The following is a 60,948-nucleotide window of genomic DNA, read 5'->3' as shown; positions in this document are numbered from 1 at the left end:
CTAGCCAGTTTTCGGACTGATCATTGAAAAATAGCCAGCATTTGCAAAGTTATTGAAAAATAGCCACTATTTTGCCGCAACACGGAAAGTTCCAGCATAATATACTGGAGACTGGTGCACATGTGTATGAACTTCCAACATATCGTGCTGGAACTCCAACACACGAAAATTTCCAGCATAATATACTGGAAATTGGAACACCTGTTAATAAGCTTCTAACATATTATGCTGGACCAGTATATTATGCTGGAACTCCATGCTGAAATATTTTTCGAATTTTGAACAATGTTTTCGTTCAGATTTATCTTTACATAAAAAGTTGCTAAATTTCAATTATTTTTAAAACGGTAGCTATTTTTCAATTACCACTTATAAATCTCGCTATTTTTGAATTTCACCCAAAACAAATGTCAGAGTAGGCCCATTGGCCCACAAGTCTGTTGATCTGCAAAACTGGGCCAAACACCTAATTAGTGGACTATTCTTTCTTGCTTTGACACTGGATCGGCAATGATATAGGCCCGGCCCAGATGATTGCCTTCAGAGAAATTTATTTTTTCCAAATTTTTTACCAAAAAAAAAAAAAAAAAAACAAGAGTTTCAATTTTGGTGTCGAAGAAAATGGTGTACTATTTATGAATTTATACCTGCTATGTTCAACTTGTTGGGTAGTTAAGTTTCTATAGGTACTAGGTAATTTCTTGTTTGCTCTCAAAATCTCTAATTTGAAGATTCGAACTAGTATTTATTTCTTTTTTATTCGAAAATTTGTGTCATATGCTCATATTGCTTAAATTGTTTTGATTATATCTTTGTGATTGCAATTTGTATCCCATTTATAGATGTGATTATCCTCTCCAAGTTCATTTTTTTTCTCACTTGAACAGTTCGGCAGTTGTACTTCTGCTCCAAGTTTAAGTTACCAGTAGGATGAACCGTAAAATTTTGGAGTTGTTGTATGTTTATTCGTGTTTGAGCGAAGAACATGTACACTAATTATATGCTAAACTTTTTACCATGCTTGAATATATACAAAGATTGTGACAGTGGACTCTGTCTTCTTGAACCGAGGGTCTATTGGAAACAACCTTATGCATACATACTACCTCCCCAGACCCCAATTGTGTGATTTTACTGGGTTGTTGTTGTTGTTGTTGTAGTGTGACAGTAGACGACTGCAATAAGAATAGGCTGGAAAAATATTTTTAAGCAGTGAAAGTGCATTCTTTTATGGTGATTTCCTATTTCCTATCAAGTTAATGATTAGGTTAGAATGTAAGTTGTATCTACGGAGAGCTATGTTGCTCGGACTCTCCGAAAATGTCGATGGCGCGTGCCGGATCCTCCAAGAGTAGTGCATTTTTGGAGGATCCGACACGGGTGCGGCAGCTGTTTTGTAGAGTCCGCGCAATATAGATGGAAAGTGTAAAGAATTTTTATGCGCTCAACTTGAGAATAGTCTGAGCTGTTTCAGCGGATCGCTTACCATCTTTTCTACCACTGCATGGCTGGATTTGACACTATTAAACTCCTTAGATTATAAGTTCAGTTAAAACTTTTACCGCTAACTCAGAGAGATGAAACAGAAGTCGTTCTAATTTTGATCTTAGTTGAAAATTTTTCCACTCCTGAGCTGAGGGTCTATTGGAAACAACCCCTTTATTTCCAGAAGGTAGGAGTAAGGTCTGCCTACACATTACCTTCCCCGGACCTCCCTATGTGGGATTATATTGGGTATGTTGTTGTGTTGAAAATTATTTCCACATATATACAGCAGAGCATCTAGATATTGGCTAAGATCAAGGGCTGAGCTCCCTAATGTTTTCGCAACAAAATCATAGTGCAGATTGCAGACAAGCGGCATAGTCAAAGGCTTATTACTTCTCTTTCTTCTTACTTCGCTTGGTTTTGTCCATCCTATATGCTTTTGGTTATTTCTGTATGGTTGTTTAGGACAACAAAGGGAAGACATTAACACTCCTATTGTTGATCGCAGCCAGTGGTTGCTTTAGCCCACTGATATGCATTTAGCCGCCATGGATTTAGTATCCAAACTGCTAATAGATGCTTCAATTTGGATACACGACATCATCAATCATAAGTGTATTGGCTATCTTCAGCGACTCATTCATGTGTGAACTGCATTTAGCAACAGAAATTTCACCCATGCTTATACATTTGGTATTTCACTAGCACAACATAAAGAATCATGAAAGTAATAGCTTTCTACAATGGCTCCTCTGTATCATACATGGGTTCACTAAAGCTATCTGAATAATCAGATGTACCATTAATTCCTTTCAAGCTTCACAAAATACATACATGAGAGATAAAAGGAAGACATGTTCTTTGTTAAGAACTCGTTCAATATTGAGGCATAGTTGATTGATTGATTTGATATATCCGGTCTGTTTAAAAAGAAGTGTTCGAGGGGAAGGAGGGAAGACTTTGAATTGATAGGAATGAGTTTCTGATACTTCTATGATTAATATAGTTTTTCGTAAAAATACCTTCCTTGGTATGCTTTTTGAGCCTACTTGTTTTTGATCAATTCTAAAGACGAGGTACAAATGAGCTCACTATGGATCTTGGATTGTCATCGCTTTTCTCTGATGATGAATATCTTCTATTTTGCTCATCTTAAGCAAAATATGCTGGTTAAACACAATCTATGTGTTGCATCAATCCCGTTTGACAATATTCGGGTAGGGGTAAGTTCTGCTTACATTCTACCCTCCCCAGATCCCACTAGTGGGATTACGTTGGGTTGTTGTTGTTGCTTAGCTGGCTTAAACTAATAGGAAAGCCTGCCCATGGTGGTTCTGATTGGATTTTCTGTTGTCTACAACTGCCATGTCTCATAAGCTTTATTTTGATCCGAAATCATTAACCGCAAAGAATTATATGCATGTCTATTTTGTTTAATGCTTTAACTTTTGCATGTTAAGATTCTTATAATTCTTGAAGTTTAAAGTTTTTGTTGCTGAGATTTTGTATCCTTATAATAAAGCGCAGTATAATGCAATATCAGTTCTTAAATCATGAATACCTTTTATCTTTTTTGTTCTATTTGCACAGGAAGTTCTTTGTTGGATATCGTCAAGCTCGTTTTCTGGAACTTGTAAGTAGAAACTAGTTTCAGCAGACATTTCTATTCGAAATGACTGTCAGAGCACATCATTCCATTCTGATCATACTAAAAAGAGTTTTCTCATATATTTCATTTACACAAAAGAGCTGTGTTTTTAAATTTCATCATCGAAAAGAGAGTCCATTATAAGGTTTGCAGATAAAATATATGTACAAACACTTTTAGTAAATATCCATTTTCAGTTTTCACATGCTAATTCCTTCTGGAATTTCTACATATCAGCTTTAATTGAAGCAACACGTGCCAAGTTTAGATACAAGGATATACTAATTTTTGCCTGCTAGTACGATAATTCCTTAGATTTGTCGTTTGCAGATTATGAAATAAGTAATATATGTTGTCTGTTGCAGAGTCGGTGCAGGTATTGATAATTCTGAAGAATGGATTCTGAGCTGTTACTACATACTGGCGGATGTCACTGTAAAAGAGTTAGATGGCGAGTCTATGCACCATCTAGCGTTGTGGCCTGGGATTGTAACTGCTCTGACTGTTCCATGAGAAGAAACACACACTTCATAGTTCCCTCAGAGCGATTTGAACTTCTTGGCGACTCCAAGGAGTTCATTACAACTTATACATTTGGGACTCATACAGCTAAGCACACCTTCTGCAAAGTTTGTGGCATAACGTCTTTCTACATTCCACGATCGAATCCAGATGGAATAGCTGTTACGTTAAGGTGTGTTGATCCTGGTACCTTAACTCATGTTGAGATCAAATGTTTCGATGGACAAAATTGGGAAGGCTCGTACAAGCAAACTGGCATCGCATCTTGCTCAAAGGCAACAGATGAAGATTCAAAGTGATATCAACTTTTGGTTTCAAAGTCCATGATGTCAACTTCTTGGAGCTTGCTGTTGCAGGACCTTTAGTGTCTTGATGAGATCATGCACACAATTTATATAAGATCATTCTCTACCTGTTTTTTCACAATTTTGTATGGTTATAACTTGAATTCATCCTTGAAAATGATGATAAAATTATATTGATGTTTAACCAAATCTTGATACAGCAGAGTGATTCATTTGTGTTACACTTTGTGTATGTTGTGAATTCAATCGTGATATTAGAATATGAATTGAAGTAATATATACTGACAATGTAAAAGTTTTTTTACATTATCAGTGCAGTTTATCCTATTATAGCAGATAACTTGTTATTTCTATGATCACCAATAGTAATGTTTATCGTAGAGATATAATTATAAATAATCATATAAATATTTTTAACACGATTAGTGCATAGAACTTAAAGTCTTGCGCTTCTAAGTAGCTGTAAACCTCTGCATTAAGAGTTGCTAATTAGTAGCCCTTCATCCGAAAACATTGGTTATAGATATTGCTATAAAGCCATTTGAAATAACAAGATTTAGAAACTACATACAAGGTGAAATTTTTCTTGAATATTTTGTTTTGGCCAATATTTCTCGGTTATAAGCTTATGACCATTCTCAAATTATTTGCTGAAATAAACCTATACCATCATAGAATTATTAAAGCTCATTTATAGAAAGGCCTCTTTTAGTAGAAGTAACTTTGGTAAAAAATTGCTTATTTGATCAAGCCTCTTACTCTTTATAGTTTTGAAAGCAAAAGTGGTCAAATTGTCAAGGTTTTCAGTTCAATCAACAACCACAACAACCCAATATAATCCCACTTAGTAGGGTCTGATAAGGGTAGTGTGTACGCAGACTTTACTCCTACCCTGGGGTAGAGAGGTTGTTTCCAAATAGGCCCCCGACATCTTTCCCTTTAAGAATTTCCCACCTTGCTCTTGGGGAGACTCGAACTCACAACCTCTTGGTCTGGGTTTTCAGTTCAATCATGATGTCAAATTGACTCATTAACTCCTGACTCTATTGTTTTTCGTTTACATTTTTTTTAGAAGAACTACATCCCCTCCCCCAAAAAATTTGAATCCCAAAATACAGTGTTGTTATTTAAGAAAAAAATTTAAGATTTAATACTTGTAATAGCTTATAGTAGAATTTATTAATAACTTAATGGTGCATATGATGTTGTATTTAGTAACTCAACTTTTTTTTGTTTGCCCTGGCGATGGATGTACTGACATGCCACATTCAAGGGGAGGTGCCATGGTGCATACTATTTGCAGATGATATTGTATTGATTGACGAGATGCGAGGCGGTGTGAACACGCACTTAGAGGTATGGAGGCAGACCCTGGAGTCTAAAGGTTTCAAGTTGAGCAGGACCAAGAAAGAATACTTGGAGTGTAAGTTTAGTGGTGAGACTCAAGGGGGAAGGGGAGGTGAGGCTCGACTCGCATGTCATCCCTAGGAGAGGAAGTTTTAAGTACTTTGGGTTTAATATTCAGGGGATGAGGAGGTTGATGAAGATGTCACACATCGTATTGGGGTGGGATGAAGGAAATGGAGACTCACTTCCGGTGTTTTGTGTGACAGGAAGGTGCCATCGAAGCTTAAAGGTAAGTTCTACAGAGTGGTGATCAGACCAACGATGTTGTATGGGGCTGAGTGTTGGCCAGTCAAGATTGCTCATGTCCAGAAGATAAAGGTAGCAGAGATGAATGTGCGGGCACACCAGGTTAGATAGGATTAGAAATGAGGTTATTCGTGACAAGGTGGATGTGGCCTTATTGAGGACAAGATGCGAGAAAGCGCGGCTTAGGTGGTTTGGTCATGTGAGGAGGAGGAGCACAGGCGCCTCGGTGAGGAGGTGTGAGAGATTGACATTAGAGGACTTACGGATAGTGGCGGAGCCACATGTACTCAAGGGTGTTAACCGACATCCCTTCGTCGCAAATTTATACTGTGTAGCTAGGTAATATTTTAAAAATATGTATATATGCTACATATTGATACCCTTTGGCTTCTTTGTGAGTTTATTTCTTTATATTTTGACCCTGCTTAATGAAAACCTGGCTTCGCCACTGCTTACAGATAGGTGGAGGTAGGCCAAAGAAGAGGTGGAGAGATGTGATTAGGCAAGACATGGCGCAACTTCAGCTGACCGATGACATGACCCTTGATAGGAAGGTATGAAGATCGAGGATTAGGGTAGTAGACTAGGTAGTCTCAGGGGCGGATGTAGCTCTATAACACCGGATTGAATTGAACCCATAACTTTCGACACAGAGCACAAATTTATATATAAAAAATACTAAAAATATAATAAATTATAGATATAAACCCATAACTTTAGGATATAATGGGTTCAATACTAAGAACCTTAAAAGTTGAACCCATAGAATTTAAATTCTGGGTCCGCCTCCGGGTAGTCTAGAGTGTTTATAACAGTAGTATTGACGCGCAGTCTCGCTTTCTATTGGTAGTAGGTTTTTATGACTAACCGTTGTTTTCTTTTATTGTTGATCACCTTATTATCTTGTTGTTTTTATTCGGCTTCTATATGGCTTTTTGGTGTTGTCCCTTCTTGTCTATATTTTTATTAATGTGGTGCTTATGCTTTCCTTAGCGGATGGTCTATTAGAAGTAACCTCTCTATCCTCACAAGATAGGGGTAAGACTTGTGTACACATTACCCTTCATAGACCCCACGATATGGGATAATATTGGGTATATTATTGTTGTTGTTAATGATGTATAAATTATGATACTTTACAATTTCAGCAATAAGTTGCAAACTCCTTACTCGCAACAAAATATCAGCATTTTATTTTATTTTCGTCGTGAATAAAATATTATCTTTCAAAATTAAATGGAAAATTTTGTTCATGATTGAGAAAAAAATTCTCCCGAATTTTAGTTCCTTAGCATATTTTCTCCACTAGAAATATAAAAGTTAATAACATACTTCTCATTATTTACTTTTATTATTATCACTACTATTATATCATCGCCATAACAACAATCTTAAATAAGTTATGGTCCGCCGTAAGCATCCTATTTGCTCAATTAAACTCAACTCAAAAATACGTCAAATATATTTATTAAACAACAACAGCAACAACGATAATAATAACAACAACAACAATAATAATAATAATAATAATAATAATAATAATAATAATAAAAAAGTACCCGTACCCGCAGCTATACTATTTCCCGAATAACCGCCTGCGAGAAGAAAATTTTTCTTTTTCGTTTTTGTCCACTGTATCCAACCTCCATAGGGTTTTTGGTGTGGACAAACTTCACCACTCTTTTCCCTCCAATCCAGCTTCTCTTTTCAATCCTTCCGTCTTCCTCGAGGTATGCTTCTATTGCTAATTCAATAACTCCCTAACTCTTGTAATTTTTAGCTTCTCTATAAATTTAACTTTTTGCTCTATGCATATTACATTCTTAAAGCAATAATCTTTTAACTCCTAATGGCAAGAGGACCAGCAAGAAATCTCCTTTATCTATATTTAAACAATAATAACAGTTCAAAGTTTAGATTTTTCTCAGTTTCCAGTAGATTCCTACATACCCATTTCACAGAACCGAAAAAAATCCAAGATTTTCACATTTGTGGACACCCTTTACCAACCCCACCTCGATTTTCACCTTTATGGTTTAATCAATGGAAAAGGTTTGATCTTTTTAATTTTTATGGACACCCTTTTTCCACAGTGGTGGAAAATGAAGATAATGAATCAGAACTTTGTAATTTGGATGTTGAAGAGAATGAGTGTGAAAATGGAACGTTAGGGTCTGAGAAAAGATTGAATTTTGTTCAAATAGCTAGTCGTGATCCGGTCGAAATATATAAGGAGCTTAGGGATGCTTCCAAGGGGGAAAAGCAAGCGCGAGCCGATTGGGATGTTTTGATTGAGATTTTTAGATGTTTTGCTAAGTCCGGATGGGCTTCAAATCAGGCTCTAGCTGTGTATATTGGGGCTGCATTCTTTCCTACAGCAGCGCATAAGTTTCGTAACTTTTTCTTTAAGAAGTGTAAGGTTGATATTGCGAAGTACTTAGTGTCGCTTGGTCCGTGCATTGAGGCTGAGAAGTTTCTATTTCCGATCTTCGTGGAGTTTTGCTTAGAAGAGTTTCCTGATGAGATAAAGAATTTCAGGAAAATGGTTGAGTCGGCAGATTTGACAAAACCTCATACTTGGTTTCCATTTGCCAGGGCGATGAAACGCAAGATCATATATCATTGTGGTCCCACAAATAGTGGTAAAACATATAACGCATTGCAAAGGTTCATGGAAGCGAAGAAGGGAATTTATTGTAGTCCTCTAAGATTGTTGGCTATGGAGGTTTTCGATAAGGTGAATGGATTAGGAGTATATTGTAGTCTTCTTACAGGGCAGGAGAAGAAGCATGTCCCATTTTCTAATCACGTTGCTTGCACGGTTGAGATGGTTTCAACTGATGAGATGTATGATGTAGCAGTTATTGATGAAATCCAAATGATGGCGGACTCGCATAGAGGTTATGCATGGACAAGGGCTCTACTAGGGTTAAAGGCTGACGAGATACATGTTTGTGGAGATCCAAGTGTACTGGATATTGTTCGCAAAATCTGTTCTGAAACTGGGGATGAGTTGGTAGAACAACATTATGAGAGGTTTAAGCCATTGGTGGTTGAAGCCAAGACTCTTTTAGGTGATCTGAAAAACGTGAGGTCAGGGGATTGTGTTGTTGCTTTTTCAAGGAGAGAAATATTTGAGGTAAAATTGGCGATTGAGAAGCATACTAATCACCGTTGTTGTGTAATATATGGTGCCTTACCACCAGAAACTCGAAGACAGCAAGCTACCTTATTTAACGATCCGAACAATGAGTTTGATGTCTTGGTTGCCAGCGATGCAGTCGGAATGGGTTTAAACCTGAACATTCGAAGAATCATCTTCAACACCCTGTCAAAGTACAATGGTGACAAGATTGTTCCTGTTCCCTCGTCACAGGTGAAGCAGATTGCCGGAAGAGCTGGTCGGAGGGGAAGTCGCTATCCTGAAGGACTAACCACCACTTTACAGCTGGAAGATTTGGACTATTTAATCGAGTGTCTGAAGAAGCCATTTGACGAAGTTCACAAAGTTGGTCTCTTTCCTTTCTATGAGCAGGTTGAGTTATTTGCGGGGCAAATTCCAAATTCTACATTCTCCGAGCTGCTTGATAGGTTTGGTGAAAATTGCCGTTTGGACGGTTCTTATTTCTTGTGCCAGTATAACCACATAAAAAAGATAGCTAATATGCTGGAGAAAGTTCAAGGATTATCTCTTGAAGATCGTTTCAATTTTTGCTTTGCTCCTGTTAACATTAGAGACCCAAAAGCAATGTACCATCTTCTGAAGTTTGCGTCATCGTATGCACAAGAGCTGCCTGTTAATATAGCAATGGGCATGCCAAAATGTTCTGCTCGTAATGATTCGGAGCTCCTGGATCTTGAGACTAGGCACCAAGTGTTGTCCATGTATATGTGGTTATCTAATCACTTTGAGAACGACAAATTTCCATATTTCAAAAAGGCTGAGGCAATGGCAACAGGGATTGCTGAGTTACTAGGTGAATCACTAGCAAATGCTCGGTGGAAACCAGAGTCAAGGAATTCCGGGAAACAAAAAGGCCAGGAGAAGGATGGTGGTAATGAAAGGCCAAGGTCAGTTGTTAAGTTCCATTGAATTCTTTTTGGTCCGCAATTGGTTATTTCTTTCTCGAACTTTATTTGAGCAATTTAAATAATATACGCAAAATGACATCTAAATTATGCCGGATGAGTCGAACTCATGCCCCTCTCATGAATTGGTAAAGGCAATTATTACCTTCTATTATTTTTCGTATTTTGTTATGATCACCTAATTATCACTTAACGAGATACTTCCAAAATCATTGCAATTGTGGAGGTGATATGATTGGCCATTCAAGCTATTTCATCTTTACTCTTCATTCTCCACTGAAGTATTAAAATTTGTAGCTTTAATATCTGATTCTGTAACCTGGGCATAGAAATGAATTGGTCATTTTAATCCGTTTTCCTTGAGAATTGAGATTCCTCTGGCGAAAAGCAATGACTAATACGACTGATTCTAGAGGTAAAATCACCGAGTACATTTTACTGCACAATAATATTAGGTTTCTTATATTCTCAAAAAAAATATTAGGATTCTTATTACTTGTACTCGATACCATGCTTGCAAAGACCAACACAGTTTATTCCTGCTAGGACCCGCTTCTTCTTCTAACCAGCATGAGAGAGGAAAAAACTGCGGGGCCACAGGAATCGGTATCTTACTTGGCGCTAACGGAATCTTATTTGCATTAGAAGTATATTGCATGAAGAGATGATAGGTTGAGGAGGTGCATTAATGTCTTTGCTTAATCTTTGATCATTTCCAAAATTTACTCCTCATATACAAGTCATTAACAGAAAGGCCTCTAGAGGTTTATGCCAATGTTTTGCTACTCAAACAGTTTACAGTTAAAGTTATGTTTGTTGCATCCTTTGTTTATCATATTACCTTATGCTACTATGTCTTGTCTTTGTTTTTTTTCCTGTGTTGTTACTGTTAGTCACTTCTTGTTTAGTGTTTCTTTAGCTTAGGGTCTATCAAAAACAACCTCTCTACCTTCAGGTAAGGTCTGCTACTACCCTCCCCAGACCCCACTTGTGGGATTACACTGGGTTTGTTGTTGTTTTGTTTATGCTACTATGTCAGAACTATACACATTTTACCTGCGAGAGCCAATCCTAAGACGTCAGGAATTTGCTTACTCATTTGATTCCATTTTCAGGAGAAGACAGGAAACATCTTTGTCTCACCAGCAGCAGCTGGAGAAGGTTGCAGCATAATAGTGCTAGTTTGGCGGTTCTTGTACTATAGACTTGTACGGGCATCCGGCAAAGCAGATAGTCTTGTACAGCTCCCAGATATAGCAGACTAGATTTAGAATATGACAGGCAAGAAGACGCAAGCTTCGTCCAGATGTTATCGCATTTAGGTCCCTGCGAGGATGCATTGTTATTTTTTTTAAAGTAAATTCACATGTTTAGTCATAATGCATCATGTTCATTAAAGGAATGAACGATTCGGAACAGAGGGTCTCTGCCCCGTTTGTTGGCTACAGTTGTACTGAAATGACTTGTTCAATCATTGACTACTGGAGTGAAGCTAATGGAGATTTAATGACTTAAAGAGTATGTGATCCGAATACATAGAAGCTGCGTCAAAATCTAGCAACATCAGAATTGAGGTAAGGTGGAGGATTCTGATGCTTAGTACGTTTATTTGTTAGGCGAGCTTTACTTTCTCATTGCCACTGATGACTATTGGATGAAAGTCTCATATGTAGTTATCTCAAAAGTCTCATATGTAGTTGTTCTGTGTATAACATGCATGTTTATTGTTCTTTGTTCTGAGGGAATTCTCTGAACATTTCTGGCTCTGTGATAAAGAATAATGGCTACAAGTTTAGTCTTTTCCTGTGGAATTGTCTTTGCTTTTACCTATTTTGGAATTTGATGTGTGTGAATTAGGAGGTTTTCTGGCACGTAACATTGCAAACGCTTACACATAATTGATGTGGCTAGGAAGGTAAATACTTACTCGCATCTGATATTTACCCCTAAAATTTATCAATTACCAATGGTTAAATGATTTGAGATGACAATATTTTTCAATAAACCATGGGAAAGTGATAGAAGTTCCATCTGTTAATAATCCATATCATGCACCTATTGGTTTAACGTAAACATTGCAGGTAAATTTTTATGGTCTAGGAGGTTATTTGAAGCAAAAGTGATAGAAGTTCATGTGTTATATCTACTAGTTTTATGTGAGCATTAGGTGCGAATAAGTTTTATCGGTTAGGACACTATTACGAGTCAATCTCAAACAAGTTGAACTTTATCATATTGAAAATAAGTTTAAGAATAAATAAGTTAAAGAATGAGCTTAACAACCGCAATTATGATTTATGAAAGACAAACTACTAACTGGATAATATAGTGTAGCAGTCTGCTGAATTGAGGCAATGTCTTATTGTGTTGAAGAAGAGTTTCTTCAGTTTCATATTTTGTGCAAGAGAATACCCCAGCTTCTCCTATCTTAGTGTGTAAAACTCAAGAATACAGCAAACCTGCTGATTGAATTACAGAAAAAGGTACAAACCAGAGACCCAAGTTATGGTGCCATTTATGAGAACATTCACTGTGGCACATCAATTTACAGTCTTCTCTGCACTCTTCTTTTGATCCCAATACAAAAAATCCATCAACTTTAAAACTGATAACACTGGCAGGAAAAAGTGAACGAAAAATCTTATTACAGGTATAGAAACCCGATGCTCATTTCCTTAGCAAGGCACTACACTGAGCCATAATCTTTGAGGCCCTAGTAATTGCATCAGTCATGTAGAAGTTCTCCACAGCAGGTGTGAATGGAGTTGAACTTACTTTTTGGCTGACCTCAGGTCTTAAAGAAGTTGAGAATGTGGCTGGTGTTCTCTCATCCAATTCCAGGAGATTTGGTGCCACTGTCCCAATTCGAGATCGGATTGCCCCTAGACTATCATAGGGTAATCCAATACCTGCGACCTCAGATAATGCTCTGATTATCTTCCAATCATCCCTGGAATCACCCACAGTAGGAACGGCTGGCAGTGTGATCTGAGCACATCCTTCTGTGTTTTCATATATTCCTTCTTTCTCGGTGAAAGCAGATGCCGGCAAAATCACATTGGCACGATATACACCACGATCACCATGGTGACCTTGGTAAACCACAAAGGCGTCATCTGGAAGTTTGTCCAAGCTCACATCATCAGCACCCATCAAATATACAAACTTCGCAGAATCAATGCATTTTTCAGATTCAGGCACAAGTCCAAGATCAAGAGCGGCAGCTTGGGCAGCATTCAGCAGCAACACATTTAGTCCATTCCAATCAGATCTCACAACATTATTGTTCTTCGCAATAGTGTCAACAGCAGCAAAAACAGCATCCTTGTCCTCTCGGTCAAACACACCAGCACCGACGATGATGACTGGGTTCTTAGCATTTTTAAGAGCCGAGGAGAAGGGGTGGCGGCCCTCAGCAATTTCAACTAGTGTTTGAGGGTCTGTTCCGAGATGTTGATGATCGTAGTTGAAATCAGCAGCAGCCCCAATATAACCCACCTTAGCATTATTTGCTCTAACTGTTTTGCGTATTCTGGCATTCACCATAGCAGCTTCCACCCTTGGCTGGAATTCAAGAAGTCAATCACCAATAAAGGATGAGAATAATAGATATGCAGCTAGCTAAAGACAATAAATAAATATATGTGCACCATTGGCACAAAAAGAACCTAGGTACCCGAGTTACCCCCAAAAATTGCAACGTTCAAGTACCATTATCCACACTTCATTAGACTCAATGTCGTTAAAGTTGCACCGGACTAAACAAGATTTCCAGATGAATAAGGTAGGGCATTAGTATATCTAATTTAGATTTGACCCCAGTGAGAAAACTTCTTAAATGCTTTGGTGTTCCACATATTCTTCACACCTCCCCGCTCTTTCCTCATTGAATAACTTCATGTAATAACATACCATCAATGATTTCTCTATTTTCCCCATCCAGACCATCCCCCCCCCCCCCAAAAAAAAAAACCTCGTCTTTTATGGAACTACCAACAGAGGCATATTTAGCCCTATGGTACCGGGTTCATCTGAACCCAGTACTTTTAACGCGAAGCATGATTTACATATAAAAATTCATTAAAATTGTAGCAAATAGTAGATATGAATCCATAACTTTAAAAATATAATGGGTTTAATGCTAAAAGACTTGGAGATTGAACCCATACAGTTTAGATCCTGGATCTGCCTTTGACTATCATTGATTTTTCTTTGAACTCCTCTACAATATTGCATTCTCAGCACTTGATGTTATTTATTTTATTTTAAGGAGAGGAGAGGAGAGGGAGAGGGGGGGGGGGGGGAGTCTCAAAGAGAGAGAGAGAGACTAGTTTTTCCTATCAGTGTAAAAGTGAAAGCTGAAAGTTTTATCAATTGAAAGAATTTATGCTCTTACCATGACAAGACTAATCTAAATTGAAAAAAGGCATTACAATGAGATGTTTCTCTCAACTGGCTACAGATAAAACTTTTCGCTGATAAGGAAACAATTAAACTGGCTAAAGCTAGATCCACCCATCCCTCCCCCAAAAGAACACCCTGGGATGCCTTTACTGTATCTGGACAAGTGTGCCAACAGGGAAAGGGGTAGGAGACATGGATACAGGAAGTGAATGAAAAATCATGGACTTTCTCAATCAACTATAGACACATTTAAAATATCAGACAACTAACCTTGCAAAATTAAACCAACCAAATGCTTACAAACATTTACCTGGGTTCCAACCAAGAGGAAAACATCTGCTTTCTCCAAGCCACTGATGCTGGTATTCATAATGTATCCAGAACGAAGGTCAGCATTTGGTTGCTTGCCATTCCCTTCACAAAAGATGTTGTCTGACCCCATTTTGTTCAAAAGATCTTTCAGTGCCATCATGGATTCAGCATCAGACAGCTTTCCTGCAACACCGACAATTTCCTCTGGCTTAATTTGATGCATGACTTCAGCAACAATAGCTAGGGCATCTCGCCAACTCACTGCCTTAAATCGTCCATCAGCACCACGGATCATGGGGTCATTCAGTCTTTGCCTCTTCAGACCATCATAAAAGAATCGTGTTTTGTCTGATATCCATTCCTCGTTGATGTCCTGTGCCATTATGTGCAGCAACTCACTGTTTTAATTACAATGGAAGACAAAGGAAGAAACACAATAATACAAACAATAATTCAGAATTCTACTATCACTAAGCGGCAGATTTTCCTGTCAGTACAGATACAAAAATTATCAACGTCCAAGACTATGAAAGTGCAGAGGTTCAGAGGAAAAAAGCACATAAAAGAAAAACCACCAGGGGATCCAATTCAGATTAACGATGTATTCACAGTTAATACTGAATCTCATAGATATACTTCCTTTCACTGAAAGAAGCATGCTTCTTGAATGGTTAAGAGCAAAATAAAGGGTGAAACGGCCATACTTGCATGGCTGCATTCCGCTGAATGCAAATGAGAAGGATGGAAAAACAGGAAGCTACAACCTTAGAGAAGCAGAAATCAATTTTAGTCAGTACATCATTCAACCTCTATTGAACTAGTTACACCTCCTTTCAGAATCAGGTGCAGCCTCTTCACCAAGGCTTTTCTTTTTCCAAAATAAAGTCTCTGTCACCTATTAGCTTCTTAGCTAACAATAAGAGATTAGGTCGCAGAAATTATCAATATTTTTTTAGATTGAACACAAATGATCAAATTTAACTAAACAACAAAGAGAAGATGGCAGAGCCTTGGGAAACACTCAGCTTATGCACAAGCACTGTGGGAAACAAAAAAATGATTTAAACCACCCTTACAGCTTGGCTACCCACACAAACTAAAAAGTGGAAAAACTTCCAACCAGAACAAAACGCAGGCATTCAAGACAGCCAGGTGATCGGCATGAATATGACAATCCATGTATTAGCACCACTAAACATTTCAGAGAGGAAAGACATAAGAGCAATAATAAAGTGCAGTACCTCGTTTAATCGCGGTACAACACGCATGACCTCCGGACCTCTACTATCAATTCGAATGTTAGAACCAACGGCATCAGTCACATCAATGCTTTCTGTGCCCTTTAGCTCCCAATTTCTGGCTTTAAAGGCAAAAGGTTTTGAGGTAAGGGCTCCAACTGGACAAATATCAATCACATTCCCTGAAAGTTCACTTGTCATAAGTTTTTCAACATAAGTTCCAATTTCTTCTCCACTACCACGACCCAACATTCCAAGGTCCTCCGTTCCAGCTACTTCTGTAGCAAACCTGACGCACCTGTTACACCAACAGCAAAAAATTAGAGGATACCGTGCAAGAGATATAAAATGCACAAGCAAGTCTTTACTAATCCTCATGTATCTAAAGCTCAAACCAGTAAATATTTGTTGCACTCAATCTCTCACAACTGCCCCAAAGTTTTCTTATAGCTATAGCACCAAAGAGATCAAATTTAGCAGTTATCAATGGGAAGGAATAGCTTAAAAGGGCATAACCACATTGGAGAAATGAAAAAAACCAGTATAAATCATTCTGTTGTAGGACGGTATATATAGCAAAATATGAATGTAATATTCTATGAATTACACAGATTAGGAGAAAAAATGAAAAAGACAGGCTGGCGTTTTCCGCTAGGCTACTGGCACTATGCAAAACTTCCTATAGTTTTTTGAGAAAGACTGACCCTAAGCAGAAGTTCCTGTAACACATCAATGTTCCCTAGAATTACCATATCCATCTTATTAGGCTACCTCCTTCATTTGTTTTTTCTTTTTCCGGTAGGATATTAGACTGACTCTTCTTCAAACCTTTCTTAATAGAAATCATATATATAAGGGAAAACTTGCAAGTTTTTTCATGAGATTTGGGAACCATAAATAAAATACAATATTGACGGTTACTTCTGTTACATCAACTCAAGATATGCGTACGATTCAGGATGCGGGTGAATGTAACTATCCAATATACATCTGTACCTTTTTGCTATTTTAATCTAAATTAAAACCTGCACAAAGTACCTAACTCAAGTCACACCTGCTTGACCAGGGTACATCATGGCACATGAAGGATCCATGTAGCATAGACTTGGCATCTCACAAATTACAATTTTTTTTTTTTTTTGAAAATGAAAAAGTGGACACTTTTCATAGTCCGACCACAATGTCAGTTGAACCCACACTTGCAACAATAGTTATCAAGTTTCGGTCCCATACATCAAAGTTGATTTGAACCTTCACATCACAAAATAAATCGAACCACTCACATTTTACATTTGACAAATAACACAAGGTAAGAATCAAACACAGACCTTGTACACTGGATGCACCGGGTCATCACAGTCTTCACCAATGGGCCCAAATTCTTGTCAACCACAGACCTCTTCATTTCAGTGAAACGCCCGCGGTCTGAGCCAAAGGCCATAGACTGATCTTGGAGATCACATTCTCCTCCCTGATCACAAATTGGACAATCCAGCGGATGATTCATAAGCAAAAACTCCATGACTCCTTCACGAGCCTTTTTGGCAATAGGTGTATCTGTCTTGATCTTCATTCCTGTAAGAGTAATCTCCAGATAAATTTGCAATCCAAGGAACAGATGGAAAAGCAAACAGTAATATGCCAATAATAGCTCAACACTAACTATGAATAGATCAGCCTTCGTGAGAATCATCAAATGCCTAGCGAACAACAACAACAACAGGTCAAGATGTTACTAAGCTAAAGAAAACCATACCTATAGAAAAAATCAAAAAGTACCAGCTTTCTATAATTCTTCACAGGGGAAAATTGAAGAAAATAAAGGGCCATAGAAACTTTGTCTTGACCAAAACTTAATTATTATTTAGTACTGATCCAATGCAGGTAATATTACCACTCAAGAGCATACAGGCTCAAATGAACATATCACTAACCCATAATATACGGGTTTGTTAGCTAAAAAGCTCTATTTTTGTCGCTTCTTCTTCGTGAGATCAAAAGACGGTCTTTTTTAGTTGACCCTTGGTACAACTATATAATTGCACATATGGTTACCTGCACTTCATGAGTTTGATGCATATAAGCAGCCTCTTTTGGAGAAATACAATGAGAAGATTGCATATGTACCTAATTGAGAGCACTTCTTTAATATTTTTTTCTTTCTAAAAAAAGCACTAATCCAATATCACCACTCAAGGAAACACACCCTTAACACCCAAGGATGTGGCCTAGTGGTCAATAAAGTAGGCAAGAAACAAGAGGTCTCAGATTCAGTTCCAAGTGGAGACAAAAAACACAAGGTGATTTCTTCCCATTCTATCCATTACTTGGTACTTGTTGCTGCTGGTGGGAGGCAACAAGTATCTGGTGGAATTAGTTGAGGTGCGCACAAGCTGGCCCGCACACCATGGTTGTCGGGAAAAAAAAACCTCAAATGAACATATGATCACCACTATCAACCCATATTGTCTGCTTTGGTTAAGCGCAAGATATTAAGCAGGAAATCTCTCTATTCATTTATTTCCTTATTTTCTCACATGTCCAAATAGAACCGAATAGATATTGTGAATTGTCATAGCTGACCCAACAAATTAATGTATTATGTAAAAAAGACGTTTTTGAGAGCTTAAACAAGCATTTAAAGCATCAAATTGAGCATATAAATCCAAAGGGATTTAAGTTATATACACTCACATTGTAATGATGTGTTTACACTATCAGTGAACTATAACATGTGATAGCAGATTAGTTATTATTTTTACAATTTTACCAGATTGCCAATTACCCCCTTTATTTGATGCACTTTCTTTTTAATTTGTTTCTCTCATTTATAATCACATCACACAAATATCTATGGCTTGTTTTAGGATCACAAGTTTCAAAAGGCTTACTTTCTTACTTAAGCTGTGTTCAGCCAAACATCATCACATAAAATGGGATAGAGGAAGTATTAAAAAGACATTTTTAGAGCTTCAACAAGCATCAAATGGAGCATAAAAATCCAAATACAAATCGAGATCAATAAACTAATCAGTATTACCTGGAAGTGCAGGCATGGCACAAGAAGCAACAGGCTTAGGAGATTTCTCAACCTCAACAAGACACATCCGGCAATTTCCAGCAATACTTAGCCTGCTATGGTAACAAAACCTAGGGATATCAACTCCAGCAATTTCACAAGCTTGAAGTACAGTCATGCCCTTAGGGATTTTGACCGGGTACCCATCCACAAAGACCTCGATGACGTCATCCGGGTTAGGGAAATGAACTCGTGCCCCACCAACCGGGCTTCGATCTGACGGTACGGGTGCTGGTGCCGTTGCTGCGGCGGCATCGGCGTTGTTTAGTTCCGGTGTGGAGACGATGGTGCGGAGTACGGAATTGGTCGGGTTACGGAAGATTCTAGAAGATCGTAGGGCTCGAGAAGCGAGTAACCCTAATCCCATTGTGAGAGATAGATATCTTCTTCAGTTGTGTTGTGAAATGGAAATGAGGAGAGTATTTGGAGTGTGGAGAGCAGATGTGCTACGTTTGGTTTCAACGGAGCAGGGAAATTTGTGGGAATGGAGTTCGGGTCGGTTTGCAAGCGGATTGGGCTTCTGAGTTTTGGGCTTTAAGTAAACTGGCCCATTAATATATGGGCTTAAGTGTGTACAGTGGAGTGGATTGGTACGACAAAAAATTGCGAAATACGACATTTTTGGGATGGTCTTTAACTTTTGACCCCCGCTTGTCCTATGTGCAGACTTCAAGGTTCAAAGTTATAAGTGTTGCCCATGGGGCAAGCGAGGAGCAACACTTGTTAAACTTGAAGTTCTGCCTATGGGACAAGCGGGGACAAATTTAAGATCATCTACTTAGTATTTTAAGATAGGGGCGGATCCACCTCCCGACCTACGGGTTCACGTGAACCCAGTAAATTTTGTTCAAACACTCTAAATATGTTCGAAAAATTTACTAAATATTTAAATGTGAACCCAGTTACTATTGAAAATTTACTCGAGATCATTACAGGAACCCATAAATATTAAATCTTGGATTCGCCGCTACTTCAATACAATGTGCCTTTTAGGTTTCTCCTTGGGAAAGTGCACAGATAGCCGTTTCTAGGACCCCTATTTAAGACATAACCGAAATTTATAATTTTAGTCATATAACTTGTCTATATTTTCATTAATGTGGTGCTTATGCTTTCTGAGCCGATGGTCTATTGGAAACAATTTCTCTATCCTCACAATAGGGGTAACGTCTGCGTACACACTACTCTCCCCAGACCCCACAATATGGAATAATACTAGGTATGTTGTTCTTGTTAGTCATAAAACTGAAATTTGTAAAAGTTTAGTCATATTTTAGAATTAACTTCGCGTCAGCAGTTACAAATTTTGTCTAAAGTTTAGTCTGCAGTAGATTGTCTAGAATTTGGCTTGATCTGATGGAGCAGCTCCTTTCCCTGGTGTCAAGCATTTTAAAATGTTTCAAATGGATAGACTTCATCATATAAATAGGGGGGACGACAATAAGCTTCAATACCATTTTGGTTAGTTTTCTAAAAATTCATAAAGAGATGGAGTATTATTTAGCTGTGTCGTGTGAACCGAGGAGTATACGAATTATTACCTTCTGGATATATAGACCCTTGTGGTCCGGCCCTTCCCCGGACCCCACGCATAGCAAGATCTTAGTGCACCGGGCTGTCCTTTTTGGATATATAGGTGCATCCACTTCGGAATTGATATCTCAGGCTAATACTAACACAGCATATCTTCAAAAGTTTCTTTAGTACTTGCATTGAACTGAGAAACTGGATTGAAATTACCCAAAAATTTCTTAGCATTTACCCATTGCCAATTAGACCTAAGCTAATCAACCAATTTTAAGGGTGTGTAACATTTTCCCGAAAATATAATATTTTTCAAAAGAAAGTGTCTCACTATTCAACATTCTAAAATTTAGAAACTATTTACAATGGGCTATCAAAGAAAAACATAAGCGAAGGAAGTCATTTTTCGTCCTTTAAATGGAAAGGACTCTTCAAAGAAATTAGTTTTTAGTGTTTGGTTGCTAGCAAAATGACTTATTTTCCAGAAAACATTTGCTGTTTTCCTTCATACCAAACACACCCTACGATCCACAAAAATGTATCCATCACATGCTGTGAATCAGTCCAACTCCTCTGCGCCACGAAATTATCCTTCGAGAACTTGGGAAATCAGTCTAATGTTTTCCCAGATCTTGTAAAATACTGTTCCAAGCTGCTTTTATTCACAAATATGCGAAAAAGAGAGTGATGTAATTTGACATGTTAGAAACTTTAAATATCTCATGGCTGCAGCTTACACTTCAATATTGTCCGCAATGCCAACGACAATTCTTCACCCTGGTGGGAGCATACAATTGCATAGCATTTTTCACCTTGTGTTTTAAGCAATATAACAGGGAAGAATAACATTTCCTTCTCGTCATTTTGCGAGGCTGTGCTTTACAAGCAATCAGAATGCTATTTCAACAAAAATATGTTTTATCAAGAATTTCTATGCTAATCTCGTTTCAAGGCCTTTGTTATGAAGGCTTTTGCCATTACTGTTATAATGTATGACAAAACTGTAACAGCAATACCTAGCAGCAGAATCCAAGTGTCAAATCTAGTGTCCTGTACTGTGTAGACACGAAGCTTTATTGTTTCCCAGTTACTCTCTGTCCAAACAGGGTCAGCTTCTCCCATGATATCGGAGGAATTATGAGGTAAAACCTCCCAAGTGTCAGATTCGTACTTCAATCGAGTTGAGTATGCTGGGATGTACCTGGAATTACATTTGATAGATGAGTTCACAGCAAGAGCAAGAATAGCACTATATAGCCGTCGAACAACAATGGTGTAAATTACATTATGAAGACAGCCCAATCAGCCTAGAAATCCAGTCACAGTACCGACAAAAGTATATACAGGCGGAAAGTGAACAATCCTCATAAGCTTTTTGCTTTTTGAAAAAGAAAATTCTAAAGTTAACCTTTTCCTTGTTTTGTTAGAACAAATAGGCAAGCTGACCAAACCGTCTATGTTTTTTATCAGCTATGGAAGTCAATGTAGTTGTAAAAGCTTATGACAGGAAGAATAGATCGGGTTTTGGCTTGCTTCCTTGCTTAAAGCAACAAAGCAATGGCTTTTGCTAACATATAAGGCGGCATGAGCTTATTTTAAATTAAAATTGTGCAACTACCTGGTTGTGGAAATGACACAGACACCCTTCCCATCTGTCTCTGCTTTGACACACATTTCCCCTTTGCCGCTGCAGCCCTTTGGACAAGTAGAGCTCAAATTCTTTGAAGGGATAGCTGTTTTATCAGCCAGAAAATTCCACACAAACCGAGGAACATCGCCCACATTACCAGGATATGGCTGAGAGGAAGGTTCCCCCAGGACGACTCCCACATAATGGCTTGGGCAACTTGTAGAGGGAGCGATGTAGCGATTTACCAGTTCACACGATAATCCGGGTTCACAACTCAACAAGCAGCCGAGGAGTTCTTCAACCAAGGAGGCATTTATGTTGATGGTATTCAAAGCTGAAGTTTTAATTTCCTTCTTATTACTGGCCAGAATGTACAGACTTCGGGCAACAACAGAAGCAGCGGCCACTATGGCCGAGGAGTTTATATTCACTGCTAACATGGAAAATAATATTTTAAATTAGAAAACATTATGTGATACAACAGTACTATGAATTAATCCGGGCAAAGGCAAGGAATCCAAAGAGTGAAAATAGCAACTCACGTAGATCATCCAAGTGGCTGTGGTAGAATTTATTAGTGAAGGCAGTATCAAAGTCTTCAAGGACTACCCCAGAAGTCTTTGGATTCTGTTTAAGAAGAAACAATAAATAGGCTCCCACATAGCTAGATAAAACAAACTGGTAAAAAGTTTTTATTTTTATTTTTTATAAGGACAAACTGGTAAAAAGTTTCTCATTCAATTAATACATCTTTTTCCTCTTTTCGTTGATAGCAACTGATTTTCAATTCTATCATCATCAACAAACCTGCAATCCTCCATCAAAGACCTTGTTAATGGTCAATAATTTGCATATCTTTGTTGCTCTTACTAAAGTTCATTATCCAAACTTCTGCTCATACTCAAGTAACTCTATTCTAAAGCAATAAAGAAAGCAGACACCATTCAGATATTCGCAGGATGTTTCCAATTCCATTATTCCCTTCAGCCATTTTCCGCCACCATCCTATCCTCCCCCCCCCCCACACACAGTGCCCCACCCTTTCACCGGAGGACAACCACCACCACCATATCAGAGTCTAAAGACAAAAAAGCAAAAATGACCATTGGAGCACAGATCATCGCAATGCATAAAATAAAGTACCAAAAAAACAATAAGACGCAATTCATAAATACAAGATGTTGAGAAAGAGAACTTTATCAGGAAAACCTTAGGCTGCTATTTCTAAACAAGCTATACTCACGCTTAATTTAGCATAAAAGCCTATTGTGTGAGCAGAAGGGGGAGGCTAAAAAAGTGTCCAAGATCATAAGCTGCTAACACTTTGAAGAAGCCGTATATATGTACTACAATATAATCCAGGGTATGAACGAACTTCGCACAAAGTACTAGTGGCAACCAAACAGACAATGCAGGACTCCTTTTCTTTTTTGAATAGTTACCTGTAAGAGGTGCAGAAACTAATTTGTATACTCTTTCTATCTCTCCTACCTTCATATTATTCACCATATGTAGTTTCCTTTTAAAAGGAGAAAGTGCATAGGGTAGATCAAAATAAAGATCACAGAAGGCACAAAGAAAATATAAAAATACATTTATAAACAAAAATACTGGGGCATTTTCACCAACCTTCTTCAGAAATGACATCAGAGAGGATGGGGGTAACCCTGGGTTTGATTTACTTGCCCTTGAGATCTTAATGCTTTGAGTCCTAAGCGAACCTAAAGCATCCTGGATGGCACTTAAAGTTCCATTTGTGGCAGTCTCCTGCAAAAGTGAATCATGTTCAGTGTGTGAATTATTCGTCATCCTAATTGAAGAACCAACTGTGATCTGGGATTTCATGGATGAAAATTAAGGGGGAAATTTTACCATAAATGTTTTCTCATCAAGGGAGAATATTCTTCCTTTTCTCAATTAAGCATTTGTGTAAGACATGGAGGTATCGGTTGCTTGTGAGTTGTGCCTACTTCTAAAGAAACCAGCTCTATGAACCAGCCAGTCAATCAACCAGTTCATCAACACTATGTCCATATATCATAACTTCTATGGCTTAAACAAGCAAGAGAATAGTAAAGAAAAAACATCCCATATATCAAGAAGCCATACATAACAAGGAATCAAAGGCTATGCACACTGCGTGAAAAGCGAAATACTAGATTTGAAAAGAAAAGAAAAAAGTGAAAACGGTAGATGGACAATATGCCAATTTAATGAGCAATCAAACACAATAGAGTAGAAACTAACATGTGCAACAGCAAAGGGGAATGTACATATTTGATGCAATTTAAAAACAAATTAGCAAGCAGGAAAAAGCTTACACTTGTACTATGAGCAAAGAATGTTTTATCATCCTGAGCGAAACCCTTTCCAACTGATCCGATTTCAAGAACCTATACAAACAAATTCCAATATAACAGTCGCATCAATGCACATACTTCATTTAATAGTGGCCTCTCAATACATTAATATAGTAACATAACTTGTAAATTGAACATATTTCATAAGGACCTAAAAGGACCCACCAGACATTAATTAACTAATAAGTGTTAAATTTCATTTTTACTCAATAACAGTGGAGAAAGTATTTCTAGAACATGTTGGAATGGTTAGACAATCAACAACTGGTTGGGATAACAATCAGCAGAAACTGGAGATTATTAGAAGACAAGGGTTTGAATAGATGAGGTTTTACTTGTTCATTACTTTCTTTTCTCATAGTTGAGAAATCCCTGAGGACCAGTGGCGCATGGCTCGAAATTCGGTGGATAATGGGCCCCTCTACCTTGTTCGAAATTTGTTCTATACTTTAGATCATAGGCATATTAGGTATTCAGATCCTCAGGTTAAACGAGTAGTTCTCTGGGATATTTCTAACATCTATAACTCTCATGCCAATAATGATATCATTTGTCAAGTTTACACCTGATGTAAGCAGCTTTGACCATTGATGCACTCTCGCAAAAGTCATGCAACAGAAAAGATATACCGTTTCAATTAGTGCCAAGTCAAGTCCACTAACAGCATCAGAATGTTGATCAAGCTCAAGGAGAAATCTCCTACTACCAAGGTAGCCCCAGGCCTCCCCAGTGAAAACAGCAAATACAAGCTGCAAAAGGAAAATGTCAGATTATGCATTATAGTGGTTAATAAACAGCATTCGATGCATATGACTTAGCAGACAAAGCTACTGAAAGAGTTTCTTCATAACAACTGTTCAGGAAACAAAAACTAAAACAAGAAATGCTAAAATAATTTGCACAAAAGCCTGTACATTGTTGTAGCTGGAGATAGTCTCACAGGACTTGCACCACATAGAGTGTTCGCCAAGACAAGGATGTAATGCACAAAAACCAGAACTAACGAGGAAAATCAAAACACTTATGGAAATGAGTACAATAGGCATGTTTATTAAATAACAGTATGTCCACCTGTTTATCAAGGTCCTTCAAGCCATCAACACGTGAAAGAGCATCCACCACAGTCAGCAATGAGATCAACCCCTAGAGAGAAGTTTGTACACATAATCCATGGTATTAAGAAGAAAATAAGAAGTGCAAAAAAATCTAGCTTTGAGAGTGCAAGCAAATTGAAGCATAATTAAAAAATCCATTACAACAGTGATGCAAATAACAACTGAGAAGAAGTAACTCACAGATATAGGTGAATCTGCACCAATACTTTTGTCACGAAAAAAGGAAGCCGCATCCATAGAAGCCACAACCAATATCACAGGCTTTGCCTTCTCTGACGATGAGATGGCCATTGGTGGGAGCGCTGACCAGACACTGTTGTTACAGATTACGCATACTAGAGGTAAGGTATTGAGGATAATTCTATAGGCAAGAGTTTCAGACCCTACAGACAAGATAATGTCGGATCCTACGCATCAACTACTTGAAAAAGGCAAGGCAAAGACAATAACATTTTAGCATTCAGTTGCCTGTGAAACAAGAGTAAAGGATTCCATGTGTGCACCACTATCAATTACAGGAGGGTCAGACAACAAGATATAGAAAGACACCATGGAAAGAGAAGGATCTATTGAGAAACCTTCATTTTAATTTAAATCCTACTGAATCTATATAGGACCAGAAGATGCAAAACCAGCACCCCACCCCCACCCCCCCAAGAAAAAGAACAAAGAAGAAGAACCAAACCAAAAATTACAAATCCAGTATATAAGATTCCATTACGAAATAAAGAAATACTAGCAGGATATCCTGAATCATATTTTTCTACCATGAGCTGGATAAGGAGTGGTTTCCTCTTATTTAATTTTAGTGAGTTATAACCGAACAACTCAAGAACACCAAATATAAAATGCCATATAACAACATCAATCATCAGTTAATAAACCAAAAGGAGAGATGGTAAGTGCAAACAACAAAATACGTGAATTACATCTGCTTTAAGATACCTTATATGGTAGTCAATGTTAAGGTCTAAACCATAATTGTGATCTTAATATTATCTTTCACTAAAAATGCCTCATATTGAATCTGCTTCTAGTTGGAAAACTAATAAGGAAATGGATAGTAGTTCAATCTGTTCAAGAGTAAACTGAGAATCTTAAGAGCTAAATAAATTGGAAAGAATCTTACCTGTACCCACCCAATGGAAGGCAAGTTTGTTCTCTAAGACAAGATTCTGAATCGCGAGTCCCGGACTTTGTTGTCTGATAAAAAGGAAACAATATGGGCAAGTTTCATAAGTAAAATATCAGACTATCAAGGAACTTTTAGGACTATATTTTTCCAAATCTTTATTAACATGAATAATCTTTAACCTGCATCACAAGATTAAAGTCGGCCACATCGACAGTGTATGATTTCTTTCGCTTCTCATTTCTCAAAGCAATCTGCACCATATAACAAGCAGAAGCTACGTTAATAGAAAATTTTGTGGACATTTTCATTTCGAAACATTTGTTTTCTTGACACAGCCAGAACATGATGCCAAGTATCTTAGATACCCTCGTCCCTCCCATTTTCATCATTAAATAATTACTTTGAAGGCAGTAATGTCTATTGTATGTTGGCATATAAACACCTTTAAAAAACAACAGTAGTAAAAACTTAGTATGGCAAGATTTCTTGAAGAAGTTAGTAAGCATCCATTAAAGAGCTCATAATGTAATTAATAACTACCATAGTAACTAAAGAAAAAGTTCTTTATGGACAAATTAAATGTGGAGCAGAGATATACAAAGATAAAAAAACATAACAAACCTCTTGCAAGGCCGATGTGCTACTGTTTGAAAGCAAAAATACAGGAAAGTTGTAAGCCTTCCACATCAATCCAGATCCCTGCAAGTTAAGGACGACAACATTTACTTTATCTTACAGGTTCGGTAATGCAAAGTTGAATAAAGGGATGAGTCATTTACAAGCGATTGTAAGAGCATTTATCTATTTACTTGTTTATTTTATTTGTTTATTTTGATGACGTTGATAATTTTCTCTTGGACATAAGACACATACAAAAGATATACGATCTTATACAAAAACATAGTTCTTTACAAAGAGCATACAACTGAGTGGAATATCGTATTGCTCTAGGTAAAAGGACATTGATGACAATTTTTTTAATTATTACAGATTTCATCCTTAGTTAACCATAAATCTTAGACCATACCACGTACAATGTACTGTTAAAAGGATACCCAGAATATGGAGTTGGGGAGAGGAAATCTGGGGAGCAAAGCAAGAAGGAGCATTCCTATCATTGCTTTAGAGGTTTCTTTCCTTTAATCATGAAGCAATAGCAAGAAAGAGAAGAAAGAAAAAAAAAACTTTGGCTTGCTGTCTCAGGCTAAAAGTAGTAGACAAATCCTTTGCCTTCATTCCACAGATCAAAACTAAAAGTTCCAAAAAAGGAACAACATACTTCTTGGGGTAACAGCGACAAGGTTCACCATGGGGAGCTTATAAATTTCATTTAGCTTAACATATCATGGTGTGCTTCAAAAGAGCAAGCCCTAGAGTGAAATAAACTATCAAGAGATAAGGAACTCTAATGGTGTATTTGGATGGAAGCACCACGAATAAAAGGGAAGCACAGGAACAACTGGTGCTATATTTGCATTTAAAATGAATTATTGTTCCATGTTTTTTTTAATAATCACTCAAACAAAGAGAAGTACAGTCATAATATTTCTTTTTCGTTTGAGAGATTACAATCATAATAGTTCTCAGCAACATACAATTGGGTTCCACTCAAAACTGCCACTTCGATATGGAGCGAATTCAGCTTGTGGAAACTTTTTGTCAGGGGAAAATCCTGTAAAAGGAAAAGGGCCATATTAGTTATCATAATCCATTGAAAGACTAATAAGAGAAAAAATGACATAAATACTTACCTTTTAAGCCATTCTGAAGCTGAGAACCTGATTCAACTAATACACCGACGACATGCCTTGAAAATTCTGCATCATTTGACAACCTGAAACACAACACACTACTTGAATTCAATCAAAGATAGATGATGTGCCCATTGTGGTAAGGCAGAAGTCCAACAAAGGAAAAAACTTGCATACTTAGCAAATGTATGAAAATGGCATATAACAAAACATTTTGCATGTCATTTTCTTATTCTAACAAAGGATCCTTGTTCTAACTGTTATCATCTCAAAAAAAAAAGGATCCATATTCTGTGTTAAAATCTGGTGCATAGACATCTTCAAAAGGCCAATTCGATTGTACACAAAAGCATGTATGTCACACATGAGAAGTTCAGCATATACACCTCGCTCATATGCGGGAGACATACCAAGATGCTATAAATGACAATGTTCAGGCTTTTCCTAAAGCAAATCATGAAGCTTTTGCTCTCTGTCAAGTGAATATACACTAGAGAGTCCACAATTAAGTAATTAACTATAGCATCTGATATTTGACACGCATAAATATCTTAGAGAATGCAAAAGACTTTACTAGCCACAACCATGGCCTAAAGTATGCAATTAAATGGACCACTTTAAATAAAAACGAAGAAGCAGCCTGCATCTGACAACGTTCTACAGATGCCTTAAAAACTACCTTGGCAAAACACAACTCATCGCTTTAGGTGACAACAAAGTAGTTGTTTACTCTTCAATTTTGTTGCCACTTTCTTACCAATTTGTCCCTCTATGGTCTACTCCCTAATCACTAACATAATCAACATATCAAATAAAAGAATGTTATTTGTTATAAATTGCCAATTGGATATGACTATTCAGTGAACTTCACGCTTCCATTTAGCAAATTACAAAAATCCTTTAGCAAGGGACGGCAAAAATCTTGTAAAGTCATTTTTCTTTTTTGGTGCATAGACTTTCTCCACGATAAGGTCTGTCATCATAAAGTAGTTTTGCCTTCAGCATCAAGATATATGTTTTAAGGGGTAGGGAGGCTTATATCAACTTATGGGGTATAATTTTCCAGATTTTCATTAGCACATTAGTTTGCTTAACAGCATTGGTTCTATTCCTAGTTTCCTATATCTAAAGCCTCCTGGAATGATGAGTGTAAATGATCCATAACCCAAACCACAATGAACATTGATTTTCAGAACCTTGACATAAGAGATCACACTTCTTTGAAGTGCATGGCTTCACCCCTGAAGGGATATCGCTTCACATCACCTCATCATTTAAATGACGAAGTGATGACTTTTAATAACACTGCTACCTACAAGGTCCGATTCACAAGTTTCCTTTTTGAGCTCGAAAAACAATGATTCAGAATATAGATTATCTTTAAGTTTTAATTTATGATGTAAAATCCATGCTAGCCTATTTGCCCATCCTCATTAGTTTCCAGCTTTTGACACTGAACAAAGATAATATAAATTAAAGAATTTCAATGTGCATAAATATTAAAAGAAGCAAGTGTAGGATCACACAAGATGCATATCTAAAGATGGCAAAGTGCTTCTTTATCTTATGGCGTGGGAGTTCCAAAATTCTTTCTGACTCATCCGAGCTAAACACAAGCAGGGGTTTCAACCAGTTAGCTATTTAAGTTAAGTCTCCAAACGATAGTACATCTTTTCTGATTCAAGCTCCATCTATAGATGTGTTCTTTTCTGAACTGGAAGATTTTTCGAATTATTCTTTTCTTTTTCTTTGTTTGATAGGTCAACATTTGCTAACATCTAGACACTCAATTGATAAATCTGTACCAAAAGAAAATAGAGTATAAGGTGCACATTAAGAAGAACTAAAGAGTGGAACAGTTTGAAGTACCGCAACCTCATTAACCACTCAAAGAGGCTCTACTGTTTGGCGAATGTGGGAAGGAGCGGTACGACAGGGAAAGTTGTCCAACAATTACATGACTCAAAATTTTTAAATAAAATATTAAAACAGAAAGCGTTTTACATTCAAAGGAACGCAGAAGATACACAATCTTTGGTCCAAAAAAACTACAAAGAGAGAGATCTACATGCCTTCCAAAGAGTTCCTCAAATTGATCTATAGACACCACTAATGCAGATGGCTCAGCCAACTTATTTGCTGTCTTGAACCTAGCAACTGGAGCAACTATGTTGGCACGCCCAGGGTCTAGCCATGCATAAGAAGAGTTAGACAAGTAAATTAAAAGCAGATCAGCCATCTTGTAGACCAAGAAAAATGCAACTAAACGCATACTTCGTACTTGAACAACCGATCTCCCCTGAAAGGTTTAGCAGCCGTACACACGGATACCCGTCAATGGCCATGTACATTGACTTCTCAAGATCAGGAACTGACTGGAAAGAGTTCACTTGGTCTGATGCTGTTCAAATTAATAAAATGCAAAAATATATTATACAAAAGTATCACTAAGAAGCTAAAGAACGAAATGAAGACATGCATTTAAAGTGAAGAACACGGGACAGGAAAATGCTTTCTGAAGTGAAGGGTAAAATGACATAAAGTGCAGCTTGCTTGTTTCTTCCTTAATTAGCAAATGCAAACTCAAATATCCAACCAAAGCCGTGCTCCTTAGAATGATTAAAACTCCCAATATAATAATTTTTTCCGCATTGTTATGGATTTTCCTCTGGAAATAAAAACACTAAGATTCTTAAAACTCTTTTTCATAATCTAGCTGCATTAACTTCCTTTATTGTTAACTTAGTTACGCTCCAGTTTAACATAGGCTTCCAATTACCTGATCTACGCAGTTCCAGAAAATCTCAAGTACATGAAATATCTCATGTTCTATGTCAAGAGAGAAATAAGAAAACAAAACAATTACTAGGTTATTTCTTCCCACCTGCCTAAGCCTTGGTGGGCAGAGTTATCTGGTACTTGTGCCGGTAACAAACTAACAAGTACTCGATGAAATAGTCGAGGTGTGGGTAAATTTGCTCGGATACCAACAACAACAACTAAGCCTCAATCCCAATCAATGTTGTCAAAGGCGAAAAGCGTTAAAAAGTGGTTAAGTCTATCGGGGCTTTAAGCGCAATTAAAGTGTGGGCTTTAGTCAAAAAAGGCACAACGAAGAAAAAAAATAAAAACATATATGTAATGCAAGAAAGCAGTGACAATTTCATTCATAATGATTTCCTCAAGAATTAATATATCTTTTCGCCAATCATATTTATTGTATTGTACCGCTTTATTCAATATATAACTTATAGGCAATGAGGCGGACACCTTAGTGCCTTGCCCACACTGAAGTGCAACCTAAGTGAGGCGAAGTGCATACCCTGAGCTTTTTTGAGCTTTAGGGATTAAGCGCGCCTCGAATGAGCCTTTGACAACACTGATTCCAATTCCCAAACAAGTTGGGGTTGAATATATGAATTCTCAGTGACCATGTTTCTCCATTTAAACTCAAGTTGAAGCTGTTAGAGAGAGCATATTTTTATTTACTTAATTATGTATTCAACACGCCTTCCTCACATGCAGTTCTAATTCTCTTTGGCCAGGCATGAGGAAATTATTTTTGACTGGCCTGGACACCACCATCATAAAAGCAAATCATTGTCCAAAAGCCATGCTCTTTGAATCCAATCTTTCAACATCTAAGCTCATAAAAAGCTACCTTTCCACTATAGTTAAAATCCACATCTGCACTTCATTTGACATATAATCAATTTCCTTTTCTTTCTTAGCAATTTGATAACTCCATTAATAACAAAATTGATTAATATCTACATCAAATAGTAAATATAACACCTCATTGTTGTCAAATAACACCTTAATTTCGGCATTGACTGAAAATTTGATTATTGACCGAAAAACTAAGCTTGCAAAAAAAGAAAAAAAAAAAAGTGACCTGAGAAAGAGAGGCAATCTAAGCTAAGTTAAAATCTATATCTGCACTTCATTTAACATAAAAAAAAAATCAGCTTAGTGATTTGTTAATTTGATTAATAACAAAAGTTGATTAACATATCTATCAAAACAGTAACATTAACACCTCATTGTTAACTCAAGCTGCCGCGAAAAATAAAGAGAAAAAAAATGAGTGACCTGAGATAGAGAGGCAAAACTGAGCAATGAAGCAGAGAAGAAAAACTAAGAGCTTTGTATCGTCCATGACGGAAGTGAAGTTGTTGTTATAGTGAAGCTTCTAGAACACTAAACCCTAGACCATATGGACACGGTTTTTGTCCGGTTCAGAACTTGTGGGTTCTCTCCCTTCGATTCACTGGTTATAATTTAGATGTTGACTAATCGGAGAGTTGAAATGTTCCGGTGATCGGAGATCGTCGCCGGGGACCAGGAGCAGGAGTTTTACTGCTAGTGAATTTTGAAAATTTCATATATGGACGATAAGGGAAAATAGTACAAAAAGGGTTTGGGAAAATGACAAAATGTGTCCCTTAAGTTTTAGGTATGTTTAAAATGGTCTCTTGAAGTTTCTCCTGAGAAATATTGGTCCTTTAAGTAACAAACTCTAACGCTAACAAGAACAAAGAGAAAATCTTAACTAGAAATCAACAATTAACTCCTTAACATCCAAGAAATTGCAACATCATAAACTGCACCAGACATCAACAATAGCAAAAGTAAAAAAAAATATACCTCTTGTTTGGATGGTTGTTACCTGTTATATTGTATCGTATTGTTACTTTAAATACGATGCTTGTTTTGATTATTACTTAAATTTTATTGTATCGTATCATTAAATCTGTCGTTACGTAACGACGAAATTTGTCACTTTATATAACAACCGATTTGATGTGGTCACGTCGTTACCTTATTTTTTTTCTCAATCTCACCTTTTATTGTTATTAAATAATTTTATTTTATTATTTGCCCTATTTTTGATATAGTAATCTTACCCCGTATCATAATATTTTTATAATATTGCAAATTTATTCTTCATATTGCTGGTGCGTGATATCATGAAACGATGGAAAACGACACAATCTATCCAAACATTGTATTCATCAAACGATACGGTACAATACAATACAGTATGATACGATATATTATAAAACTATATGTAACAACCATCCAAATAAGCTGCTAATATGAATTCACGTTAAATATTTTTTTTGAGCAAAAATTCTTCGTCCCTCAGTTGATTTGTTTGTATAAATATTTTTTTGATACCTCATAAAAAATTTCTTCAAAATATGTTTATTTAAGTTGTTTCACAAAAATACGTTTTTGAGGAATTAGTTTGACTGTACTTAATAATTTTACTTTTTTCAAAAATATTATTCTATTGGTTCATTGTGTCGTTTATATGATACTAATATTTTATTATAAAAAATTTAAAACATAATTTAAAGTTAGTACAAGTACAAATGTATATTTGATTATTCAGCTGAATATTAATAAAAGTGAAGAAGAATAGTTAAATAATTTTCAAAGAAAAATGAATGCTATAATATTTTCAACAAATATATACTTACATTTATTTTGGTCGAAAATGCTCCTACACTACTTGAAAAGTTTTTTTTATTCTTTTTGGATGAGAAATTAAGTGAAGTTAGACTAACATAACATAAATATAAAAAAGTTACTAAGCTGAAAATTCATACTGGAGTATAAAATATATGAAGCACACAAAATTCCCTTAATTCCTCTTGTGATTATTATTTAGAGTCAAATTGGTAAATTAAAACTCAAGAGGGTCTAAATGTAAAGTCACTCCATAAGTTGGGGACCGAACCCCAAAACCAAATTTTAACCCCACCCCCTCCTTTCACTCGAACCAAAATAGAAACAGGAAAACCCAATTCGAATTTACGAAGCAGAGAATTGAATCCCACAAGATAAAAGCGCGATAATCTATTAACCCTAACGTAGATTCTGGTATTTGCAAGTAAGTATTTTTTTTTAATCTGAGCACTGAATTTCAGCTCAATGAAGTTGAAGTGGACATACTTTTTGTTGGCTAAAAGGTTTAATAATTAGTTTTGTTTCCCAATTGAGCAGGGATTTTGCTGAAAATTTGTTGCATTTATGCACTTTTTTGTTTTACTTAGATGAAAATTAGCAAAAGGTGTTTATTTTAATTCTTTTTACCTTTTTGGTTTCTGAGTAGCTGGACTAAATCTTACTGTATTTACAAGTAGAAAGGGTTTGCTGAATTTTTTCAGGCCATTTAGACAATTGTTATTTTCCAAATGAGAATTAGCTGAAGCTTTTTTTTTTTTTTTATATATATTCTTTTTTTTGGTGTTTCGTTTACTGAATTGGAGTTCTTTTTTTGTTTGTCTTTTTGGTGAAAACTTTGCAACTTGCTGGCCAGTTATTTACAGTATATTTTTCTCAGATGAAAGTTAGAAAAAACGGGTGCTTTGTTATTGAATTAATTTGTTTTTTGGGTTTTATTCTGACTGGATTTTGGTGCTGTATTAACACAGAATATTGCAATGGACAAGAGAGCATTATACCGGGCAAAGCTGAAGGAACAGAAGCAAAAGCGAATTGATTCCCCTCTTGTAAGGTATTATTATATACAAGGGAGTCAATAAAGTATTTTTTCGTTATTTTCATTTCATGGTGTTAAGTTATGGCTAGTAAATGACTAAAGTCCTATTGAGTTTGTCCCAATCGGTTGTGGGGTGGGTATTCGGTCTCCTTATATTGTCTTGGACAATCTTCAACTGATGAACTAGCTTTTGGGATTAGTGTTGTCAAAGGCGAAAAACTTTGAAAAGCGCTTCAGGTCTATTGGGCTTTGAGCACAATTTAAGTATGCGCTTTAGTTAAAAAAAAAGGTGCAATAAATAAAGTGTGCATACATATATATACTCCCTCCATTTCTATTTGTGTGAACTCATTTGACTGGGCATGGAGTTTAAGAAAAGAGAGAAGACTTTTGATGTTGTGGTCTAAAATGAGGCACATATATTACGTGTGGCTATAAATCTTTGTGTAAAGGTAAATTGTTTCCAAATAAGGAAAGGGGTCATTCTTTTTGGCACGGACTAAAAAAGAAATATGTTCACATAAATTGAAACGAAGGGAGTATTTTTTTTGTTGAGAATGAAAAAAAATAAAAAAAATAATATATATATGCACACTTTATTTATTGCACCCTTTTTTTTTTTTTAACTAAAGCGCATACTTAAATTGTGCTCAAAGCCCAATAGACCTGAAGCGCTTTTCAGAGTTTTTCGCCTTTGACAACACTAACCCCTATATATATATAAAATTTTAGAGAAAAGTAAGAAATTTCATTCATAACATTTTCCTTAACATCTATTACACTTATTTGCCGATTATATTTGGTGTTTAGCACCGCTCGGTCCAAGATAGAACTCATGGGCAATGAATGCGCACACCTTAGTACCTTGCCTAGACTGAAGCACAGCTTAAGCGAGGCGAAATGCCCTCCCTGATATTTTCTAAGCTTCAGGGATTAAGCGCGCCTTAAATGAGCCATTGACAACGCCCTATTGGGTTGAGTTAGGTCCAAGGTCCATTTTCTTATTTTCATTCCAAAAGAGAATGTCCATTTTCTTATTAAGTCCCTGATAGGGGTCTAGTTGTAAGGGAGCAAGGCGTGATATGTGGGTTAGGCACACATCACATGTTGGATTCTTGATAAGAACCTGTATTTAAGTATATTTAAGTGGAGAAGGATAGAGGTGCGAGTCCATTACTTACCAAGTTTCGAACCGTGCGCCAATAGCCCTTGGGTAGTTCTCTGTTATCGAAAAATGACTAAAGTCCCTGCTATATGCCCTTTAAAAAATTCATGTATGACAACAAGCTTTCTGAAATGTTTTTGCCATCCAAAGATAGATTGAGCATCTGGAAACTCAATGCTATTGATAGTTATAGCAAGATCTTGGCTTCTAAAATTTAGCCTAATGCTTTCATCTATAACTCCAGTTGTTGTCATCCTTGTTTAATTACCAAATCAGCATCTGCGTGTGTTCTTGGTTTTGATGTAAACTACTTTTATTTTTCAAGATGGGAAGTTTTATCTGCATTCGGATGTGATATAAATATACTATTTGTTGTATTTGATCTTTTACATGATTGGACATGATTGCGATCTATACTTAACACAGTTTTGTATTTACAGTCCTAGTTAAAGGTGCATTGTCTACTGTAGAGTTGTAGGCACTAGCTTTTTCTGATTCTCACTCTCAAATCATGTCTAATGTATAGCACAGGTACAATGAGCACGATCAGCCTGTATGTAGAGTGTGTGACATTGTTCTGAAATCTGAATCACAGTGGCCTGGACATCAAGCTTCTCGTAAACATCATGAGGTAGGATCTTAACTTTTTGCATACTGGAATTTGGTCTTAACTTTTTGCATACTGGAATTTGGTGCATGCTAGTCCAAGCTCAGTAAAATAGTCACGATGTGGTCATTCGCACTTCTTTAAGAAAAAGGTGCTTTCGATCATGCTAAGATGAACACATTAAGCCATTTGTATATTAACATGAGCATATCCTTTCGCCTTTTGTTTTTAGCTTGAGGTATGTTTTTTGTTCGAGTATAAGCATCAGGTAAAGTAGGTTCCACAAGGCCATGCCAGACTTGTCAGCTTTGAAGTCATCAGTTTGCTTCTTTTTCTAATAAAGGGATCATTGTCCTTCATAATTCTCAATTGGCCATATGGCTAGTTTACGTTTTCATCAAGAACTCATAGTTTTGGGATGGTCTAAATTTACTTTTGCTTTGTGATTGTAGAAGTTGCTCTGGGTTCATTGAAAATGAAAAAGGCATTTCAAGTGGCATGCCGGTACAGGAAGCAAAAGGAATAGGAATTGATTGGAACAATGTGTTGTGAATCTAATGCAGGAAGGTTGATTGGGGAGGAATTATAATGCCTTTTTGGGTTTTTTTTTTGGGTCAGGGGGCTTACTATAGTTGACAACAACAACGACCTAATAAAATCTCACAAGTGGGGTCCGGGGAGGGTAGTGTGTATGTAGACCTTACTCCCACCCCGAGGGTGTAGAGAGGTTGTTTCTAAAAGACCCTCGACTCAAGAAGACGAAAAGAGACAATATTAGTATCGCCAACAGAGACCAAATGAATAATAACAACATCGTAAAAACCAGAAAATAGATGAAACGCAAAAGCGATAGCCAGTAAAAAGACCAAGCACTATGAAAAACGGAAGAGTAGTAAGACACAACATTAACCACTAGCAGTCTAAGACAAAAATCCTATCAGACTAGCCTCACATAGGTACGAAGTAGAAATATTTGAATTTTTAGCTAAAAGGGAAGAACTCATAAGGGCTGGGTTCAACTAATTTGTACGAGTTTTCTGCTGGTCATCTAAGCTTCATGCACGTGTTATGTAACCTTTGGTGTGCTTTCTAAGGACTTCCTTAGTTCTTGCTATTCATCTCTTGTTTTCTCCTTTAGATATCACATGTGAGGTCTGTGCTGTACTCTTCCCTGCTTAGACAGATTCTGATGTTTTGTACAGGCCATAAATAATCTCAAAGCTAATGCTGCTGCAGTGAAAAGCCCAAACACTGTAAGAAGCGAGCCTCCAAAGGAGTTGCCTAAACCCAAGTCTGAACTTCCTGAGGGCGTAAGCCGTAAAGAACCTGAAGCTTCTGTTGGATTGTCCAAGCCTCGTGCATCATCTATGCTTCCTCCCAATTTTTTTGATAATCAAGAGACAAAGAGGCCAAAAATTGGTAAGGTGCTTCTGTGGGAATTTACCTTTTCTTAGAAGGTTTCCGTATAGAAAATTTAAACAGTGATTGAAGCATGACACTGTCTTCAATGCATTCCATGATATTGAAAAAAAACAAGACATTCTAAGATTTTGCAAGTGTTAATCATAAAATCCATGCACATTGGCTGTATGGTGAGTCTTTGTTGGGTCCATTTTGTGTATATTTTGTTTAATATCTGCTTTAAAGGAAGAACGTATTTGCAATGAGAGAAGGAGAGAAAAGGTGGAACGATAGGTAGAGAAATCAGTAATTTTGCTGCTTTTGGCGTGCCTGATTCTGCCTCTCTGTACTTTGTATGGAAGACTTAGATATACAATGATATTTCTGATTTGATATATACTTTGTAATGAGGACTTGGTATCCCCTACCCTAAAAATATTATTCTACAGTAATGAAGACATGGTATTGCAATATAAAAGTTTATCTTGCTCTCATTTTCATGGATGCCTTATCTATATATTTGTGTTTCAGAGAAAGATTCGGCTAGGTTGGGAGACCACGTATCAAACAGACATGCTCCAGTTTCAGATCAAACTGAAGTGGAGGAAACGTCGTTGTCAAGGTCTAGCATGCAGGGCTTATCTTCTTCCAAGAATGCTGACACTAGAAGCACAGAAAATCAGCGATCTGGTGAAAATGGGCCAATGTCAAAACTGAGTTCTGGTTCAGATGCTAAGCAGGTCAAAGGAGCTCTCCCTGCAGGTTTCTTTGATAACAAAGATGCTGACTTACGTGCTCGTGGTATTACACCAGTCAAACCAGATGTCAAGTAAGATTTGATAACTTGATATCGCTTGCTAAGCAGCCTAGTTTCTTACTCTTTGATTGTTGTGTCTTCAACTGTTTTCCTTTTTTTTAATACCTTCGACCTCAGATGGGATCTTTCATGTCTTGTCCTGCTGTCTCTTTAACCTGAACAGAAAGCCAATTGCTACTCTATATGAATAGAATATCCAAATGAGTAGCCTGAACCAGAAAGTAAATTGCTACCCTAGATGAATAGGATATCCAGAGGAGAAGCACCACGTTATGCTGGCAATATAGATGCAGGATATTGTCGGATGCTGCTCTCTTTCAGAGTCATAAGAGCTATAAGGCTCATGTTTCTTCCATTTATTCCTCCAACTTTCGAAATAGTATTCATGTTCTCCTGAATTGCAGGCTACAGCACCACTACCTCCAGCTTCATCACGATTACTTCTAATTAGTTGCTGTAACAGTCATGGTTCAGTGGTGCAGTTGAACTGCTTCCCGGTGCGCTTTATTCTGTGGACAGTCTGGAAATGTGTAGTGGTCATGGTTGTGTCGTGCAATAGCTGAAGCTAATTGGCATATGAAGTCTTTGATTTTATTGATTTGGATGTAATCAAAATATAGCTGTTGCATCAGAAAGTAAATTTATTCTCTCTGTTTTTTCATCAGCTCATTCACATTTTGGAGTAGATAAATCATCTTACTTTTTATATGACTACTGTGTTCTTTCAGTGGCATAACTAATCTAGTCTCAGTCCTTGTGGAACAATAAAGAAGCACACTTACCCCCCCCCCCCAACCCAATATGTTTCCTCCTCCAGACAAAGTTGACCTTGACTCTAATGACTTCATTGCAGGGATGAGTACAAAGAATTTGAGAAGTTAATCCAAGAAGACTTAAAAGAGGTTGACAACCGTTTAGAAGAAGAAGAGGTCATCTTTTATTACAAAATAGTTGTTGAGCCATCTGTGAATTTTTTATCTTATTAACCCATTTATCGACCCACTTTGCCATTTATATTGCAGGTTGATGCTGCAGAAATGATTGAAGAGGAAGTAGCTGTTGAACAGAGGTCAGTTTCTCAAATGACGAAATGATTTTCTCCTTTTTGAAAATTTTGCTATATTTTGTTTACATGGTCCAAAGTTAATAAACTTTTATCTTGCATGACTTCAGGGGCTATCGGGAAAGACTGGAGATGTTGAGGAGGAAGAAGATGGAACTTAAGGCTGCTAATTCTTCGTTAGGCAGCAAAGAAAATAAGGTTGTAGATAAGGAGTCCAGTGATGATGAATCATCAAGTGATGGTGACAGTGATGAGAATCTTACCGTGGACTGGAGGGCTAAACATTTGTGAAGGTGCTTCTGCTGGTAGGACACATTCTCTCTAGTCTCTCCCTCACCGTCATATTCTGACCGTGTGTCTCTGGAGTAGTTTGGTTGCTCCCATGCTAAATATTTGTCCTTTTGACTGTAGGTAACAAGGTTTTCTGAATCACTTGTTCCTTGAACTGAAGATTTTTTGGTTCAACACAGTGAATGCAGGATGAGCATTGAGTTTCTGTGCTGCAATTTCCATGAGCTGATATGGAACTATGACTTTTTCTTTGACCTGCAAACTAGGATTTTGCCTGCTCCTGCAAGTAAATAGGAACAATGAACCAAATTCATTTGGGTACTCTGTTGTCAAAGAGTAATGCGGTTGTTGAGAAAAGAGCTGTACTTAGGTTACATTTAGGCTTGAGTAATGAACTTGAGGCAACTCCTTTTGAAGATGGACATAGTTAAAGTTGGCACCAGAGTTGTCCTTTTGGATGCCACTGTGCTAAACAAGCCGAGAATGGAACAGAAAAGTATAGTCATGCTGTGTTGTGAAAGAAATTTTCTGTACTCTGTTATAGGGTTTCTTAAATTGTGCCTGCAAGTTACTGTCATTGTTATGCAATGGTGAAGCGGTAGCCAAAAAATTTGCAGCCCAAAGATTAGAACTAGTAATTATTCAATCAGCTAATACTAAAGGGCTTGCTCTTTTAGTTTTAGACAGTTTGGTAATATGTTTATATCATTTAGGTTGTGTTTAATCATGAACTAATTCCTGTTCGAATTTAAGCTTTGGTCAAACGAATTAAATTCGGATTATTTGAGTCTTGGTGCTAACAATTTGAACAATATTACGTGTTTTAACTGGGTACAGGTGCAGTACGTTAATTTGACTTGTATAATATATTGATGATAGAAGTAGAAAACATTAAAGTGGTCAAAAAGTTAATATATTGAAAAACATCACATTGAGGTTTGCATTTTGGATAGTTTAGTGAATTTGCTTTCTTAATTGTTTAAAAAATCTGTAGAATTTTTAGGATCATAGAAAAAGGACGATTCTCACACTAAAGGATAGGATATTATGTAGTCTAGCTAGAATTTCTGCTCATTAGAGGTTGTATTTTATAGTTATGTATGCTTGATTTTACATCAAAAGATGCATGATATATGTTTGTGCATAAACTTTTATCATTTAATTATAGTTAACTTACATATATGTTCTTACCTCATGAAATTACTTAACCATAAGTTAATATAATTTGAGGTAAGTATTAGATGCGAATAAGTGTTTAGCATAAAAAAGATTATGGTTTAATAATACCACATACTCTATAGTCTATATTACGGCGTCCGAAGGATAAGTGGTCTTTTTCTGAATACGTTATTGGGAAATCCACATGAAACAAAAAAAAGAAATTTTCAACTAAAGGCCACTTTGTGTTATTCCATTTTGGTTCAAATTTTTTTTCTTTTTCTCCTAATACATTGCTATGGTGATGGACGTACAGACGCGCCACATCCAAGGGAGGTGTCGTGGTGCATGCTAATTGTAGATGATATTGTACTGATCGATGAGACGCGAGACGGTGTGAACGCGCAATTAGAGGTATGGAGGCAGACCCTAGAATCTAAAGGTTTCAAGTTAAGCAGGACTAAGACAGAATATTTGGAATGTAAGTTCAGTGGCGAGACTCAAGGAGAGGAAGGGGAGGTGAGGCTGGACTCGCAGGTCATCTCTAAGAGATGAAGTTTTAAGTAACTTGGGTCTATTATTCAGGGGGGTGGGAAGAATGATGGAGATGTCACACATCGTATTGGGGCGTGATAGATGAAATTGAGACTCGTTTCCGGTATTTTGTACGACAAGAAGGTTCCGCCGAAACTTAAGGGTAAGTTCTATAGAGTGGTGGCTAGACCAACGATGTTGTATGGGGCTGAGTGTTGGCCAACCAAGATCGTTCATGTCCAGAAGATGAAGGTACCAGAGATGAGGTTGAGATGGATGTGCGGGCACACCAGGTTAGATAAGATCAAAAATGAGGTTATTAGCGACAAGGTGAGTCTGGCCCCTATTGAGGACAAGATGGGGGAAGCGCGGCTTAGGTGGTTTGGTCATGTGAGGAGGAGGAGCACAAACGCACCGGTGATGAGGTGTGAGAGGTTGATATTTGGAGGGCTTACAGAGAGGTAGAGGTAGGCCAAAGAAGAGGTGGGGAGAGGTGATTAGGCAAGATATGGTGCAGCTTCAGCTGACCGAGGACATGACCCTTGATAGGAAGATATGGAGGTCATGCATTAGGGTAGTAGAGTAGGTAGTATAGAGTGTTCATAACAGTAGTATTGACACGTAGTCTCGCTTTATATTGGTAGCAGGTTTTTATGACTAACCATTGTTTTCTTTCATTGTTGATCACCTTATTGTCTTGTTTTTATTTTGCTTTTATATAGCTTTTTTGTACTGTCTCTTCTTCTCTATATTTTCATTAATATGGTACTTATTGTCACACCTCCTTTTTCCACCACCGCGAGGGGTGAAGGAGTTTTCTCCAATTGAAGGACAGTCGGAACGGGATTTGCTTATTTATTTCAGAGTCGCCACCTGGGAATTTTATGGCGTCCCAAGTCACTAGTTTTAATCCCGAATCGAGGAGAATATGACTCTGTTTGTCATTCTGCTTACCAGAAATCTGAGTAAGGAATTCTGTTAATACGGGAGAAGGTGTTAGGCATTCCCGAATCTCGTGGTTCTAGCACGGTCGCTTAACAGTTTTTATACTTGGCTTAATTATCTCTAGATACATTTTTTCCTGTTGCCTGATTTTATTACCGCTTTTGTTTAGATTGTTTATACTTATAGACTTTTCTTGAAACGAATCACGCGTATGTATATTCGTATTATATTTTTTCTAAATGTAAAGAATCGTGTCACGCATACGTGTACACAATAAGATTGATAATATATATTTTTTTTATTTTTTATTTTTATAAAAAAACTTATGTTCGAAATTATGCTTAAAATAAAATTAAGAACATTCGTCACTCTTGTATGATCAAATAGTGAACTGCACATCTCGGGTTATATGAAATTAATTTAAGATTCTCCGAAGAACCCCTTTTTATTAAAAGTTTGCTCGAAGTTGCGCGAACGCATAATCCGAATTGCTTTTAGAAAATGTAATTAGGTCACGCGAACGTATCCCTAGTTTCACAAAAATATTCTTGATGGTAGTATAAAATTTCTTCAAGTGTTTATTATATCCCCCTATTCTTAAATATGAAAGTCATGAGAAATCACTGATTTGGACGCCTCCAAATTTCTTGAAAAGAATTCAAAATTTATTAGGTGTTGACCGCAAGTTATATTTTACGCGTATGAATTATATACCTCAAAACTATTTAAATTTAAAGAATTAATGATATGAAAAACAAACAACGTGTAACTAAAACTACCATTTTTATTGTGAATACAATATTCGTATACCCAAAAAGCGAATTACGTGCAAAACTAGGAAAAGAATTAATTTGATAAACAAACTAATAGTTTTCGAAGAATTTTCATTGTTATATTTAGAGCGAACTCTATTTTTGTATATCTATGACTTCAATGTTGCATTTTAGTATTTACAAATCCAACCTTTTACACAACTAGTTTTTAGTCCAAAGGTCAAATTATTTGGTTAATTTGCCTACAATGATTGAATTTGGGATAGATAAACTAAACCAATTTTCTTTATCTCGGCTTATACAAGCTATTCACAAATACTAAATCTACACTTTATAAAAAAAATTGTTGCATTATTTTATATACTATTTTTAAGAAAATGAATTGATCGCATTCCTAAAATAAATGGTCCATTTGTTGTTAAGGAAAAAAAACTAATTTACAAATTGATTTAATAAAATGACATTACATGTAACGTAGGTATACAATCTGAACCATTCATAATATTCCAACATCGTAAACGTAACGAATTATATCAATTCACCTCTCACCATGGTTATGCACATAACCGTTACCACGCAATGTACGAACAAAATACAACTTTCATCATCTAGCTTTAAACAAAATCGAATATTGGATGAGATATGCTAGTAATGTAGTTTCTTGATATTTCCATACTATCCTATACTTAGCCAACAATGTCACAAAATTTAATTAATGGCCAACTTTCTGCCATGTTCCCTATTCTCGACAATTCAAACAATAAATGTCATCACTAAACTTCAAAATAAATAAGATTATCGTAGAATTTACTACTTCAAAAGGTCAATTTGCTAATAGTTTATCATGTCAAGTATAATACTATATTAACCAACTAAAACAAAAGTGAAACTTAAACTAATAAATTTAAATGAGTAGAAGACATAATTGTAATTCCAAACTTCATTTACTTGCAATGTTGAAGCTTTTCATGACATGAGTTTACAGATATGTACCTGGAAACGAGGGTAAAAGAGGTAAAGTTCAGCAGTAGCAGCAACAACAAAAACCCACAGAAAATGCCAATGACTCAGCAGATTTGAGCAAAACAACAAGACCCGTGAAACCCAGACGCACAGTAGCAGGAATCTTAGGAAATTTCAGACTTAAACCAAAAAATATCAACAAACAAACCCGGACAGATTCAAGGAAAACTATGTTTCTGATTTTCTTTCTTTCTTCTCTATCTGTTTCAGATTCTGTGTGTGTGTGTGTGCTCTATTTTTTTTTCTGTTTCTTTTCTCTGTCTATCTTTTCTTGTTTTCTCTACTGATTTTTCAGCTCTCTTTCTCTCTATCTGTTTTTTCAGATCTGTTCCTCCTCTTTTGTTATTCTCCTCTCTATCTGGTTCTTTTTTTTTTTTGAAATCAGTCCCTAACCCCCTTCTTATACAAGTCTGCCCCCTCCCTTAAATGTTGCCTAGCCCCTTTCTTTTAAAATCAGAAAATTTCCACTCAAATAACACTAAAACTGCTTTTCTAATCAATCAGCCACTAAGGATACCTTTTCCCTTATTTTCAGCACTCCCAATTCCCTTTGTCCCCCATTATTGCATTAATTAATACCCTATTTAACAAAGCACTAAACCAAAGTATTATCCTCATCTGTCTCATTCCCAGATTGCCCCCTGCAATACCCTTAAACTGCAGCTTTTACCAACAACAACAAATTTTGGACTGAATCTTAACTGAAAATGCAACCTTCTAACCCAATTATATCTAATCAACACTTGTAAAACTGAATTCAAACCAAACATCACATTACATCACACAGAACTCGAAATAATCACTGAAGCTGAAATGGAAACTTGAATCAAAATCCACATCAATGCAGGAACATTGTCAGCACATTGACAATGCCCTGAAACTAATTTCCTAGAGATCAACATACACAACATCCTTTTGACGAACTTATTGATTTTCAAACAAGAATGATTTGATTGACGAGCACTAATCAACTGATTATCTACAATAATTGTCAACAATCAGTCTATAAATAATCAGGCAATTTCAATCGGCATTGACAAGAACTTATCCGAATTGATTACACATCATATGACTATTCACAACAAAGAACATAAACAAATTCAAACAAATAAGAGGGATACTGGGACTGAAAAGATGATTTGAAAAATGTGGACAATTAATCAAAACTAAACTACACAAATATATGGATAAACAAAACCATAAACACAGGAAAAGAAAAAGGAAAAATACCTCCAACCTTCAGAATTCATACGGACACATGCTTAACTTGGATTCGGACCTTTTGAGGTTGAATAGACTTTATTCGAAGTATTCTCAATTGAGAATACCTCGATTAAAGTCTCTTAGACCTCAATCCCTCGTTTAATTGGACAAATTCCACGATTTGGCATTTTAGGGTTTCATTTTTTCTCAGATTTAGGGTTTGACCAATTCTGGGCAGATTTGAAGGGAACTAAGGATGACTTAGGGGTGAGGGAGGCTTAGGGGTCATTTAGTACGAATTTGAAAAGGATCTGGGCAGTTCCTGTTTGACTCGAATCTTCGAATGAAGATTCGAGCAGTTCTAGGAGGATTTGACCTAAGCCATTACCGGATCTATGACGAGGGTAGTCAGGAGAAGCTATGGTGTTGATTTGGAAGCCATCAGAGACGGTTGGGTTTTCAGGCCAACCTTCGATCGAAGATTCGAGACGTTGGGGCCTGATTCGAGGGATATGGGTTATGGATTTGGAACGGGGAGGTTAAGAAGAGTCGAGGGTGTTAAGATGGGGTCATTTGAACCATCTGAACCGCCGTGAGGCGATTTCCGGTGGGTGGTTGACGGTGGTTACAGACGGGGTTTGATCTGGTCTCTGAACATCAGAGACGAAGGGGAAATGGGGGGGTATGGCCTAGGGGGCGTGGGGTATGGTTTATGACTTATATACGGGTGAGGTGGATGGACCATGGCCGTTAGATCAACGGAGATCAAAGGCCTGGATCAATTCGTATGAGGGGAACGATGTCGTTTGGTTGTAACTGGGTGCTGGTTTGAATCGGGCAACGGGTCGGGCCAGGGAGTGGGTAAAGGAGATGGCCTTTGAGCCGTTGGATCATGCAGGATCAATGGCCGCGATTGATCGCCTGCTGAAACGACGTCGCTCGGATGTCTTATGAGATTTGGACCGGGCAAAAGGGTGTCTGGGTTGGGGTGTGAAGGGGTTAATTTGGTTTGGGCCTGGATTTCGGTCCAAGTCTGATTTATGACTCATTTCCTATTTTCCTTTTAAAAATAAATAAAAATAAAGTAAAATTAAACACATATTATTTAACACCCATGATAATTAATGCTCTAATTAAAAAAATTAAACACAATGGCAAGAAACACATAGACATATTTTTTGCGATTTTTCCCTCTTTTAAAAGCAACTATGGTTTATTTAATTCCTAAATATATTTTTTTTTATTTTATTTTATCCTTTTATAAAAACCCAGGATTAATTAATTATAAAAATGCAACATTAATTCCTAAATGCACATGTACCTATATTACTATTTTTTATATTTTTCCCTATTAAAAATAAAACAATCATGCACAAATAAAATGCCACGAAAAATTCAAAATTGCATAAAAAATATTATTTGTGATTTCTTTTGGAGTAATTCTTGTGAGGCAAAAATCACGTGCTCATAGCTGCCCCTCTTTGTCCGAAAATTCGAAGAGTTTTCGTGCAAAGATAAAGTGAGCGGATACGAGCGATTTTTGCCTGTTTGGATACTCCGTGGGAAGCGTTTTTTGAAAGATTTGACCGAACCTCTGCTTCAAAGGTTTCCTACATATCCTTGGCTATAAAGGAATCAGGTCAATGTAGTTCGGGAAGTTTTGGTAGCTGGGACTACCATGGGATTGCTTTTTTGCTGTTACTGCTGTTGCGTGCTGCTTTTACTGTTTGTTGACCTCCTTATTACACCCTGCTTAAAGAAAACAAAAAGCTAGACTAGAACATGTTATATGAATTACAAAATCTTATCTAGATCATGCCCTTGCGCTTCTTGTTGCTTTGATGTCTTGGTGACTCTTTGGTATCCTTTGCTTCCGATTTGTTTCGTATTCTCCTTTGACCACCGATCTCGAACTGCTTATTTTTTTCGCATTGTTTTTCATTGTGTCATGTACTTCCTTCCTCTGTTTGGGATTCTTGTTGTTTCCCTCTAGGGAATCGGTTGGATTCCTCTGCTTTATTGACTCTAGGTGTACTTCTCTATTATATGGGCGGGCTCTTGACTCCAACCAGCAATGTCAAAAGTAAAATGTCATTCTGTTCTTCAGGGGGGCTCCTGATCACTTAAAGTTTGACTTGTATTCCTTTATTCTCCAGGTGGACGCCTGATTGCTGATACTTCAACTGCTCTTCCTTGTTCTCCAGGTGGACGCCTGATTGCTAATACTTTCATCGCTCTTCCTTGTTTGCCAGGTGGACGCCAGATTGCTGATACTGCAACTGCTCTTCCTTGTTCTCCAGGTGGACGCCTGATTGCTAATACTTCCATCGCTCTTCCTTGTTCTCCAGGTGGACGCCTGATTGCTGATACTTCAACTGCTCTTCCTTGTTCTCCAGGTGGACGCCTGATTGCTAATACTTCCATTGCTCTTCCTTGTTCTCCAGGTGGACGCCTGATTGCTAATACTTCAACTGTTCTTCCTTGTTCTCCAGGTGGACACTTGATTGCTAATACTTCCATCGCTCTTCCTTGTTCTCCAGGTGGACGCCTGATTGCTAATACTTCCAATGCTCTTCCTTGTTCTCCAGGTGGATGCCTGATTGCTAACACTTCCATCGCTCTTCCTTGTTCTCCAGGTGGACGCCTGATTGCTAATACTTCCATTGCTCTTCCTTGTTCTCCAGGTGGACGCCTGATTTCTAACACTTCCATTGCTCTTCCTTGTTCTCCAGGTGGACGCCTGATTTCTAACACTTCCATTGCTCTTCCTTGTTCTCCAGGTGAACGCCTGATTGCTAATACTTCCATTGCTCTTCCTTGTTCTCCAGGTGGAGGCCTGATTGCTAATACTTCCATTGCTCTTCCTTGTTCTCCAGATGGACGCCTGATTGCTAATACTTTAACTGTTCTTCCTTGTTCTCCAGGTGGACGCCTGATTGCTAATACTTCCATCGCTCTTCCTTGTTCTCCAGGTGGACGCCTGATTGCTAATACTTCCATTGCTCTTCCTTGTTCTCCAGGTGGACGCCTGACTGCTAATACTTCCATTGTTCTTCCTTTTTCTCCAGGTGGACGCCTGATTTCTAACACTTCCATTGCTCTTCCTTGTTCTCCAGGTGGACGCCTGATTTCTAACACTTCCATTGCTCTTCCTTGTTCTCCAGGTGGACGCCTGATTGCTTCCCTCACCGGGTTTTTCCTGAAACAAATATTGTTTTTGCCCCTGTTTCAAATCAAAGAAAATTTTGTTAATTTAAGGCATGGTGGTTAGTTGTGGCATTCTTGCTGAGGGTGGGGTTTCTCTTTGTCCTGTTTTACTGCGTTGGAGTGGTTGAAAAGACTGCTTTATCCTTGTAATTGATCCTTAACCGTAGGATCCCTAACTGTTGTTTTCACTTCAAACCCTTTCAATTGTAATCATATGTCTCTCCTGACATTTCTGAACCACTTTTTTGATTCAACTTTTCTCACAACCATATCTTATTTTCATCCTATTACTTCCCGCCTCTCGTGGCCGTATTTTGCATTATGCAATCTTGAATCTTGGTAGTATACCTTGACATTCCTTTTTATTTGTTTGGAACGAAACTTACCTCAAAAGCTTTAGAAGAGTAAGATTATTAGTGACGAAACATGATGATTTTGACAATTAAGAATGAAAAGGAAAATCCAAATTTGGATGACTGTTGGAGAAGGAATAAGGAACTTATCTGATTGGAGTTACTGGCACCAATAATCAGGGTATGCATTTTGGATTAATCAGCCCAGTCTTTTAGCCAATCTCCTTTTCAATTGTTTCACTTTGCTTTCCCAAAATTTCCACAACCCAATTTTACTTTTTTACAGACCTTGTCCGACTTGCAGTATCTTAAAGAGTTTTCACCTACAAACCTTCCTCATTTATTTATTTCTTAATTCCTTTTCGCCTTATGGTGCCTGCGAAGGTTTTCACCAATAAGACTCTCTCATTTTACTTTCTCTCAGCTTTCGTCATCTCATGGTGCCCGTGCGGGTTTTCACCTATAAGACTCTCTCATTTTACTTTCTCTTAGCTTCCGTCGTCTCATGGTGCCCGTGCGGGTTTTCACCTATAAGACTCTCTCATCTTCATTGCTTTTCTTGTTTGGACCTGAGTGTTATGAACCATCTCCATTTGCTTGACTCGGCATTTTTCTAAGATTGATCGAAAGGTCTTTTGGTATGTGGTTGGAATGAAAGGGTATCAAAAGTTAAACAATTTTGATATGGGTTTAAAAATTACAACTCTTGGAATCATTTTTCTTATTGCCAATACAATCCCTGCCCCAGTTTCTTGATTGGGGGTCTCTTGATGTTTCATTTTATGCACATTATGCATATTATGCACCCTATGACCGAGCCGTGAGACGCCTACGTATCCTCTTTGAGGAATCAGGTCAAACGTAGTTCACTCCAATAATAATGATAATTTTTTTCATTGATTCCAAAATAGGGTAGGAAAGAAACAAATGTGGCTCAAAGGGGAAACAAAGGGTACGGTGTTTAGCTAGCAGAACGAATTGCCTTTGTCATTCCAATCTTCGAAATAATGCCAAATACAAACATTCAATAATTACACCAGAGAAAAATCATGCATAATATCTCTTTACCGCATCAGAATTGATAGCCATGTCTATGCATTTTCCTTCAATATCTGTTAAACATAATGCGCCATTGGACAATACTCTGGTCACAATGAACGGTCCTTGCCAATTCGGGGCAAATTTGCCCTTTGCTTCAACCTGATGTGGAAGAATACGTTTCAACACATGTTGACCCACTTCAAACTTTCGGGGACTCACCTTTTTGTTGTATGCTCTTGCTATTCTTCTTTGATACAATTGGCCATGACATATTGCTGCCAATCATTTTTCATCAATCAAGTTTAACTGTTCCAAACGGGTTTTGACCCATTCATCATCATCAATCTTAGCTTCGGCGACAATCCGAAGGGAAGGAATTTCAACTTCTGCAGGAATTACCGCCTCAGTGCCATATACCAACAAATAAAGAGTTGCTCCTACTGAAGTGCGAACAGTAGTGCGATATCCCAACAACGCAAATGGTAATTTTTTGTGCCATTGTCTTGAACCTTCTACCATTTTCCGAAGTATCTTCTTTATGTTTTTGTTGGCTGCCTCGACTGCTCCATTCGCCTTGGGCCGATATGGGGTAGAATTGCGATGTATAATCTTAAACTGTTGACATACTTCTCTCATTAAGTTACTGTTAAGATTAGCACCGTTATCTGTGATGATCACCTTTGGGATTCCGAATTGACATATGATATTTGAGTGAACAAAATCGATCACAACTTTCTTGGTCACTGATTTGAATGTTTTGGCCTCAACCCATTTGGTGAAATAATCAATGGCTACCAGAATGAACTTGTGCCCATTGGATGTTGCCGGCTCAATTGGTCCAATGACATCCATGCCCCATGCGACGAAGGGCCATGGTGCCGACATTGTGTGCAACTCAGATGGTGGAGAATGAATCAAATCTCCGTGTATCTGGCATTGATGACATTTGCGCACAAAACTGATACAATCTCGCTCCATGGTAAGCCAATAGTAACCAACTCGGAGAATTTTCTTTGCCAACACATATCCGCTCATGTGGGGTCCGCAAACTCCCGAATGTACTTCAGACATGACAGTCGTGGCTTGTTTAGCATCTATGCATCTTAATAATCCAAGGTCTGGTGTTCTTCTATACAAAACTCCTCCACTTAAGAAGAATCCATTTGCCAACCGTCTAATGGTTCTCTTTTGATCCCCTGTGGCTTGTGCTGGATATATCCCCATTCTGATATACTCCTTGATGTCGTGGAACCATGGTTCACCATCAAATTCTTCTTCAATCATGTTGCAGTAAGCGTGCTGATCGTGGACTTGAATATGCAGTGGATCCACATAAGCTTTGTCCGGATGGTGCAACATTGACGCCAGGGTAGCCAATGCATCGGCAACCTCGTTATGGATTCTTGGAATATGCCTGAACTCCACTGATCGAAACTGTTGGCAAAGATCATGTAAGCATTGTCGGTATGGTATGAGCTTCAAGTCTCGTGTTTCCCATTCTCATTGAATTTGATGTACCAGAAGATCCGAATCTCCCAAGACCAAGATTTCTTAGATACCCATGTCTGCGGCTAGTCTTAACCCCAAAATACAAGCTTCATACTCAGCCATATTATTGGTGCAATAAAATCGAAGTTGAGCCGTAACAGGATAGTAATGCCCGGTTTCAGAAATAATTACAGCTCTTATCTCGACTCCTTTCATGTTAGCAGCCCCATCAAAGAAAAGCTTCCAGCCAGGGTTTTCAATTTGCTCCATCTCACCGATATGCATTATTTCTTCATCGGGAGAATAGGTTCTCAATGGATCATACTCCTCGTCGACCGGGTTTTCGGCTAAATGATCGGCCAATGCTTGGGCTTTCATTGCAGTCCGAGTCACATAGATGATGTCAAATTCTGTGAGCAATATCTGCCACTTTGCAAGTCTCCCCGTTGGTATAGGCTTTTGAAAAATATATTTCAACGGATCCAGACGCGAAATGAGGTAAGTAGTGTAGGATGACAAATAGTGTTTCAATTTCTGAGCTACCCAAGTTAGGGCACAACATGTCCTTTCCAGATGAGTATACTTAACCTCATAAGCTGTGAACTTCTTGCTAAGGTAGTAGATGGCCTGTTCTTTTCTGCCGGTGAGGTCATGTTGCCCCAGTACACAACCAAATGAATTTTCCAAGACTGTCAAGTAAAGAATCAAAGGTCTTCCTGGCTCTGGCGGAACCAGCACGGGTGGGTTTGACAAGTATCCTTTTATATTATCGAATGCTTCTTGACACTCATCGGTCCATTTGACCGTAACATCCTTCTTCAACAATTTGAAAATAGGCTCATAGGTTGTTGTGAGCTGAGCAATAAACCTGCTGATGTAATTTAACCTCCCTAACAAACTCATTACTTCAGTCTTGTTCCTTGGAGGTGGCAATTCTTGGATGGCTTTGATCTTTGATGGATCTAGATCGTTGCCTCACCGATACTATAAATCCCAACAGCTTTCCAGATGGAACACCAAATGCGCATTTGGAAGGGTTAAGCTTGAGGTTGTACCTGCGAAGTCTCAGGAAGAATTTCCTCAAATCCCCAACGTGGTTGGCCTGATGCTTTGATTTTATGTTTACATCGTCCACGTATACCTCAATCCCTTATGTATCATATCATGAAACACCGTGGTCATTGCTCTCATGTAAATTGCCCCGGCGTTCTTCAGACCAAATGGCATTACCCGGTAGCAATAAGTGCCCCATGGTGTGATGAATGCCGTCTTTTCTGCATCTTCTTCATCCATTAGAATTTGATGATACCCGGCATAACAATCCACAAAAGATCCTATCTCATGCTTGGCACAATTATCGATCAAAATATGGATATTGGGTAATGGGAAGTTATCCTTCGGACTTGCCTTGTTGAGATTGCGATAATCGACGCATATTCTAATCTTGCCGTCTTTCTTTGGCACAGGAACGACATTAGCCAACGAAATAGGATACCGAGTGACTCGAATGACCTTTGCATCCAACTGTTTGGTAATTTCTTCTTTAATTTTCACACTCATATCAGTCTTGAACTTCCTTAGCTTTTGCTTGACAGGAGACACCATTGGATCAGTGGGCAACTTGTGAACCACTAAATCAGTGCTCAAGCCTGGCATGTCATCATATGACCATGCAAAAACATCTTTGAATTCAATGAGTGTTTTAATTAACTCCTCCCTGATCTTTGGTTCGAGGTGGACACTTATTTTAGTTTCTCGGATATTATTTGTGTCTCCTAGATTGATGTCTTCGGTATCACTCAAATTAGGTTTGGTTTTTTCTTCAAAATGAATTAACTCTTTACTAATCTCTTCGAAAGCCTCATCCTCATCATATTCTGATTCATAATCACAATATACTTCTTGAATTATTATTTCGGAACCAGATTGATTTTTAAGACTGGGCTGAGGATTCCTCATGCATGCCATATCGCTAGAGCCAGCGTAAAAAGAACTGTACAGAAAAAGAAGAAAAAAGAAAAGAAAACTATCAGGAATGATAATGAAAAGGAAACTGTATTTTCATTGGATGATGAAAGATAACAAGGTTTGCACACTTCAAACAAACTGTAAGATAAACATTGGGATTACAACCCTGAAGTAACCCAAACAAACTGAAGGAAAATCAAAATAAACTACCAAGACTCCTTTCGAATGGGGAGAGGAGTGGCTTTCCAATTATTAAGCTTTGTCTCTGGCCCAACGAATTGAACTTCCGCGTTGCTAGAACCTTCATCGTTTTCCACCATGTTCACATCGTCAAACAACTTTTCAAATCTTTCAATTAATTCCTCCTCCGGATTAATCAAGGATTTAGGAATTGTTGTTATCGGGTGATTTCTGGTACCGAACTTGACAAAAGACTTTGATAGATGTGGGACTGGTTTTGGAAGAACCCATGCCTTTTGTTTCAGCTTTCTAGCCTTTTTCACGTCTGTGACAGTGGGTGTGAATCCCAAACCAAATGTTCCCCAGTTCTCGGGGAGAGATACTGGTTGTGTAATGCCTTGCAAAGACGAGCCCAAACCTTTGCCGGGTAAAAAACCATTCTTTAACATTTCATAGGCTACCATGACTGATGCAGAGGTTATCTTTGGATTCAGAATGTATTTCCCCTCTGGAATTTTCTCTACCAACATTGTGTCGGAAACCTGGTAAACCCATGGTCCCTGGTCATTTTCTATTCCCTCGACCGGTACAATGGCACCGCTGTGAGCATTTAAACTGTCTTCCCCATGCACAACTATTTCCTGTTTATCCCATTCAAACTTGACCACCTGGTGTAGTGTTGACAGGACTGCTTTAGCAGCATGGATCCATGGTCGACCCAACAGCAAATTATAGGAAACAGCTATATCCAACACTTGAAACTCCATCGTGAATTCAACTGGCCCTATTGTCAGCTCCAGCACTATGTCGCCAAATGAATCTCTGCTTCCACCGTCAAACCCCTGTATGCAAATACTATTCTTCTGGATCCTCTCCTCTTTGATTTTCAACTTGCTTAGAGTGGAGAGAGGGCAGATGTTTGCGCTTGACCCGTTGTCAACCAACACCCGGGTCACTACAGAGCTTTCACATTTCAAGGTGAGGTAAAAGGGCTCTGTTGTGCTCAGTACCTTCCACAGGCAATTCATTATCAGAAAATGTGATTCTGTTTGCCTCAAAGATTTTGTTGGCTATTCTTTCCAAGTGATTCACGGAGATCTTGTCAGGAACGTGTGCCTCATTTAGGATCTTCATTAAAGTTTGACGGTGCTCGTCAGAATGGATCAGCAATGACAATAATGAAATTTGAGCGGGTGTCTTTTTCAATTGTTCCATGATAGAATAGTCGTGGAGCTTCATCTTTCTCAAGAATTCTTCCGCTTCTTCTTCCGTCACAGCTTTCTTCATTGGTGTTGGATTTTTAGTTTTTCTTAACTCTTCGGGAGTAAAACATCTTCCCGAGCGAGTCAAGCCTTGCACCTCACAGACTTCTTCCTTGACTTCTTTTCCTTTGTACATTACCGTCACCCGTTCGTAGTTCCATGGAATGGCCTTGTTGTTGATCACTGGTAACTGGGTTACTGGCTTGATAATAACTCGGTCTACACGGGCTCCTTCCACGACTATGATGGGTTTTCTGGCGACCCCTGGTACAATCACTTTTGATCCTACCTGCTTCGTAGCAACTTTGCTCGAAGATCCCTTCTCAACTACCACAGATGGCTCATCACCATTTTTGTTCTGCTTAGGTACCGACTTCTTCTCTGCTAACTGTTCATTTGGCTTGGCTTCATGAGACCGAATCATCATGACGGTTTGTGATGGCTTCTTTGTTTCCCCATCAGCCCGTACTATCTCTATCATATTGGTCTCCTGATGGGCTGACATTGGATTTCTGTTGATATTGGGAGCTTCGGGGGTTTGAACTTCAATTTTATTAGTATCAATCAGCTCTTGTATTGTATTCTTTAAATGCCAGCACTTTTCTGTATCATGGCCTGGTGTACCAGAACAATACTCACAGCTAACAGTATAGTCCAGAATCTTTGGAGGAGGATTGGGCAGCTTGGATTGTATTGGCCTTAGCATATCTAGCTGTCTCAGTCTGTGGAACAGATTAGTGTAGGATTCTCCCAGTGGAGTGAAGGCTTTCTTTTTCTGCCCTATTTCACCCCTGAATGATTGATTAGACCTGAAACCTGGTCTGGGATAGGTTCGCGGATAAGGGTAGGTGCTTGGTGAGGCAGGAGCACGCCAATGAGCATGGGCAGGTGGCTGATTGTATGCTTGCACATGGTTAACGAAAAAATGAGGTTCGGGTGATAGTAGTGTTGGGGAGAATTGTGGTGATAAGTTGGTTGGTGGGATTGATGTTGACTGTAGTACTGAGGTGAACCTCTGGATCCCGACCAAGTTCCTGAATCAACCATTGCCGCTTCCTCTCTTTTCTTCTTTCCAATCCCTCCTACTCTGCCTTGAATAGCTTGAGTAGTTGCCTTAATAGCCGAATAACTCATGATTTTATTCGTCTTGAGGCCTTCTTCCACCATACCTCCCATCTTCACTACTTCGTTGAATGATTTTCCTATCGCTGAAACCAAATGGGCATAGTAAGTTGGCTCCAAGGCTTGTAGGAAGTAGTCTACCATTTCACTTTCCTTCATAGGAGGATCCACCCTTGCTGCCTGTTCCCTCCACCGGAAACCATACTCTCTAAAGCTTTCATTGTGTTTTTTCTCAAATTTTGTCAGGGATAGTCGATCTGGGATGATTTCCAGATTATATTGGAAATGACAAGCAAATGCCTGTGCCAGGTCATCCCAGGTATACCATCTCCCATGGTCCTGGCGGGTATACCACTCTAGAGCTGATCCGCTCAAACTTTGGCTGAAGTAAGCCATTAATAATTCATCTCTTCCCCCAGCTCCTCGCATCTTGCTGCATAAACCCCTCAAGTGGGTTACTGGATCGCCGTGCCCATTGTATAGGTCAAATTTGGGCATCTTGAAACCAACTGGTAATTGCACATTTGGGAACAAGCATAAATCCTTGTAGGCCACACTGACCTGCCCTCCTAACCCTCGCATGTCTCGGAACGATTGTTCTAGGCTTTTGACCTTCCTGAACATCTCTTCTTGTTCAGCATTTTTGACTGGCTTGTCAATTTCGGTTGGGAGGTCAAAACAGGGAGTAAATGAATGGATTTCGGAGGCTTTGAAAGTGGGCTCCGGGGGTAGTATTGGTTGTCCTGGGCCTGGAATATAGGCTCACTAGGAGATTTGTGGAATGTAGCTGTGGGAGGTGCCACGAAGACAGGAGTTACTGGTGGAGGAGGGTATGGAACTGGTTTAGGAGGTGGAGACTGTGGTGTATGAGAGGTGGTGCCTCGGTAGTGCTGGTAGATGGAGAAACTCGGGGATAGTTCAGTGGTAGGACTATTCTGAGTTTGGGCTAGTGATGGTGTAGAGGCAGGGTTAGCTGGGTAAGATGGGGGTGATTGCCCTGTGGTCCAGGCCCGATACATCTCAGCCATTTGTTGCTTAAGTTTAAGCATCTCTTCTTTCATTTTACCGACGTCCATCTCCTCTATCTCAATACCTGTGTCGACATCCGGGATAGACATGCTTTTGGGTATCGGTCCTTTTGATCTGGTGTGATAATGATAATATGCCAGTATCTCTTAGAAAAACTAACTGCTTGAATTCTGGAAATGAGCAAACTTGTTAGTTTTGAGAGTTTAACACATATATAATTACACGTTGAGATGCAATGTTCCTAGACAAATAACCCTTTTCTATTATGCATTTGCTCGGCTGCTTGTGTCATCCCAGCTTTTCTTGACCCTTTTATTGTCACTCTCTCTTTATTTTACTTATATTTTTTTAAATGTGGTCGAATCTTATAGAGATTGCCTACGTATCATGCCCCCGCATGAATCAGACCTTGCGTAGTTCGGACCATAAAGCAATTGTCAACACTTTTATTTATTCTTGAAATAATACAAAGACGGAATAGACACTACATTTGGAAAACATTATAAGAAAATGGTTTAAAAACTCGACACAAACCCAAATCAAACAAAAGACACAACTCTTAACACCTCTAAATATGCTCCACTTCCCACTTTTGTTTTCAATCATTGGATCATCTGCTCACAGTGGGGCTTGACCCGGCTGACCTCCTAGCGTGCGATACATTCTTTCTAACTCCATTGCCAGATGACGGGCCAAAATAGGTGCATGCTCTATAAACCTTTCATAATCCATCCCTTGGCAGTTTACATAACTTTGAGAGGTGTAAACCTCCAAATCATGGATTTGTGCCCTGAAATCTTGGAGACGTTGGTCTTGGTTTTGCAGTTGCTATTGGCGAGTGGTGGCTATATCTCTTATATGGTCTTCGCGATCTAAAGCTGACTCTAATTGAGCTCGGAGTCTGGCCTGATCGAGTCTCGCCTGTGCTCTTTCTCTGTCAATGTCTGCGTGTTGATGTTCTCTATTGTACCTTCTCGCTTCTTCCAATTGTGCATGGAGTTGAGCTTCTGAATGTATCCAATGGTCTTTCTCTTTCTTGAATTGTGCCCTGTCTTCTTCGGATTGCATTATTTGGCATTCCTTATTAGATCTAGCCTCCTCATTTAATTGTATGATTCTTTCTTTAGCTTTGCCCAACGTCTTTTCGGTTTTTGCCAAAATGGAATCATAATCTTGCATTTTTTCCAAAAGGCTGGCGATGATTTTTTGATCTTTCCAACTTCTCATTGGTGTTTCAGAAGCTTTCTTCATTTTTTGAAATTGAGCGTGAAGATTTTTATTCTCACAAGCCAGACTCTTCTTCTCGCCTTCTGCTTCTTGTGCTTGTAAGTCTTTCTCCAAATTGAGGTTCCTCAGATTTTCCTTTAAGGCATGGATAGTCGCTTTGTATACCCTTTCCTTTTCTCCCCAAATCAATCGTTCTTGGATTTTATCATTAAAGGTTTGAATATGGGGTCTTTTTATAGGCTTTCTCAGATCGGGTTCTGGTGCATCATCCACGCGGGATCGTTTCTCAAACCACCTTGCATACCCTGGATTTATCTCGCCCTTTGTAGTATCTGGAACTTGAGTATCATCTTTCAAGTATCGACATCCATTCCACATCTGCTGAATTAAAGCCTCGAGAAGAGTGGCTTCGGGATGTAACTCGATTACTTGCATACTCAAATCCTCATCATCAGGCACCACTTGGTATCTTCCTAGTTGTCTTAGAACTCGTTGTGGTGCATATGGCTGGACGCTTCTCAATCCCAATAGCAGCAAATAACTATTCAGGGTTGACATGTGTATCACTTCCCTTACCGGGAGCCATCGCAAAGTCCACTCAATTTGATTTGCCGTTAAAGATCTTAGATGAGATACCCAGGCTTCCACCCCTTCTGGAGACTTATAATCTTTTATTCTTCTTCATAACTCTCGATGAAATTATCATTGCTTGGACCATACTGCATGAACTTGGGGTGATGTTGGAGATGTTCAATCATCCACATTTGTAACAAAATTGTGCACCCTTCGAAGACCTTTGCCCCTGATTTACATAAGGTTAATGCCCGATAAATGTCTGAGAGAATGATCGGGGCAAGGGTGTGATTTTCCTTGGTAGTGAGGACCTGTACGACTTTCGCTGTGCGAATATCAATTGTTTGTTCTTTGTTTGGGAGGACCATGATTCCCAGAAAAGCCACCATGAAAGCGAAGTGACGGTGAATCTGCCAGGTGTCTTTGTTCTATTTGTTAGTAAGGCCCTTCTTATGGATTTCAAATCCGTCCGGCTTTTCGAACCTTGAATATAGGAAGTTGAAAGAACAACACCCGTTGACAACATTGCTTTTTCTGATTTGATTACTGATGTTCAGAAGACCAAAGAATCGATGTACTGAGGGAGCCTTTGGGAATATCAGATTTTGATTTCTCAGATCTCCATCAAAACCAGCATATCCAGTTATCTCTTCTACTGTAGGAGTAAGCTCGAAATCAGAAAAACGAAAGACATTGTGAACGGGGTCCCAAAAAGTTACTAACGCCGTAATCAAATCATCACGTGGTTTAACTTTCATAATATCTGTAAGAGTTCCCAAATGCTTAACGACCCATTTCTGACCATCTTCTCCTAACTCCTGCCACCACACCTGAAGCCGAAATAGAAACTCATCTACATCTGCGAATGGTGGGTTTTGGGTGGTGCTCATTTTGTATCTGCGATTAATTTTAACAAAATCAAAACTCATTTTGAAAACAGACACTCAGAAAAAATATATTTTTTTTATATTTAACACTTCTTTTTTTTTTCAAAATTTGAAACTATTTTGGGAATTTCCTAAAACGACCCATTTTATTTCTCAACTCTCACAATGATTTTTTCGATTACGCCGGTCAACAAGCAAATCCGAGGCAAATGAATGCACAAGTAGCAAGTAGGATGCATCAGGATGGTCTTTTTATTTCGGGTTCACCTGTCCTAGACAGACCCAACCCCTGTGTTGAGTCTCCAATGTCAAATGTATATGATGCAAATAGACGTTCCTACTAGGGATCCGGTACGAGGCTGAGTTATTCTAAGTGAAAAACCTGAGGCAGATTGTTCTAGACCTGGCTTACCCAAACAGACAGTTTGAGCCGAAGTGGGGGCAACGTACCGGGAGCACGAAAGTCTACCCGGCCTAGTTACTTGTCCCAACTTCGTCTTATTTGGTATGACTTTTAACAGAAAGGTGGGCCACGAGCACGTGTGCACCATAAATTCAGAAGACTCAGAAAGAAGGAGGGTTTCGTAGCAATTTTATATACACAATTCAGATAATATTAAAGCGGTAAAAAGCAACATTTAGCACATTAAGCATAAACATGTAAACATCAGATAATAAATAAAGCCAACTATAACAGTTATTTTAAGCTCGAATTCTTAAACCCTGAACCAGTGGTTATGGGTTAACAAACTGTCCCCAGCAGAGTCGCCAGAGCTGTCACACCTCCTTTTTTCGCCCCCGCGAGGGGTGAAGGAGTTTTCTCCAATTGAAGGACAGTCGAAACGGGATTTGTTTATTTATTTCAGA

At 38.0% G+C, this 60,948-nt stretch overlaps 5 protein-coding genes across 9 annotated transcripts; 3 read left to right on the top strand and 2 right to left on the bottom strand.

The window, feature by feature from the left end:
- Positions 1–598: 598 nt before the first annotated feature.
- LOC104211222 (uncharacterized) lies at positions 599–4,184 on the top strand. Of its 4 annotated transcripts, none has more exons than XM_009760243.2 (3): positions 599–693; positions 3,079–3,121; positions 3,502–4,184. In XM_009760243.2, the coding sequence occupies exon 3, from the start codon at positions 3,532–3,534 to the stop codon at positions 3,955–3,957; it is 426 nt and encodes a 141-aa protein (XP_009758545.1). In that variant the 5' UTR covers positions 599–693; positions 3,079–3,121; positions 3,502–3,531; the 3' UTR covers positions 3,958–4,184. The 4 variants fall into 4 exon arrangements, with proteins under 4 accessions (XP_009758545.1, XP_009758546.1, XP_070001814.1 ...); XM_009760244.2 differs by having other exon boundaries at positions 657–686; XM_070145713.1 differs by lacking the exon at positions 599–693 and adding an exon at positions 728–1,872.
- A 3,029-nt stretch (positions 4,185–7,213) lies between these two features.
- On the top strand, positions 7,214–11,516 carry LOC104211221 (DExH-box ATP-dependent RNA helicase DExH18, mitochondrial). The gene is made up of 2 exons (XM_009760241.2): positions 7,214–9,687; positions 10,821–11,516. The coding sequence occupies exons 1-2, from the start codon at positions 7,466–7,468 to the stop codon at positions 10,876–10,878; spliced, it is 2,280 nt and encodes a 759-aa protein (XP_009758543.1). The 5' UTR covers positions 7,214–7,465; the 3' UTR covers positions 10,879–11,516.
- A 638-nt stretch (positions 11,517–12,154) lies between these two features.
- LOC104211220 (NADH dehydrogenase [ubiquinone] iron-sulfur protein 1, mitochondrial) lies at positions 12,155–19,187 on the bottom strand. The gene is made up of 5 exons (XM_009760240.2): positions 18,700–19,187; positions 16,988–17,234; positions 15,663–15,957; positions 14,420–14,794; positions 12,155–13,269 (listed from the first exon to the last, which is right to left on the bottom strand). Exons 1-5 carry the CDS (start codon positions 19,103–19,105, stop codon positions 12,373–12,375), a joined length of 2,220 nt encoding a protein of 739 aa, XP_009758542.1. The 5' UTR covers positions 19,106–19,187; the 3' UTR covers positions 12,155–12,372.
- Positions 19,188–20,952: 1,765 nt separating this feature from the next.
- Positions 20,953–32,617, bottom strand: LOC104211219 (nicastrin). Of its 2 annotated transcripts, none has more exons than XM_009760237.2 (16): positions 32,346–32,617; positions 30,535–30,654; positions 30,326–30,440; positions 28,254–28,336; positions 28,098–28,174; positions 27,124–27,201; positions 26,682–26,753; positions 26,497–26,570; positions 25,548–25,680; positions 25,324–25,395; positions 24,882–25,001; positions 24,214–24,285; positions 23,522–23,659; positions 22,435–22,519; positions 21,881–22,325; positions 20,953–21,463 (listed from the first exon to the last, which is right to left on the bottom strand). In XM_009760237.2, exons 1-16 carry the CDS (start codon positions 32,410–32,412, stop codon positions 21,199–21,201), a joined length of 2,016 nt encoding a protein of 671 aa, XP_009758539.1. In that variant the 5' UTR covers positions 32,413–32,617; the 3' UTR covers positions 20,953–21,198. The 2 variants fall into 2 exon arrangements, with proteins under 2 accessions (XP_009758539.1, XP_009758540.1); XM_009760238.2 differs by having other exon boundaries at positions 21,881–22,322.
- Positions 32,618–34,055: 1,438 nt separating this feature from the next.
- Positions 34,056–40,895, top strand: LOC104211218 (protein ABA AND ROS SENSITIVE 1). Its single transcript, XM_009760236.2, has 9 exons — positions 34,056–34,152; positions 34,697–34,779; positions 36,461–36,560; positions 37,739–37,955; positions 38,469–38,766; positions 39,608–39,683; positions 39,777–39,823; positions 39,928–40,122; positions 40,229–40,895. The coding sequence occupies exons 2-8, from the start codon at positions 34,706–34,708 to the stop codon at positions 40,106–40,108; spliced, it is 993 nt and encodes a 330-aa protein (XP_009758538.1). The 5' UTR covers positions 34,056–34,152; positions 34,697–34,705; the 3' UTR covers positions 40,109–40,122; positions 40,229–40,895.
- Positions 40,896–60,948: the final 20,053 nt, after the last annotated feature.

The sequence above is a fragment of the Nicotiana sylvestris genome, chromosome 5 (genome assembly GCF_000393655.2).
Source record: "Nicotiana sylvestris chromosome 5, ASM39365v2, whole genome shotgun sequence".
Lineage (NCBI taxonomy): Eukaryota > Viridiplantae > Streptophyta > Magnoliopsida > Solanales > Solanaceae > Nicotiana > Nicotiana sylvestris.
Note: the sequence above shows the minus strand (reverse complement) of the source record. Positions and strands in the feature narration are given on the sequence as shown.

Coding starts and splice junctions, on each gene's coding strand:
- LOC104211219 (XM_009760237.2), bottom strand. CDS start 32,412: ATGGACGATACAAAGCTCTTAGTTTTTCTTCTCTGCTTCATTGCTCAG. Junction 25,002..25,323: donor TGAAGGACCTTGATAAACAG/GTGGACATACTG, acceptor TTCCTTTTGCAG/CTTGTATTTGCTGTTTTCAC. Junction 22,326..22,434: donor CAGCCACTTGGATGATCTAC/GTGAGTTGCTAT, acceptor TTTCCATGTTAG/CAGTGAATATAAACTCCTCG.
- LOC104211220 (XM_009760240.2), bottom strand. CDS start 19,105: ATGGGATTAGGGTTACTCGCTTCTCGAGCCCTACGATCTTCTAGAATC. Junction 17,235..18,699: donor TGCCATGCCTGCACTTCCAG/GTAATACTGATT, acceptor TTACTCTTACAG/GAATGAAGATCAAGACAGAT. Junction 14,795..15,662: donor TTGTACCGCGATTAAACGAG/GTACTGCACTTT, acceptor ATAATGGCACAG/GACATCAACGAGGAATGGAT.
- LOC104211222 (XM_009760243.2), top strand. CDS start 3,532: ATGGATTCTGAGCTGTTACTACATACTGGCGGATGTCACTGTAAAAGA.
- LOC104211221 (XM_009760241.2), top strand. CDS start 7,466: ATGGCAAGAGGACCAGCAAGAAATCTCCTTTATCTATATTTAAACAAT. Junction 9,688..10,820: donor GGTGGTAATGAAAGGCCAAG/GTCAGTTGTTAA, acceptor TTCCATTTTCAG/GAGAAGACAGGAAACATCTT.
- LOC104211218 (XM_009760236.2), top strand. CDS start 34,706: ATGGACAAGAGAGCATTATACCGGGCAAAGCTGAAGGAACAGAAGCAA. Junction 34,780..36,460: donor ATTGATTCCCCTCTTGTAAG/GTATTATTATAT, acceptor TGTATAGCACAG/GTACAATGAGCACGATCAGC. Junction 39,824..39,927: donor GAAGTAGCTGTTGAACAGAG/GTCAGTTTCTCA, acceptor GCATGACTTCAG/GGGCTATCGGGAAAGACTGG.